Here is a 72,089-nt window from a genome sequence, read left to right on the forward strand (position 1 = left end):
AGCGCCTTCTGCAGAGCTCTGTTCCCGGCCGGAATCCTCGAGGGCCTCGGGGTTCCTGCGGTTCGGGTCCACCTCGGCTGATGCATGCGCGCTGGAATCGCCAAAACCACCCTACTGCGGGGAGATACCAGGGCTCTGGGGTAAAAGGCGCCCCAAACGGCGCTCGCAGACACCGCGGCAGGGCTTCGCTGCCTGAGCCGCCCGCCCGCGCACTAGCGTCCTATTCTTTAAAATAAAAGCCGCGAGCCCTACAATTACTGGGATGACAGTGAGCGGGTATTGATCGGCAGCAGGCATTGTAGGATCAAGCAGGCGGGCGGAGGCTGACATCGCCGCCCCCACCCTTCGCCGCCGCCTAGTCCTGCAAAGCGCTAAAAAACCGTTTCTAAATGTTTGATTTCAGACGCACCACCAACACCTGCTGCAAAGAATGACACCCCCACCCCCAGCCGAAACGCCGTACCTCCTCCCCTCCTCCCGTGGGCCTCCCAGGCCCGAGTCCGCTACGCCGCCACCTTCAGCCTTTTGTTACTGTTGTTGCTGTTTTTCCTTTTTTTTTTTTTTTTTTTTTTTTTTTAAATTACTGAGGAAAATATACACATAAGCGAAAGAAAAGCCTCCCCGGCAAGCGCGAGCAGGGGTGGTGAGGAGGGCGGCGAAGACGGTAATGCAACCCTAATGCACAGATAGCTGACATCAACTTCCGTCAGGCAGCTCCTAGAGATCGAACCTTTCGATTGTAACTGGGACAATTTGCATAGTGATTCCCTTTCAGAGCTTTCCCGGGTCCATAACAAGCCCAGGCAGCTATTCAAATGCAAGTTGCAACCCCAAATGCAAGGCTGGCCTAACCAAAAAGAGCCATTCGGCTCCCGGACGAAGCGAGACCCGTGCTCCGGTTCTCACCCTTCTCTTTCCTTCTTTCTTCTCTCTTCTTCTCCCGTTCCTGCTTTAGGTGGGAGCTGTTTATTTATGGCTGCAAATGTGTTTGAGCGAGAGAGAGGGAGAATTGATCTTTGCTTGGACTTAAAGATGGAGACGAAGGCGCTGGAGGGAATTTGGGTTTGTGAGTCTAGCTCAGACCCTGGGCGCCGAAGGGGGCCTTTTGGCACAGAGCCCGCGATCTTTCTTCCCCGCAACCCTCACCTCGCGACCTTGCAGGAATCCGTGGGCTCAGGAGCGGCCTGGCTGACCCACCTGCCCCGGGCCGAGCTACCGAGAAAGGCTTCATGGAGAGGGCCATCCTGTCCCTGTCTTTAAAATGAGCGCAATAAAAGGTATCACCTGCGACGTGTGCGGATTACTTTTTCTTACTGTGCCTTGTGCGTGGGGGGTGGGGGGGGCTACACGTTAGGAGAAAGGGGATTACCGGGCTTGAAATTAGGGTCCCCCCCCCCGTTTATGGTTTCTGTCTCATTTGAAATTATGCAGATTGACTCTCCTTTCCCTCCCTCCTAGGGGCAAATCCTCAAACAGGAACCCGTCCGCTTGTCACGGAAGCAACTTGCCATGAAATCCGCTAATGCGCTGCGACTCGCCCACTGGGGTAAGCCAGTCTCACAGGCACAGGCGGGGCGGGGTGGGGCGCAGCGCGGGGGCGGTTAGCCAGGCCAGGGGCTCCACCGGTGGGGCCACGCCGGTCCACTCCTGAGCTTGTGGCCACGCAAACAGGGTGGGAAGCGGAGGGCAAAGGGCAGCAACCGCGTCACAGCAGAGCCGAGTGGGGGCGCCCCCCTCCCAGCCTGCCCTCCTCGCCTGCCCTCCCAGCCAAGGCCGCTAACAGGTCCTCCAGATGAGTTTAAAGAAGCAAGTGAGGGCGGGGAAAAGGCCCCCCGCATAGGGTGTAAATATCCGGGTGCGCCAAGCGCGCCCGCGAGCACGAGAGCGCCTCCGAGGTTTGTACGCGGTAGACCCGCACCTGTGTTCGAGCGAGTTGTATAAATGGAGCCAGCCAGATTTCATTCACCCGGGGAAATCCCTAAATTGGGACTTGTCTACGGTTTCCTAAGCTGGTTCCCGCTTTCTAAATCTCCCAGGTTGCTGGGCTGTCTCTTCAAATCCAGCCCAAACATGCTAAAGAGGAGCACAGTCCACTGTCCTTGCAGCATTGACCGTTATCTTGGTGGCAAAAACTAGATCCTCTGGTCAGATGACAGAAAGCGGCGGCTAAATTGGTGTCTTTTTGTTTTGTTTAGTTTTGTAAAGTGATGAGAAAATGTAGGCTTCTTAAACCTGCAGAAGCAGCCAAACACATTTCCCAGTGTCCTTTGCTTATTTGGTTCGGGTGCTGGAAGCTGTCTGGCCATAAGCTATTTCGCTGCAACTGTTTTATGGAGAGCACTTGGGATATTTTCTCATTTTTTTTTAAGACCTAAAATTGTCCTAAATTTTACCTACAGAATGATTCTCCGGTCGTTTCACAATAGAGTTCTTAGGAACCAGGTCAGAAGGGGAGCTTTTGGGATTGGATGATGAGAAAAGCCGACTGGAAGTACCAATAAACCCAATGAAAATTGAAAACAAATCGAACAGACAAAGTGATTATGAAGGAAGATGAGGGAGTTAACTAATCTGGAAAGAGCAAGTTTAAGGTCTGAATTTTCTAATGTAATGGCCAAACATAACAAATCAAAACGAATTAAATCTATTCCTTCAACTGTGCATGCACAATCAGAGAACATGGGCCTTCCTGGGTGTCTCGGTCAAGGACACATTTAGAGGCATTTCAGATTCAGCCTTGGGATGCTTTCCTACATTTTTGGTAAATTATAACCAGTTAGGTGACCTTTAGTTCTGATGAAAAACAATTTAAAATCCATTTCTGGCAGTAGGAAAAGAAAATAATTGTAAATTCTGTTAGTTAAATTATCACTGGTTTGTAAGGGGTTAATTTTGATGTAAATACCCTACTCCCCTTTGAGCAGGGAGGAAGAGAGGTAGAGACGCTGGCAGGGAGAAGCTTCTGTCTGCTGGTGACGAGAGCTCTGTGGGTCTGAGGAGAGCATGGAGAGCCTCCGAATCTAGCTTTGGGTTTGTTGCATCCTTCTCACTCTTAAAACAGTAACTCAGATGTAAGTAAAAGTGTTTTCATTTTTTATTGATCCCACTAACATCTTTCATTATCCAGCATGTAGCCACAGCAAATTATCGCTCATTTGATACCGAGAATTCTATTGACCATCACATTCGCTGGAGAGAGAATTCTAACTACTCGGCTGCTCTGTAGTCAGAGCTGAGGCTGAGGATGATCTCAGCTAAAACCAAAATAAATTGAGCCCTCTGCCTCCAGGAATTGATGGAGATGTGTTCATTACATTCGGCCACGTGAACATGCATAGAAATCTGCTTTTTACTCTGATGGCCTTGCCCCTACTCATGAGAAAGGTCTGCCCCTTTGCAAGAGATCTGCCTACTTGGAGGGCTGGCCTTCATTTGTCTCTTCTAGATCCCTTCTGGCAACTTCTTTCCAGCTTTGGCCAGGGTTTGGGCAACAAAAATGATAACCACACCAATTTGGATACTTACAGAAATTATTAAACATCCCCCCCAAAAGAAACCCCCACATAAGCACCAGTGATTTTTAATCTCAACATAATTTCCTAAATTAACCTGCTCCCTCCGCCCCCACCTCTAAGACCCCGTGTCACCAGAAAGGGCAATGTAGAGGAGGGAGCTCTGAGATCTGCAGCTGTTTTCTCTTCGGTTGGCAATGGGTGCCCAACCCGAAGTGTGAGGATGGTCGACTCCCACACCTGTACCAGGGAGGAGGCCTGGGCCTAGCGAAGGCCTCACCTTTTACCCTCAGGCTAGCTCCTTGGGGCAAAAGGCTGGTAAAGGTGGCAGGAGGGTAATAGAGGCTGGAGAGAGGGATAGGAAAAGAAAAGGGAAAAGGGAGGCTGGATTTGTTCCCCTGGAAACTGGTGGCTGAATCTGCCTTGGAGCAGAAAGGAGACTTCCCCCTCAAAGCGGGGTCACCTAATGCCCCAACCCACTGACTGCCTTCCTCCTCCCCAAGGCGGCCTCCTCAGGCCTGCTTGTCAGGAAACACGAGCCCTCGCCGCCTCCCCTCGGCGTCCGGGAAAGTTGCACCGACTCGATGGTGCGCTAGCCCCGCACGAGAAAGATGGAGAGAGAAACGTCGAGCCGACAGCGGGCGGCTGAGCTGGTGGAGCTGGACCACTGCTAGCCTGGCATCGCGACCTGTCAGATTTTCAAGTAATATGGCATCCATGTCCGCTTCCTTTAAGCCCTCCGCTTCTCTTAAGCCCTACTAGAAAAGGCCAGGACGACGTTGGAGGAGCCATGCCCCAGGAACTCCGTGAAAGAGATGGTTTGGTTAGATTCATTTTCGCAACCACTAGAAGATAAGGCCCCTCCGGTCCAGAATGAAAGGGGGACCCAATAACAACTTTAACCAATGAGTCCTTGGCGTGTGCACCGGCGCATCTAAGCCAGTTCCAAATAGGAGAGCGCATATAGGCGCTCCGAGGGGCCCGGCTTACTAGCTATTTTCCTAATGGGGCTTTTAAATGTGCATGAAGTTTTTTGCACTCTCTCCTGAGCCGGCACTCCATGAACCCTCGAACGTTTGGGAGCCACTTTGTTCTAGAACAAGGCAGTGAACAGTGATCTGCGCACGCGGGGATCTCACGGAAGAGCAGCAGTGGAGAGATGAGGAGAGATTCTAACTCGCCTTTATGGGATGAGGGAATAGAGGAGGAGATGAGATCCACACAGTAGATTTTTTTTGTTTTCTTTTTTACCTTTAACATAGATAAATAGACCAACCCCCCCCCCCCCCGCGTTGGTGTAACCAACTGCGTACCCCAAAATGCACCTTTATCCCCTGAATGCGTTTCACCGCCCGGCACAAGTATCCAACCCACGGAGGTTTCGGAACTCTTTGATCCCTGTCAAGCAACCCGACACACACGCGAATGGAGGCAGTACTTCGTAGGATCGAAGGTCCAGGGTGGCTGGATGGAGGTCTGGGAGTCCACGCCTGAGCGAGCCAGGAAGACTCTGGCGCGGCCGGAGTCGTGGAACCGCTAAAGCAGCGTCATCCTGAGAATTATTTTGGGGAACAAGACCTGTGACCTGGGTGTAAGTTAAAGAAGGGGCCAGGGACAGATCTCAAGCATTTCTTTGGAACGTGGCAGACCTGAGAACCACCCAGCTGGACCCGCATGGCTGCAGACCGGGGATCAGGAAATGTATTCTGACACCCAGCAGCACACAGCTCTTCCGGAGGGCCAGATCACCCCTGCACCTGCAGAAGTCTGGGGGAAGGGTGGCGCCCGACTCGGCCACTGAGCTTTCCGTCCGCCCTTTTGGCCTCCTCCAGGTTTTGCCAGGCAAATGAAACGGGCAGGACTCAATAGTAAATTATTTTGTTCAGCCTTCTGTCTTTTTATGAAAATAAAAGACAACACTTTGTCATTTTTAATCATATAAGCAGACAATAAACCTAATTTCGATATTGATTTTTTTCCCTGAATCAAGTGATTTTGTACAGTGTCTGTTGTGTTTCCTTTCCAAGGAAGGGCCTTTGCTGGTACGTTGTGCAGGTAGCTGTAAGGCCGTGTCTGCAGCAGCGCTTATCTGAAACATGTACTGTAGTTGATTGTAGACTTTGTGGCTGGATAGCTGACAGGGGGATCTTGCTGGATGGCAGGGAATTTGGTTTTTGTCTAATTATCTAGATAACAGTTTCAACTGGGCTGCCCCTGGTGCCCTAGAATAGATGTAAGGCTCGGCTGGCACTTTTAGGATCTATGGCACTTCACTCAAATGGTTCTTACAAAATAAAATCAAATAAATAAAAATAAAATAACACAAATTTGAGTGATATCAGGGTACCAGATGGCACTGTAGGGAATTAGCAAGAGGAGCACACGCTCCCTGTCTTTGGAGCTCCAAGCTCCAGAAAGGGGCTGGCTCTGAGCCTTGGGACACCCACCATTGCTAGAGCCCAACAGAGTAGAGTTAGGGATGCCAGTTATGGCGAAAGGGCCCAGAGGATCCAGTGCCCCCTCCGCATTCTGGTGCCTCTTTTCTTTTTCAAAAACAAGATTATTTGATGTCAATGCCAAACGGAGTTGGCACTTTTTATGGGATGGTCTCAAGGAGCTGAGAGGTGGACCAGGCCTCCACCTACCTACAGAAGGAAGAGAAGGAGGGAGGGAGCAAGGGGGGGAAGTTGCTGAAAAATAAAAGAGGTGGAGAAAAAAGGAAGAAAGGAAGAGAGGAAAGAAAAATTAAGAAAAGAGCCGTGGAAAGAACAAACGGAAGGAAGGAGGAAAAAGAAAAAAGAGAAAAAAAGAGAAGTGAAAAGAATAATGAAGAAGAGGTGGGAAAAGAAGGAGGAAAATACATATTTTAATAAAGAAAATATACAAAATTACCCATCCTTCGGAGGAAAACCGTGATTGCCCTGGTAGACTACCTGGGCCTTTTACTGCAGGTTCGGGTAGCTTCTCCTCTCTCCTAAAACGCAGAATAAATGACAGTCCCAAGCATAAATTAAAAGCCCTCCAACTTCCTATTCCAATCCCAAACAGTAAACTCAGGTCACCTGACCTCGATATCTGGCGGGGGACCCACCCGCTGCCCTAGCATCGCCCCCTCGCAACTCCTCGCCTCCAAGGGTGGAGGACCCTGGCTGGGGGAGGGGATCAGGCAGCTCTGCGCCTGCCAGAGGGGGGTGTGACCTCGGGCCTGCGAGTGACCCTGGGGCTCTGACCTTTCCTGCCATCCTCTAAGGTCAGTATTTAACCTTTTGCTCCCCCACCCTACTCCCCACCACGCAGTGGACCTCGGCTAGTGAGAAAAGAGGAGTGGGTCGATATTTGGAACAAACAGGGGAGAGGGCGGCGCCTAGGCTGAATTGGGCATGGATGCAGCCCAAACCAGCGCGCTCATTTCCCTCTGCAGGCGGAGGAAACCGAGCCTGAAGGATCGCGTACTTGCGGGGCGCTGGATGACAAGGCCCATTTCAACCCTGGTAAAGACCCTGCTGAGAAACAGAGGAGAAAAGTGGGCATCTTTCCCAGTTGTTCTACCCACTTTAGTTTCTCTTCATCCAAAATTCCCCCACCTCCCAAAACCAGCTATCCATTTGCATTTCGGGGGCCTCGAGAGGCTAGGCCAGATGGGCTGGAGACGAGAGTGTAGAGCCAGACCTGTGACCCCCTCAAGCCCGAAGCACTTGGCACCTCTCCGGGAGCGGGTGCCAAGAGAACCAGGGAAGAAATCGGGCCAAAGTCGAGGCTGCCGAGAGCCCCGCTGGCGGACTTACTGTCCCCGCCAGGACAGCAAGGACTGGTCTCCCGCCTGCCCCATTCCACTAACTCCCAAAAGCCCTGCGACCGTCGCCCCAGAGGGCTCTCCCGCAGGGGACTAGGGAAGGCGGCAGCAAACCGGAGACTGACAAGGTTAGAGGTGGGGGCTGAGGGGGAAGCGTTCCCCTCTTCACGCCCCCCCCCACCCCCGCCAGCTCCCAGTGGCTTGGGGTTTTCGCGGTCTCCCCAGCTGGAGCCGGGGCCGCCAGGAGCCGAGAGCGTTAGGTTCAAATGCATCAAGGCTCTGAAGTCATTTATCCGGTTTCATAAATAATTTTCTTATTACACTTAAGCCCGAGTCCTGCCCCCTTCCCGTTTTTATTGCGGGGTTTCAGCGGCAAAAAGTTTCTAAGTCGGGTGGGCCGTTGTTTTCCTTTTTCCATCATTAACATCATTAATATAAGCTATCAATAACCCTGTCGTTCGGAGCCGAGTTTCACGGTATTGATCCACGCAGCTATTCATCTCTGCCATGCAAGACACGGAATAATTTTCGCATTACAGTAGCTTGGATTTGCTTTTAATTCATATTTAAAGCTGCAACCGGCTCGGTGGAGCGCTCTGCGAAAGACTAGAGGCGCCTAATTAATAATAAGTTAGAAACGAAGGAAGGCACCAGCGAATAAATAATTAATACAGACATCTATGTCTCTTTGAATATTGCTCCTTTAAAAATTTAGACTTACCAGGACCATACTGTAAGTCTGCAATTTATATTGCGGGGATGATTTAAGAAAGCTATTTTTTTTCCTTGAAATACAATACTAAATTATTTACACTGTTTTGCAAACCTAAGTTCCTTCATTAGCCAGCCCCTCTGGTTTGTTCTTTCCAGGTAGAAAACACCGATTTTAAAAAAAAAAAAATTAATTATAATAAGGACCATAATAAACTCCCAAAAAGAACCCCCAGCTGTAATTAGCTTCAGGCGGCAAGAGCGAGGAGGATTGGCCAGGAGAGCAAGCATGGGGTCTCCAGCTCTGGGAGGGGATGGGGGCTGTCATACAGAGGGTTTTGTTAGAGAAGAGAAAACAATATCCAAAGTCATTGAGCAGTGACTTTGGACATTCGGTGCAGAAAGGGACAGAGTTTGAGGTAAACCCCTGGAGTCTTCAAAGGACCTTGGGGAGGGGGGTCTGGGATTTGGAAGGCCCCAGGTCACCCGCAGGGGCTAAATAAATTTTTTAAAATTGGGATTTTTAGAGAAATGCTATTTAAAGCTAGGACTATATTCCAGGCTAGCCAGGAGCTACCAGTGGGCTAGGAGAAATAACAAAATTCAAGTGCTTAGAAATGAATGAAAATTTGACAAGGTTTTTGTATGAGAGAGACTAGGATTTGTTGGCAATATTGTTAGCCATATTGATTTTTTTTTTTTTTTGTTACTTTGGATTAATGTATGTTAAACAGAAAAATACAGGCATTAGTCAAATACATTATAATCAGCTATTGTTGAGAGCAAAGTTTCTCAGGTGAGTTCCTGGGTGTTGGGACTGTGAGGCAGTTCCAGGGGCCTCGAGACCCTCCAGGCTCAGGTTAAAGCAGCCCGAGCCCACAGGGGCCGGCAGTGTGGAGACAGGGGAGGGCTTCACCTCCAGGTAACTCTTCCTCCCCGCTTTCAGAAGTACAGCCCGTATTTAATCAGCCCATTACTGATGTGTGTCAGGCTCAACCTCTCTGCTGGGTTAAACGATGATTAGAGAAACTGAGAAGTGGAGGTGATCTTGGCCACTCAGTTTCCCCCAAATTTCTCACTGAGCCCACGCATCATCCCCCAAGCCTCTTAGCCCCGTCTCCAGGTCTCTTGGGCCTGGTGACCATCACTACAACCCTCTTGGGACTTCCACGTTCCACCTCCGGTAGCCTGAGGCCGGGCCTGGCGCGCAGCCGGCGCCTCTACACAAATACATGCGCACGCACAGAGACGTGCACCTACACCCCGAAAAAAAGGCACGAGGTAGGGATGGAGACAGAGGAGCATCTATTTACGAGCACCTGGGGACCCTCCCGACACCGACACCAACCCCTGGACCTTGGGCGCTAGCCTGGCCCAGAGAAATGTGCCTCGGAGGCAGCAGGCATCCCCCAACCGTCGGTCCCAAGGGCGCGGCCTCTTTGTCCGGCGTTCAGGGATTGGGGGCCAAGGCCGCGCTTTCAGCTTCTCTCCTCAACCCTAGTCCTGTGCCCTGGGCCACCGCATTAATGGAGCAAGACCTTCTAGGTCACCGCATTAACGGGGCAAGACCCTTCGCCCCACCGCTCAGGTAAAGGTCTTTTCCGAGCTCCACCGAAGCTAAAGGGCGCGCACAGACCCCTTAGATCTTGGACGGTTCGGAGGGTGCGAGAGGGTGACCATCGGGTTAGAGAGCGAGGGTCCCGGGAAAAGGCTTCTGAGCGCTTAACGACTCCATAACCCTGCGTCCGGATGGCGCTGGGGCCGAAGGGCAGGCGCGCTCGCCCAGAGCCCAAAGGGTCCGACGCCGGAGGCTACCAGTCACGGGGTTGAAGGGATGAAGGGGTCGAGGCATACAAAGCGGACAGGACGGGGTGGGCAAGAAAAGAAGGAAAAGTGTGTAAAGTGTGAAGAGGAAAGGAAAGATGGAAGGAGGGAAAGAGGAGGCTCGGACTGGAGGAAACAAAAGGCCGGAGGGGCCCAGCAGGCCGGGAGGGATGCGCAGGCAAAAGAGTGGGGAGCCCAGAACATCAGCGTTTCATTTTTAAATCTTCTAGGTGTCTGCGTGTCAAATAAAGACAAGGGCGATAACGATTATTCTGTTAAATCTATGGTACTTGACTGCGCAAACACTAATTGATTAGACACCAAAATGATTTGTTTAAAGAGTTTTCCTTCTCAAGTGCAGCTGCTCTGGGGCCCGGGTGGGCGTTATCCTGCGAGGCTGCAGAGGAGTTAGGCCGCGCTGGGAGCTGCACAGCCGGAAATCGCCCCACGGTGGGGCTGGGGGTGGTGTAAGTGGCCTACCGCCGCCGACCTGAGGCTCTGGGCTGGGCTGCGACCCACGACTTCCGCCCTTACAGCCCTCCTGGGCGGGAGGATGGTGTCCCTGGAGATCTCCTTGAGCCGACTTTGGCCTCCACCCGCCCTTTTTGAGTTTTCTCCACCTCGAGTCGCTTGGAACTGCAGCAGCATGAGGGCCCCATGTCCCTTGTCCTATCTTCCCAGCCCCCAGCCCTCGCGCTCTGCCCTCGCGCCCCCTAATCCAGAGCGGAGCCCCAGATTCTAGGCACAGGAAGAGGATCCTTAACCACCGCCCAAATCTGGAAAATTTGCCACCCGCCATGGTCCGAACAGGTCTCATTTGTAAAATAGACTTCAACGATATAAAGATAAGACCAACAAGAAAATCCACTAAAAGTTAGACGAGAGAAGGCCAACTCCTCCGGAATCGAACTGGCTGAGAAATCCAGGGCGGGAGTTCTGCAGGCAGAGGGTCACCAGGGAGCCTTGGACCCCGCCGCAGCTCCACAATATTGCACCCCTTCTGCCTTCAGCACGGTTGGCCTGAGGCCTTGAATGGCCCGGGTCGAAACTGGGAACAGCAGGAACAGATTTAAACCCAAGAGAGCCCAAGAGAGGAAGTAACTGGAGATGCTCACAGAGGAGTCTGCGGTCTCCGCACCGGCACCACCGTCCTGGCCATTCTTTGCCTCTCAGAATCTGAAGTCTGCCAGGGTTGGCCCTAGCTGTGCAGAGCCCTGGACCAGAGTATCTTGTCTATGGGTTTGGAGGGGGTGGGTAGGCGATGGAACAAAGGAGAGTGCAAAAATGCGGAGTAAAAAAATATATCTGTACATATTGTCATGGCCCTTTTTTCTGCCACCTTGGAGCCTGTGGAGGCCTGCTGAGAACAGGACTTCTATAAGGACAAACCTGTCTGGAAGGCTGTGGTCCAAGGCCATTTTTGCCAGCTATAGTGGGGTCTCCAGGACCATAGGGAGCTCTTCTTAAAATTGAAGGTGTTTATGATGGAGACGAAACTGAATTCTGTGTGGGCAAGAGATGTGCTTATGTATACAAAGCAAAGAACAACACAGTGACTCCTGGTGGTAAACCGAACAAAACCAAAGTATTCTGCAGAAAGGTGCTCCTGGAAACAGTGGCATGGCTCGTGCTAAATTCCAAAGCAACTTTCCTGCTAAAGCTACTGGACACAGAATCTGTGTAATGCTGCACCCCTCAAGGATTTAAACTTATTGAAAAGTAAATAAACAGCCCTGAGTGGTGTGGCTCAGTTGGTTGGAGGTCTTCTGGCAAAAAACGAAGGATTCCCAGTTGGGGCACATGCCTGGGTTTCATTTCAGTCCCTGGTCGAGGTGCAAAGGGGAGCCAACTGATGAATGTTTCTCTCTCATATTGATGTTTCTCTTTCTCTCTTTCTCCCTCCCTTCCCTCTCTCTAAAATAAACAAGTAAATAAAATATTTTCTAAAGTAAAAAAAAAAATACATACTGTCATGAGCAAAAACTGTAATTTAGAAAGAGAGAAAAAATAACTGAACAGGTGGATTAAAAACTATATGCTAAACAGAAGATCAAAGATTGTCAAAGAGGGCTAGAATAATTGGTTATCCTTTCGTTGGCCCCCCTGAGATTAGAGAGAAGTCATCGATTAATTTTTTTAAGTGGTTTTCAATAGTGAATTGTCAGACAACCCCTTTCAGAATTTCTTGGTGTTCTATTCTAAGCCAACAACAATTTTTTGGATTAAATTTCTTGAGAGGTGGGAGGGAGACACAAGAGCCTGGCAGAAAGCACTACCAAATCTGTCACCCTGCAGTTTATCAAGTTGGGACCAGTATGCTGTTTCCAGACACCAAAGAAATGGTCCCTCACCAGGAATTTAATTCTAAAATTGATACAGGCATCAGAAACACTACTGAGGGACCTTCTGAGGCTTTGGCCAAGAAGTCAGCCTCCCACTGGACCCTGGCTGCGGGAATCTACCCTGATACCCAGTCTTGCTGTTTGTGCAGTCAACATGTGAAGTAAATACTTAATGTCTCAAAGGGGCCAGAAACATTTCTTTGGAGTGACCCTGAAAACCGGGACTGGGCTATCTGTTACCTCCCTATTACTCACAAAGAAAACTGAAGCAGTAACTCTGAAACCCAAGAAAGGTTCTCAGAAAAGCTTGTGTGCCCAGCATTCATTCTCTTTTCTAAGATTAGTGGGGTCACCTGGCAAGCCCTAGCCCACCCAGCATAGGAAAGATTGTACCTGCCTGCTCATCACCCCAATATTTACAAAATAAGCAGCCTGAAATGCTTGTTTTCACACTGAAAATATTACCAGCAACAAGCATCCAGTCAATGGTCTTATATCCTTTTTTCTTAAAAATAAACATATAATTTTATGATGATGATTGACACTATTTTTTTTTAGGTTTTCTGCAGCCACTCAAAATCTAACTAGCTGATATTACACTTCCTCCTTAAATTTCTTGGCTGTTTTAAAGAATTGTGCGGCATCCTGTAAGTGCAGCACTTGACCAACCAAGTAGTTTCAAGGAACTCCTCTTTGGGTTTTAGTTGTTTCATTCCCCCATAGTGCACTGACGGGTGCCAGGCATTATGCTGGGCACTGGAAGGAGAAAGAGGGGAGAGGGACAAAATGACAATAAGCTACCCCAACCCTTAGCAGTTGGCAATCTGTCTAGTGTCACACACACATACACACACATTCACTTTAACTAAGCCTAAAATAATCCTTCCCTTTTCTTAGTATTGGAAAATTTTCAAGAAGTCCAGTCAGAATAAAATTTTCTGAGAAATCACTACCATTCAGTCAACTACAGGAAAATAGTGGTTAATTATAATAGCACGAGTAGATAAGAAAGATTAGGGAGATTTGTAAACCAAAGCAAGTGCTGCACATATATTAGCCCAACATATATAATACTCATCCAGATCTGGTCTTTGACTTCTCCTTTCAGGACCAACACTGACGCCTTTAGTAAGGGGAGGAGGCGAGTTGAGCTCACCGGATTCCAGCCCTCTTCAGGTAGACTTCCAGGGGCTCAGCCAGAGCCTCACATAAAGGAGAGTTACCAGGATCAAGTCCCTAATTAGTTACACAAAGAAAAAAACATAAACAATTTGTGCACTTGGTGGTATTCATTTCTTTCTTTTAACAAACTGCCTTTTGGGAAGAGAGTTGTCATAAGGTCAAATCAATCATTTCTGAGGGATTAAAATACAGGGGGGTGGAGAGACAACAGTTCAGCTTAAAGGCTGTCCACTACTTTAACCTATTGTTTGGTTCATATGAGAGCCACATGCTCAATGTGTAACAAAAAAAGAGAGAGAGAGAGAGAATAGAAACAATAAGAAAATAAGAATTCAACTTCCCAGCAACACAATATGATCCACTAGGTAGAAAATATATGTAATGTTTGTGTGTATGAACAGATATATGTAGATTAAAGGTTAAATTGTCTTGTTTTCTGAGTTTCTTTATGTCAGTGTATTTTCCCCAAAGATCTTTTCCTCTCTGGGGGCCTTAAATTCCTAAATGTTCACTGTGCAAGTAGATGCTAATCCTTTCAAATAGATCCCCATTTCCAGGGCCTCCACAGGCATTGTTTGAACAAGATAGGAATGTCTCTGGTGATAAAACCAGCCAGATTAACCAATCCCAGGACATGGCCACTTTCAAGGAAGTCAGGTTGATCATGATGCTGCCCTAGTGGTGGCAGGAACCTGGGCAAAGAGATGGGCCTGCTCATGCCTTAGCTGGTGGGAAGTTTCCCCCAAGGATGGGCCTGCCCAAGCTTCTGCCTTGGGGACCCAGTCGCCACTACTACTGCTGTCCCAGCTCTGGTTTCTCCTAGGGTCCAGGAGCATTTTCAGCAGAGACACAACTGTGAGCTCAGACTGGGTGTTCCAGCAAAGGAACGTACAATTTGAGTTTGGACCAATACAGACCACAAACACTTTGTTCCATATCTGGGCCCATATACCCAGGCTCTGAGAGGCCCCATTGTGACCACCGTTCGCCCCGGGCTGAGGCTTGGCGCTGACCCGGTCGTAACTGCCAAGGGCCTGACAATAGGCACATCTGTCCTTTCTCTGAGGGATGAAAGCACCTAAGCGGACACGGGTCTGCCTTTTGTTACAGATTTTTTCTTTCTTTCTTTTGTAAATGAAATAAAAGTCGTGGCATGTGGCGGCCGGGGTATGTCCCACACTGGGGGCCTGCCCACGTGTCCCCACCAGGCCCAAGGACCAGGTTCGATTCCGGACTGAAGCACGATTGTGAGAAGCGGACAATTACGCCAGAAGCTGAATTGATTTTCAAATCTGGAGGCTTCTCGCGGGGACGCCGGGAAGAGGCGTCCCTACGGGCCAAACGGAGACCGGCGCGCCTGGTCCACCATGCCGGTGTCAGTCCTTCCTGCAAGCAGTGGCTTCTGGGTGCTTTTCCAGGAGGGCCATGGAGAAACTGCAGAAACGGCCGGAGACTCGGTGGGCCCACCAACACCCAGAAGTTAACAGGGGAACCCACCAGGGCACTCCCCACCACCAACACACACACACACACACACACACACACACACACACACACACACACACACACAGAGTCATTGGTGAAGCAGACGCGCCGCCTTAATTGTCATCTGAGCCAGAGATGGACCCAATCAGCGGGAGACAGCGAGGTACTGCCCGGACTCTTGGCACTGATCGTTCCAGACCACGGAAGAGGAGGGATTGGTGGGCAGAGGACTATCAGGGAGGTCCAAGATTTCTGGGTCAAGAGCCACCAAGTTAACCAAGGCCTTTAAGATACTTGTTCCGTGAGCAAGGGGAGAATGCGGACTCCCAGAAGCCCTCCGGAAAATAAAGCTTAGTAGGCCAGGGTGGAAAGAGATATGACACAGTCTCAGCATCCCGGGCAACCTGCGCCGGGAGGCGGCAACTGGAGAGAGGGCCGACGGCTCTTCAGGCATAGCGCACCACCCAGTACGAAAGCCCAGTAAGTGCAGCCCAGGGCTGGGAGGAGAGCCCATCAGAACCAGGGAGCAGAGAGGGGCGCAAGCCTCCCGGGGTTGCGGTGACGGCCCCAGGTCGCTCTGCACGCTGGGCCTTCCCACGTGCGCGCAGCAAACCCGGCTACCCCGCGCTGCTAGGAATGCGCGGGACCCCTCCTACATTTGTACGCGGAGGTCTCCGGCCGCGCGCGGGGGCCGAAGGGGGCGGGGCCGAGCCGCGCGCCTGCGCACAGCGCCCAGCAGGCGTGAGGGCGGGCCGCGGCGGCTGCAGCGGCGGTGGCGGCGGCGGCACCGCGGCCACAGAGTCTGCAACAGTAACCGAGCCATGGCTCGAGCTGGCCAGCGGCACGGGCAGGCAGCAGCCGCGGCAGGCGCGCGGGCTGCGTTAAGGGAGCCAGGGACCTCACAATTCTAAAAAGGAGAGGGGCGAGAGGGGGCTAGGGGCGAGGGGGCTGGGGACACCGCGCTCGCCCAACGGCGCGGATCCTTTTTGGAAATTAATATTAAAAAAAAAAAAATCCGAGGACGCAGAGGGGAAGGTGGGGGCAAGAGGGAAGGCGAGACACTCAGAGAGGGAGACAGAGCCCCACAGTGAGAGGAAGGAAGGAAGGCAACAGTCGCCGACAGCCGATGTGAAGACCGGACTCCGCGCGCCCTTTGCCGCCTCTGTCCGGCCTCATCGATGTTGTGTCCGCCGCCCGCTCGCCCGGATCACGATGAATGCGCAGCTGACCATGGAGGCGATCGGCGAGCTGCACGGGGTGAGCCATGAGCCGGTGCCCGCTCCTGCCGACCTGCTGGGCGGCAGCCCTCACGCGCGAAGCTCCGTGGCGCACCGCGGTAGCCACCTGCCCCCCGGGCACCCGCGCTCCATGGGCATGGCGTCCCTGCTGGACGGCGGCGGCGGAAGCAGCGATTACCACCACCACCACCGGGCCCCCGAACACAGCCTGGCCGGCCCCCTGCACCCCACGATGACCATGGCCTGTGAGACTCCCCCAGGTATGAGCATGCCCACAACCTACACCACTTTAACCCCTCTGCAGCCGCTGCCGCCCATCTCCACCGTCTCGGACAAGTTCCCCCACCATCACCACCACCACCATCACCACCACCACCCTCACCACCACCAGCGCCTGGCGGGCAACGTGAGCGGTAGCTTCACGCTCATGCGGGACGAGCGCGGGCTGGCCTCTATGAATAACCTCTATACCCCCTACCACAAGGACGTGGCTGGCATGGGCCAGAGCCTCTCGCCCCTCTCCGGTTCCGGTCTGGGCAGCATCCACAACTCCCAGCAAGGGCTCCCCCACTATGCTCACCCGGGCGCCGCCATGCCCACTGACAAGATGCTCACCCCCAACGGCTTCGAAGCCCACCACCCGGCCATGCTCGGCCGTCACGGGGAGCAGCACCTCACGCCCACCTCGGCCGGCATGGTACCCATCAACGGCCTTCCTCCGCACCACCCCCACGCCCACCTGAACGCCCAGAGCCACGGGCAGCTCCTGGGCACAGCCCGGGAGCCCAACCCTTCCGTGACCGGTACGCAGGTCAGCAATGGAAGTAATTCAGGGCAGATGGAAGAGATCAATACCAAAGAGGTGGCGCAGCGTATCACCACCGAGCTCAAGCGCTACAGCATCCCACAGGCCATCTTCGCGCAGAGGGTGCTCTGCCGCTCCCAAGGGACCCTCTCGGACCTGCTGCGCAACCCCAAACCTTGGAGCAAACTCAAGTCCGGCCGGGAGACCTTCCGGAGGATGTGGAAGTGGCTGCAAGAGCCGGAGTTCCAGCGCATGTCTGCGCTCCGCTTAGCAGGTGAGCAGTTCAAGGAGTTGGGCGAGAAGGGATGGGGAAGCCTAGGGACCGAAAAAGAGGGAAGGAGAGAAGGCTGGGGCCGCTTCTCCCCGTCCTGCTTTTCCTGAGAGGGGGTCCTTGGGCCTGGAAGAGCCAGCACGCGGCTCCAGGCAGCAGACAGCCTCCTCCAGGACTTAGTGCGTCGGACTGTGGAAGGCTCCGGGAGCTGAGTGGCGCGGTCTCTTACTGCGGGGACGCATTTGTGCTGGGAGACAGCGCGGGAAGCTCGCGTCGCCCGAGACGGAAAAAAAAAAAGTCCCCGCATCTGGCCAGATACCATCTGTGCGTCGCTTCTCGGTTGGACACTCGGGTTTGGGGAGAGGGAGGCAACGCGTGCGTGAAACTGCGCGCCTGGCACACACTCGGGCGCCTGGCTGGAGCAGCTTGCCAATGTTGTGCCGAACTCGCTGCGGTGACCCCCTCCCGCCTAACTCTATTGGCGCGGGGTGGGGCGGGGTGGGACGGGGTAGGTAGCACAGTCAGAGTTCGGGCGAAAGGTTCTGAAGCCTAGGGGCTGTGGGTGTTTGACGCGGACGCCGTGTAAGGGTTAGTACGCACTCTGAGCTCGCAACCAGCTTTGGAAAGGAGAGAGAGACAGACGGTCCGGAGATCGCGGTGAGGGTGACGGAGCCACCAGGGAACTTAAGCCGAGCTCAGAGGCAGTGCTCGCTGCCCACTCGCTTAGGACTTTGCATTTTCATTTTATTCCTTTGCATGTTTCTCACGCCCCTCCCCCACATCTGAATCCCAATTCAGGGGAGAGTTAAAGTGTGAAAATAGCCCACAAGACTTCGAGCAGAGGACTCCCGGGTCCGAAACCCCGAATCCCAGGCGTTTCGGAGTTCAGCAGGAAGGTCTAGGAAGCGCTGCACAGAAACAGCGCCTAGGTCCCCCAACCCCTCTAGGCCAAGGTGCGGACAAGGCTCTGGCGCGCCGACTAGCCGAGGGGACAGCTAAGCCCAGCCTGAAAGGCACAGGGGAAATTCGTATGGATTCCGAGACCTCCGAGGGCGGAAACCACTAGAGGAGACAGAGCCAGAGGTAGCCGAGGGCGGACTCGGTTTGATGAGACGGGGGCTGAGCTGATTGACTCTTGGGTTCATTCTCCCACCCCCACCCCATCTCAGCCCGGCGCCCTGGCCTGAGTCCTGGCGAGGAGAAAGGTAAAAGCCGGTATGCGGGTTTGTTAATTAACTGATCGTTCTCCATTAATTCGTCCCTGGAGAATGAGAGACAGTCAATCCGCTCAGAGCCGGGGGCTCTGAGCAGTTTCACAGACTAAAATCAAAGCAAGAGGCCAGAGCCCCCTCCCCCACCTTGTCTGGCCAATGAGAAGCTAGAGGGAAGCAGGTGCAGGCGTGCCCGCGAGCCTGCGACTCGAGCCCGGATGCGACCCAGAGCAATCTTCGGGTCTGGGCGCTCGTGGCCTCCTCTCCCGAGCGCCGCGCTGGCTGAGTCTCAGCCCCACGCTCGTTCGCTCCAAGCAAAGACCCCACGCAGGGAAGCCGTGGATAGAGGGTCAGGAAGGGAGAGGTTGACCGGGTGTCCTCTGGGCTTCCGCGATTCCACTCTCTAGCCTTGTGTGCCGTCACCGTATCGCCGCCCCCCTCCCCTGTGGGCTGACCGGGACTCGCGGGCAGCTGAAACTACATAGGGGTGGGAGAAACGGCCACTCCTCTCCCTGACTGCTCTGCCTCTGCCGGTGCCCAAAGTGATCAGTACCTTTTCACACTCCTACGCCAGGGACCTTTTTTACCCAGGCAGCTCCCGCACAGGACGGCGGGGATGAAGGGGGGCGTAGTGGAAGTGGAGGGGTGCCCCCCAGGGAAGCCCGTTCCCCACCCGCCACCCCTTGAAGGCTCTTGCTTCGCACTTAAGTGACCCTCCTCCCTCACTGCCTCCTGTTGCCCCCTGAAAGGACAGACTGACAGATTCTGTTCAGATTACCCCTGAGCTATGGAAACCCAGCCTAGGGCCCTGCTCTGCGGGAGCACTGTCTGACCTCCACGCCTGGGCGCCACATTGCTGTTGAGGAGATGCCCAAGGACGGCTTCCCGCACGAGAAAGGCGTGAGCGGCGTGCTGGGAGAGGCTCACGCGACCCGGGCGGTTATCGAATGGGCGCCAGCCTGGTACCCAGCAGCCCGTGGAGTGTCATCCTCGGCCCAAGGCATGTGGCCTTTTCCAGGGGTGGGGGAAATCGGAGACTGGTAGGATACATGTTTGGCCCCTAATCACACACGGACTCCGAACCCTAAAAACCCTGATGGAGCGTCGTCTATTTTATTTTTCTTTCTTTAGCTTAATTAAAGGTGTGCGGAGGGCTCCGATGAGGGCACTTGCCGAGCAAACCGGGAGCAATAGGATTACGCTGCAAAAGCCGCGACCTATTTTAAGCCATTGAAGAACAATGAGCCATTCTGTTAACATTGTCATTTAGAAAAATATATAAGAGTGAAGCCACTTCCTAAACCCTCACAATGATCTCTTACTGGGCTTTTCAGGAGACTTAGAAGGGATCGCAGGGCATGTTGGCTGCAGCTGTGAAACCCTGCCTCCTCCTCCCAACCACCACCTCCACCTCCCATGCACCAAGATGCTCCTTGGAGCTTTGCTCCCTGTTGCAATTAAAGACCTGTCAACCTGGTGCCTACCCCAGGCCAAGCTGGAGCCCACCATGGTCGGTTCCATCGGTGGTGGGAGAGTGGCTTCTCTATGCTCCTCCCTGTGCCCCAGGTCTCTCGCAGCTTGCTGAGGAGAGTCAAGCCCTCCACACGTGGCAGCATGTTTGGGGAGGTGCCTTCTCCTTAGGAAATTATGTCTGCTGGTGGAAGACAGGAGACAGGAGGAAATTCTTACCAAATTAACTACATTTAAAAATCAATATATGTTTCCTCAGTGCAGTACTTGCTGCTGCCCCCTTCAAGTGCAGTGCAACCAGACTCGTGCCCCATGTCGTCCCCGGTGGTGTGGGTGGGCTGGGCTGTGTGGGTGGTGGGTGGGTGCCCCGCCTCTGACGTGGACGCCCATTAAGACGGGAGGAGATTAGTTTCCAATTAAAGATTACAAAAGGCATCCAACGCACTAGGGGAGCTGCCGGCTGGAGAAGAGGCTGCAACCCTTACCCACCAGCTGGCAAAGCACCAAGCACTGGGGACCTAGGAGGCGAGGCCCACAGGCCCTGGGTTCAGGTAGGGTTGAGCACTGGGCCACTGGGACACTTTGAAACCTGGAGGCGAGAAAACCTCCAAAAGGCGCCAAGGAGCCAACCGGATCTCCCGCAACTGGACTGCGCTGTGTTCCTGACCAGGATTTGCTCCAGAACAACTTAGAGAAAGGCAGCAGGGGCGGGCTAGGGGGGTGGGACTGGGGGGGGGGGGGCGATCCGGCCAGGAGGTGACCATGAGAAAGTCTCGCCCCGGCCAAGCTGGACTGTGTTTGCCATAAGTGGCCTTGTGGCTGGGTTGATTGATAACAGACCCCCGCGCAAGTTCATTTGCTTTTTGTTAATATTTATCCCAGCGGGTGACATTTCAACTGTCCTCTTGCTTCCCTGGGCCACGGGAGCTGGCTCTGGGAACCCTACTTCCCCAATCCTCGAAGACTCCAGGGCCGGGCCGGGAGAAAAGCCAGGACTAGGTGTGTGGGACGCAGGAACTGGAAGCGTGCCTGGGCCCTAGAGGGGAGGAGAAGGCGCCAAGCGGGTCTCGCGCAGTGCAGCTGCTTCCAGCCGGTGGCTCAAACAAAGGGCAGGCAGCGTGCTGCCAACCGCTCCAGTCTCAAATCCCGTGAGGAGGGCTTCCTTCAAAGGTCTGGGACGGCCTCTTCCCAGCGTGCTTGGGGAACAGGCCAGTTGTCAGGCGGAGACCTAGGAACCCCAGATTCTCCCCACCCCCCAGGTCGAATGGTGGCCAGGCACCGGGGGAGTTGTCTTAGGGACCCCCCACACACCGGCTCAGCAGGAAACCAAAAGGCCTCGCTCTTGGGGACAGTTTCCAGAAGGTTCTGCGTGAGCCTTTCTTGCAGTCCATGTCTGACCCCTCGAGAGTATTATACAAAAGTTTCCCCTTGCCATCCCCACTAGGGAGCACAAATCTTCATGAGGAGAGAAAGGAGCGCATGGAGGTACGAGGAAGTGTGCACACGGTTTGACCAGGGTGGGGAAGACCTGCTTCTGGGGCTTGAGGAAGCCTGTGGGTTTTTGTGTGGTGACTCGGGTGTAAGCATATTGAGGAGGACAGCTGCCTGAAATAAACACCGAGGCCTGTGCGAAGGGCCACTGGCTGTCCTGCCGGCGGTGCAGCCCTGAGCCCCTTGGAAGTGCCCGGAGGGTGATCAGAGTCGGCCGGAGGGACCCCCTGGCCCAGGGCTGCTGTGGTCACTGGAGATCCAGCCCTACCGTTGCTGTTTTGCAACAGGCAATTGGGATGGACTGTGCCATCCAATAGCAAATTGTGTTGTAGCAGCAGAGGGACTAAAAGCCCAAAGCACTCCTTATATCAAGCTTCGAGCTGTTAGTGCACCGCGCCGGGACCCAGACTCCTGCCCTTCATCTGGGCTCACCCTCTCCCGGAAGCGGACGGTCTGTGCCGTGATAGCTGCGCGCGCGCCCCCTGTGGGCCTGCGGGCCTGGAGCCCAGCAAGCCTCCTTGGTTCAACCTTCTGCGGAATTGTCCCAGGGATTTCAAAACGAGAGCTATTTTGATAGGAAGAGAGTGCGGAGGAGGAAGAAAAGGATACCTAGTGGATCCATCTTGGTCCCCCAGAATGTTTTAGTATAATCCCAGTAATGACACAAAATTGCCACCCCCTCAAAGTACATCCCAACCCTAACCTATCCAAACAAGATGCGTGTTTGGATTTTCTATTTGAATTTTACTTTTGCTGGCATGTTTTTATTTGAGAAAAGCAGGGTCACAGTAGAAAAGGTGACTCGGGCTGTCTAAAGCAGGAGGTGGGGGCTGAGGCCTGTAGGACCGGGAGGGCGGATTAGCGGTTCCTTTGTTTTGTTTTTTTCCCCTTCCAGCTATTGACGGGAGTCAGGAGGCTGCTCTGAGGCCTTGAGCTTGGAGGTCTTTGTTTCCTCCCTTATGCAGGGGGTGAAAGAGCATTCGGAGGCCCACCGGGTTGGAGCCCCGCGGCAGCATCAGGACCCTGGACAGGGCCCCGCCAGTTTGCTGCCCGGTCCAGTTTCGCTCCGCCCCTGGAAGGTGGCTGGGATGTCTTTGAAGAGTTGTTTTAAGAAAACGAAAACTCACTGCTAATATCGAGAAATTTGTGAAAAACAGTAAGAGCCCGCCAGGAATATACACCACCACAGTCAAATAATCGAAAAGATCAAACCTATTCTCCTCGATCAGGTGGTTGATCCTTTCCTCCCTCTCTGGCAGCTTTCTGTGTGCATCTGAGCGCATGTGCACACCTGCTTATAAAATCGGAATTCGAGTCCCAATGGGTGTGACAGGGGTTGGATCATTAAGCTAAAACGTTCAATTCAGTCCCTTTGATCCGTGCTGGGGAAAATCTATAGTCATCTCTAATCTACGAGGTCTTTAAGGAGCTTGTTACACTGGGCTGTTTTGATGTCATCATTTCCACATTCATGGTGAATTCAGCTAATCAAACAGATGCAGCTACCCAAAGTTCTCAAAGGAAATAGTTCTCATAGACTATATCGGTCAATTTTATTGTTGATTTTTCTTGTAAAATCCTGAACTCTGATGAGGGTGGGTAATTAGCAAGGAGGTTCTTGGTGTTTTACTCCAGAGAATTCATAGTTAGAAGCCTTGCCCTGTGAGCAACAGTGCTCAGTGCTCTTTGTAAACTCCACGTACCGGAATAAACACTAACTTAATATTTAAATTAACCAAGGAACCTTGTTGGATTGGATGAGAAATGACTAGTTTCATTTCAGTCCCTTGAAAACAACAGAATCTCCACACTTTCAGTAAAATTGGATGGTCCCCCAGGCAACAGAAGGAGGGTCTTCCTGAAGTCGTGGTAGTTGGAGGGTGAATATCTAATTCCTGGATAAAAGCATGCGACACATATTCATTAATTAGTATTTTCATTATGTGTCTAAATAAGATGAAAAAGCACATCTGGGAGGGAAAAGCTATATTATTTCCACATGGGAAGTATCAGCCTCAGAGAGCTCAGCAAAAAGGAAAAAAGTATTTGTAATGTGAATGAATTTAGTGCACAATCATAAATTCCTGTCTTCTATCTATAGATTTGTACAAATTTTTATTTTAACACAAGTATGTTAATACTGATGAAGCTTTATGTCCTCCTGAAATGATAGGATTGGGTTGAGTGACTAGACCAATCAGAAGACAATCTGATTATTTTGATACAAACATATGGATTTATGTTTTATCACAAGGTCTTGCTATAAAGTCATCACATTATATTCCTCAAAAATACATTTTCACAAATTTGGAACAAATTAGCTTCGAGAAGTTTTCTTCTTATTTTGATGAGACAATTCGATAAGACAACAGCTGAGTAGAACTGGACCCTGGAGTACAACCCATCAGCTTTTCAAGGCAATTGATAAGGGAGGAGTTTATGTCTGCTGTGCACTTTCTGATAGTCAGGTACATGCTAAGCACATAGATGTTCTCATTTAATAACCACTGTCTATGCCAGTGGCTCCCAAATTGTGCTACCTATTGGCATCACTTAGGGATTTTTTTTTAATGATTCCTGGCTACAACCCTAGCTATTCTGCTATAACTGATATAGGGCATGTCCTGGGCATTGGGATTTTTAAGAGCCTGAGGTGATTTTAATGTTCAGGAAAGTTTGGGAACCACTAGTTTATGTGGTAGTCACCATTACTTCCCCTGTTTCTGTGTACAATGAGGTTAAATAACGTAACTGTGATAGCACAGCTGGAAGTCACTGATGCCTGGAACTCAGGTCACAGCCCAGAACCCTCTTGCCTTCCTCCCTGTTCCTCTATTCCTAGAGAAGGTCTGCCAGGGCAGTGGACCCCAAGTGTGGAAATGCCTGATTCTCTGTTATAAACACCCAATCTAGGATGTCTCTGCATAAAAAATGTCTTGACATTAGGAAGGTGTGTCTTCCCTCTGGGACTCTCGAAGAGAGTTACTTATGGAAACTTGTTTCCTTTTTACTCAAGACTTATAACAGAGATTTTATTGCTCTCTTTTGAAGAAGCAGTCAGGGAGAATGTAAGGCAGTAACAGAGCTGGATGTGGAACCAAAGTCTCCCTATCCATTTGTTCACTTAAACAATTATTGATGGGTAAGACCCATCTCATTAGATGTGTTCTGTGGGTATGACTGGTCCATTGGGACCCATGCCTGGAGGAGGGCCCAAAGGCCCAAACCTCCCATACTTTCAGGCATTGGCCTTCTGATCTGCACTTTCACAGCAATTAACATTTCTTGGCTTCACATCAGCTCCTGACTTGCTATTCCAAAGCTTGCCTATTATTCATATTTTAGGACTCTGCACTAAAAAATAATAAATTGACTAAAACTCTGTATATATGTTGGCAATCATCCAAAGGGCAACTTAAAATTTCCGTCGAACACGGTATGTTTCCAGTTATCCATGTGTTTCTCATCCTCCTTCGCATATGCCATAAGGGCACTCAGAATCGACACTTTCTGAAAGCACTGCTTTCGTTTTCGAACCTGGTGATGATCTCATAGTCCCAAAGAGAGGTTATCAAAGGAACACAATCCTATGTGCTTTTCGCTTTCTTTCCTGTTGTCTTCTAAAACAGATCAATGGGGAAAATTAAATAAATAAACGAGCGAAGTGCGCCACCTAGTGACACCCCTGATTACTGTAGGTGAAGTGCGTGAGAGGAGTGGCTAACGCGATTCGAGTATTGATGGAGTCACAAAAATCGTTCATTAAGGCAATTTAATCTTTGCTATTAAATGTCCTTTCAATTCATTTGGGGTAATTAAGATGCAGTTAAAGTGATTAAATTCTAATTACTTATGCTAGACAAAGACATATTTGTCACACTAATGCGGTTAACTAAGGACTCAAAAAGAAAGTTAACATTTACTTCAAATGATGCAACTGGAAAAATCAGTTCCTCTTTTCATCATTAATCCAGTGAGCTGGGTGATTATGTAATGGCACTACAAGCTCATTAAATAGGGGAAGTGCTGATTAAAATGACTGCTAGGAGGAAAACCTGAACCAGGAGTACCTCAGTATCGTTTGCTCAGCATTCCTAGCAAAATTACTTGGTGTTCTTTCCCACCCCACAGTAATAAACGCTCCTGAGTGTTATCCTGATGTCAAAAGAGGGATGGGCTCACAGAAATCTTTTATTACCAGCCTACAGACATTGTTAAACCAAAAGATATTTTTAAATGGTAAATAAATTCTTGGGGTAGAGATGGACAAGGGAGGTGCATTGTTGTGCATGTTTTGGGGGGACTCCCACTCTTCAGAAGCCACATTACTCGCACAAACACCCTTACTATTAGGAAGTCCTCCCATCCCTAGTTCCAGTTTTACTGCCTTTGATGCATGGAGACAGATTCCCCTACACAGGATCATGCCCTGTTTAATTACTAGGCACACTCTGAAGAGGGTTAAGTACCTCAGCTGCCAGTTGGTCTCTTTTCAGTGTTTTGTTCATTCACATGTAAAGCCACATGAGATTATAAACCTTCAGGTTACTGAGGCTTTTTTGCCATAACATGCACATAGTTCTCAGCGGCTTGTGATAGCTTAATTATGAGTACTCAAAGAGTAGGATGAATTGAAACTTACTGAGGTTTGCCTTCCTTACAAAATGACTTCTTAAGGTAGCCCCTAACATTTGCCTGGGTGGCGGGGAGGGGTGATTCAAGGACAAAAATAGTCAGAAAATTGGGGATTATTTTTCCCAGGAGATGAAAGTCTTGTAATACTGGTAAATTTGCATATTAGAAACCATAATTGTGGAGATTGCATCTTTCCCCTACTTACCTCATTGAAATTCATTATTATCCCTGTTTAGTTCATAAGCAAAGAAGCTAAAGTTATCAAATTTATCAGTCACTTAAGTCAAACAACCACCTTTTAAAAATAAATTGGCAGTCATTTAAATATTTATAGTCATTATTAATTTAATAGATCATGTCATGCCACCTTAAATTACTGAAACAAACAAACAAAATTTTTTAAACCCTGGAGTAAGAATCAAGAGCCCCAGAGACAGGTTCTTGCATTAAGTGGCTCTGAGAACTTGTCAAGTCATTGAATCTTTCTGGGCCTCGGTCTCCTTAAATGTAGAATGAAGGATTTGGCCTCACGGTCCCCCCAGGTGCCACATACTGTGATCGGTTGCCTTCTATGATGACTGTATCCACAGCAAAGTCTGTCATCTCGACTCAGTGCTCTGTCCCAAAGTCAGGATTCAACAAGGTAAGGCCCAGGGGCTCACCTTTTGGACAGTCTCAGGGCCAGGCTCTCCTGTCAGGTGGCCAGGAGGAAACAGTCCATCCAATAAGAAGTGCTGCTTTCCGGCACAAATATGCTTGCAGTTTGAGATTGCAACTCCTGTCCCCTAATAGTACAAGCCATTGGCAAGGACATGGATCATCAGGAAGTCATACACTGCTGGTGACAACATAAACTGGCATTGTTTCTTCAAAAGATAATTTGGAATTAGCTTATAAACCTGAACCTATACCTACCAGCAAATCTAACTCTTTGGTATATACTCAAGATAAATTTACAGAAGTTCTTGGAGATGTGTGAAAAAGTATTTGTAGCAGCCAAGGAGAAAAAAAAACAGAAACTGAGAAGGAATGCGTAAATAAATTGTGGTGTATTCATATAATGCAGTATTATGCTGTGAAGAAAATGAATGAGCCACAGCTATACACATAGCTTAGCTGAGTCTCAGGAATAATGTTTTTGTTTCTGTTTTTTTACAAAAAAGGACAAGCTGTAGAAGATCATACCAGAACAATACCATTTTTACAAAGCTCAAAAACAAACAATGCTAAATAACATTGTTGGGAGATGCATAAGTATTGTTTTAAAAAACAAATTAATAATAAGTACAGATTCAGGAGAGTGGTTACATCTGGTAGGGAAAAGCCATTTGATCAAAGGAGAAAACACCTTATAGGTTCACAATGCAGCTGCTGTTCTAGTAATTTTGGGGTTTGGTTTTTTTGGGGGGATGCTGCCTTCACAGATATTCATATGGTTATGGTGCTTCCTATCTTAAATACATGACGCATATTGTTTTGTAGGCAGTAAATGTTACTTAGTTTTATTTTTTTACATTCTTTAATTTTAACGTTGGGAAGGACAAAGATTGTTTTTATCCACTTCCCAAATCCAATTTTTACCAAACAAACCCCACAATATTTGTATTGTCATTTATGCAGTTCCTAACCTTATACTAATTATCAGCCTCTTAGGAATTATATTCGGCCAATTTTGGACAAAAGTGAAAGAGGAAATGTCATCCGAGTAGCTCCTATAGTAGTGCTGTGCTCAGTCCTGGGGGCAGTGTGTACAGCAGACTAGTCCCTTGGAACTCACAGTCCAGTGGGGAAGACAGATAAGTAACTTTCTTCTTGGTTGTTTTTCTGTGCCAAGAAGAGATTCAGGATGTGATGAAGTGACACTTTTGAAGACCTGGAAGGTGCGTAGGGTCAGAAATAGTGGACAAGGCCTTTAGGCAGAGGGAACAATTAGCATGTATGGAGGCCCTGGCTGAAACCCCTTTGCAGATTTCTTGGATCTGAATTATCCCAGATCTGGAGGCCTATGTCTTCCCTAGCACAGCTAAGCGACACAGTACCTTCCCGTTGATAACAGAAGCCTCCTCCAAGGTTGTGGTTTCAGTGGTGAGGAGGAATGGGCAGAAAATTTCATATCCCTCTAGGAGAGCAAATCAGGTTGGTGGATGAAATGGCAGGGTGAATATACAGGGTCCAGCAGAAGTAATGCCATTGAGTATGTGTGGTTGGTAGGGTACGTGAATATCTTGAACAAGATGGACAGCAATTTGAACATTTCACCTAAAATGTCATATGGTACGCTTGAGTGTGATATTGTTATGTTACAGAATTACACACTTATGATTTTGTAATAAAATATTTTTATGTAATAAAAAAGGGGGCATTATTTGTGCCAGAACCTATATATTGGGTAAAAAGCCTCCCACATGATTCTAATATAACTCCAAATTGAGAATTAGAATATTGACATTGCGAATTTAAGAGCAAATGACTTTTATTTTTTGCTCCTTTTTTATTTTACTCTTTTTCTAAAATAACCTATAGTTCCATAGCTTAAATCTAAGGGTTGACAAAAGTAGGTTCACAGTTGTTCATATGGAAAACAATACAATTAATAAATAATACAAGAATAAACTGTGGCTTATTTTCCATACAAACAACTGTAAACTTACTTTGCTCCACCCTGTATATATTATTATTACATAATACATGTTATATATCATTGTGTAATATTTCACTTCTTTTTATTTCTTTTTTAAAAATTTTTATGTTTTTATTTATTGATTTTAGAGAGAGAGAGAGGAAAGGAGAGAGAAGAAAGGAAAAAGAGGAAACACTGATTTGTCCCACTTATTTATGAATTCACTGGTTGATTCTTATATATGCCCTGACAGGAATTGAGCCTGCAACCTTGCGGTATCAGGACAACACTTTAACCAGCTGATCTACCCGGCCAGGGCTTCTTTTTATCCCTTTTATCAAAAGTTTACTCAAAAATTCAAGATTCCTATAGGAATAATTGTTTCCAAACTTTCCTACATCTAAAAAAATTATTACTGTTCTTTTGATCCTTCCCATTCAAAGCATGGTTCCCAGACCAGCAGCACTGGTCTTCTCTGGGAACTTGCAGAGAAATGCAGACTCTCAGGTTCCACCCCGGACCTACTGAACCTGAATCTGCATCTTGACAAGATCCCCAGGAGATTCATGTGCACATTCAAGTCAGAGACACACAATTTGTTGAGGGTCCTATCACAGCATCCAAAAGGTCTGTTTTCCTTCCATCCCCAAAACACTAACTGGGTGCCTTCTATGTGCCCAGCCTTGGGCTAAGTACTGGAGCTCAAAAGAAGAATGACATGTCAAATCCTGGAGGAGATCACAGGGAGATGTGGGCAAGTAAATAAATGCTTACAATGTCTCTGATGAGTGCTACGATCCTGGTAGGAATCAAATTCTGTTGGAGCCAGAAAGGAAAGTGCAAAGAAGACTGAAAAGAGACCACCAAGAACCTAGTATGTCTGTGTGGTCCAAAGGATGTGGGCCTATGACAGTAGGAGCTAAAGGAAGTTGTTTCTCTTGTGGAGAGAAGTGGGATTCGTGCTTTTGAAAGAAAGCTTGAGTGCAAGATAACAGGAGAAGAGACATTTGCAGGGGACTAGCTAGGAGGGGCGGTAATAGGTTCTGAGGATCTGATTGTATATAATTGTCAGAAGAGTAGAAAAGTGGGTGGGCATTTTTAAAATTTAGAGACATTTTAAAAGTAAAATCCAGGAGATATTGCGTAGAGTGAAAATAAAAAAGGAGCTGACCTCTGTGGTTCTGGCTCGGGAAGCCGGGTGCTTGGGCACAGCTTAGCTGTATAGTGTCTGTGGTAATGTAATATAAAGTTAAAACATTTCAGAATTGTCCACACTCTCAATCTGTCACCTCTCTGCATGTAAAATCGGGTAAATTGTCTATGCCCCACTGGAACATGTCACTTAATGGGGGCAACATGATGTTAGCATAATCTTAATGAGGTAAAGACTGTGGGTTCAGTCCTGCAGGTCTGATTTCACTTCCCAGTGTTGGTGGGCATGTTGGTACCTCTGACTCTAGACAACCGCCTGCTGTTGGGCACACAAGAGCCATAAAGAACCAGGATGAAGGTTAGAATCAGGGTAAAACCCACTCCTCCACTCCTGCTGGTAGAGGAACAGAAGTAACTGTCCCCAGTAGCTGTCGGCCAGCAGCCTTCTGTCTGTGAGCAAAGACTGCAAGAGAGGAGAGATAGAAGCACAGACCTGTTGCAGGGACAGACAAGTGTTGGCAAGTCTTGGTTTTAGCCACTTTCAAATCAGTGTGGGATGGGAACTAACCATTCCAAAACCAAGCATATTCTCATACAAAAGAAAATTTTGATTTATTCTCGTTGTTTTAATGGTTACCCACACACCCCAAATTTTTGAAAACTGTTTTTAACCAATACATATTTACTTTTGAGTGCACACTATGGGCACATCACTTTTTAAAAGTTAATCAGCATAAAAAGATATACAGAGAAAACAGTGTTTTCCTCCAAACCCATTCCCTGGTTACCCTAGTCCCCCTTCCCTAGAAACAGTCTCTGTTACAATTTCTTCAGAGATAGCCTATGGCTTTTCAGGTGTGTGAACATGCATGTGTGCGTGTGTGTGTCTCTGTGTGTCCATATTTAAAAATAATCAAGGGCCTCTTCCATCTCCCAGACAATAACTTTCTAGGGAAAAGAGCGAATGCCTCTTGCTTCCTCTTGTAAAATTCTGTTCTGTTGACTGACAATTGCCTTTAGAGAAATATACTTACATGCCCGACAAGGTGCTGCCCAGTGTAATTATCTGAGCAATGACATAAAAGGACTTGCACAGGGTGACTACCCTTCTGGGTATGTTGAAAATGGTGTCAGGTGCTTCATTGGCTGTCCCCTTAATCCAGCTCTTTTATGAAAGACAACTCAATATACAGAAGTGGTCCAAAACTTACAAAAATATACTCTATCTACCACCCAGTCTCCCTATTTTAAAGTAATGCAATACCCAGATACAACTATTATGTCACTTTAGAGCCTTCAGCACAAGGATGAAGGTTTTTTTCTAATGAGCAGTTATCGTACTGTGTATATATAATGTTGGATCCTACTTATGTCATGGCATAGCCCTACCAAATGTTTTTTACTATTTTTGCATACTTACCATGTCCAACATCTTATATCTTATTTTTAAATTTTACTTAACTCCAATGCTCTTTAATAAGTAATTTACTCTTTTAAAAGTATAATATGCTAATCAAGAAAAAAAGAAGACAAGAGTCACTTATAACACCTTCACACAGAGATAAACCCCTTTTTGTTGTGAATATCCTTCCAATGATACATGAGTACTATTTTGTAACTTTTTAAATTAAAAATCCCATGTTATTAAATTTATGGTAGAATATTTTAATATACATAAAAGAATAATGGAGACAAAAATCCCTGATAAGTCCACCATCCCTGCCCCCTCCCAAATACCTTCAAAATAGCATGCATTCATTCAACAGGTACGTAGAGATAGCGTCTCACAATTTGCAAGACAGCAGAGAAAAAGTCAAAGTCATCACCCTGCTTCTGGAGCACTCCATGTTGGAAAACCTGCAAATTTTCTGTTCTTAGATATTCCAGAGTTGAATCAATCACTTATTTTTGGACACTTGTTTTGGCCCATAAATTGATTGGGTAAACAAGTTTTTATGACTTCATAGTATTTTAGAAGCATCATGATTTATACAACTTCCCCAACAACTTGGACATTGCAGTGATTTCAGGGTTTTTTGTTTGGTTTTGTTTTTTCCATTACTGATAAATGACAGCAGTCAGCAACATTATACATAAAACTTCACTGAAATATTGTTTTCCTCTTTCAAAAATAATTTTTCTCTAATTATTGAAGTAATACCTACTCAATGGAGAACTATGAAAGCTATGATATGTTATAAACAATACTACAGAATAGAGATCATATCTGTTTACATGTTGGTTTGTTTCCTTCCAGCTTTTTAAAAGTACATAAATAAGATACACTTTCAATTTTAATTTTTCACAAAATTGGGCTCATAGAGAGTTTACATTATTCAAAAGCATGGTTTTTAAGTAATTTTTATTTGGAAATTATTTCAAAGTTTTAATGGTACAAAAATAAAATAGTAGAAAGAACGTCTGTATATTCTCTCCAGTTGTTAAATTGACGAATTGACCAAATGTTAACATTTTGCCCTACCTGTTTTATCATTTGCCTGTTTACATGCGCTCTCTTAGAACTTTTTTTATGCAGGAGTGGAGGGTATGTTACAAGCATCGTGGCTCCTCATCCCTAAATACTTGAGTGTGTTTCCAAGAGCAGCGACATTCCCTTACACACCTCAGTTCACTTTTGTCAATGGCACTGTTATCCTCCATCCGTCAAACATTAGCTTGTCATGTATATCTTCTATTTTCTTCAATCTGAAACATTTCCATTTCCATTTTATAACATTGGGATGTTTAAAGAATACAGTCCCCACTTTTAAAACAGACACTTCTCATTTTATGTTTCGCTGATGTTTCCTCATGGTTAAGGTGAGGTCATGCTTTCTTGCCCACAGAACTGCACGGTGAGGTGTGTCCTTCCCAGGGGTGCTCCTCTGGAGGCCCAGGAAGCCTCTCTGTCCCTCACTTAACTGGAGAGTTCATTTTGATCACCCCATCACCATGTTGTTAACTTCCCCACTATATTTTCATTGGGGCCTTTTCTTCCCTCCCTTACAACTAATAAGTAAGCTATGAGGATTCATTTTAAATCCATGCAACTATCCTTCTCACCATCAGAATTCCCCATAGATTTGGCATCTATTGATTTTTGCCTGATCCAGCCTTTCTCACAATGGTTTCAAAATGATTTTCCCTCTCCAGCCTTCCTGCCATATTCAGCAGAGTCAGCTCTCCTCTTTCTGTGAGCAAGAGTCCCTTCCTTCTTACATACTTAGCCATTTAGTATATGCCTTGACTCATGCATTCCTTTTTTTATTTCATCTTTATTGTATTTTTTTCCATAACCGTTTAGTTCCCTTGTATCCCCTCCCCCCAGCAATCACCACATTCCTTCTTTCCCAGGAGTTTATAATTCATTACTATACTTCACTATTTCAGTGCTCAGGTTGTCCGAGATTTGACCTGTGGGAGTCCCTTTAATCTAGAGCCTATGTTTTTCCAACTTTTTTTTTTTTTTTACTCTCTGGCATTGTAATAAAATATTTCAAGCTCACCTGTTGCCCCAACCCTAGAATCTGTCCCTTCGTTCATGAGCCCTGGTTTATTTTGGTTAGGAATAATATTGGAGACCAAAAAAACCTGGGCAACTAGATGTGTTCATGGCTACTAGTGTCACTTTGTTTTTGGCCCTCTCAGACGAATCCAGGAAAAATAAACATGTATATTTACACGCACACAAATATACATACACATTCATGTATATATAATATACATGTGCACATAAATATGCTTATGTATATATTTTAAAAATCATGAGTTCACATCAGTACCTCTACATCGTGATGTATCTCCATAGGATTTTTTCTTGCCTTCCTCTACATTGAGAACCTGGCACCCAAAGACATGTCTCTGTCTATTTTATAGCATACATTATTTACTCAGTCCAATAAATGCATCTAAAATATTTTCTCAAACCCATAAAATACAAAACCTGCTAAAATACAACCAGGCATCACTTGGGACCTTGTTAGAAATCCTATCAATTCAGAAACTCTGGAATAGAACCCAGGAATCTGTGTTTTAACAAGCCCTTGAAGTGATTCTAATGTATGCTCAAGTTTGAGACGAACAGCCTGAAATATGCATCATGGGCTTGTGATATGGGTACATGTGTGCCCACATGTTATTATGTAGAATAATACTTTCAACAAAGTCAAAATATAGCAACAGCCATAAAAACAAGTCCAGTGCAGACTAATGTCACATCATGAGTGTGGAGGTGGAGATATAAAAGTAAACAACCCCCCGCCCCGTTCTTTGTTTCTCCTCCTGGTGCCACCTGGGAGGAAAGGGGACTGGTTGGTATGAAGTGCCCACACTGGTGTCAGGGGCGCCCTCCCTGTCCCCAGCTCCTGTACCTCCCTGTACACGCACAATAAATTCAAGGTGGAAGAAGTTCTGCTAGTGTAGAAAAGCTCACAGCACTAATTTGATCTTTTCCTCCCTGTTCTCGCCCAACTTCCTCTCTCCTCAGAATCACCAAACAAAACCCCCTGCCTCCAGCATTGAACACTACGGACACTCCCACCTTCAGGCCTACCCTGCCCCCCACATATCCACTTTTCCTCTGCAGACTTTCTGTAACAATTGCTGGAGCTGCATTAGACAATGAGAGTTTCATTGTGGAGAGAGGGAGGAGAGTTCCCTGGGAACTCCAGCAAAAGATCCCACCAGCATTCTTTCCAAAACCTGCAATCAGAGGAATTACCTGGTTCTCAGAGTACAGATTGTCCGGCCACTCCTAAAATGTGGATTCAGTCCATCTGTATTTCTGACAAGAGTGGGACGTGATTCTTTTGATATTGGCAAGTTTTGAAATATTAGCCTAAAAGCAAGTGGCTCCATCTAAATTACCTGGTGGGAAGCTTGTTTAAAATGTATTTGTGAATCCTGCTCTCAGAGAATCTAATTCAGTAGGGATGGGAGGGGGTCTTGTGCAATTTGAACACCCTAGACCCTGGTTACTGAGAAAGTGGTGCTGGACCAGCCTGAGGGCATCACCTGGGAGCTTGTTCGACATTCAGAATCTCAGGTCCTGCCAGACCTGCTGAATCAGAATCTTCATCTTACCAAGATGCCCAAAGGTTTCAAGTTTGTACATTCAAGTTTGAGAAGCACTGATTTACAGTAGTAGTTCTCAGCCTTGGATGTGGGTTAGAATCACTGGGGAGCTTTCCAAAATCTCAGGTGATTTTCATTTATAGCCAAGGCGTAGCAATTAGAGCGTTCTTACAGATCTCCCACTGCAGAATTCAGGCCAGCCGGGAAGTCCAGGAGCAAGGCATGGCACCCTCACCCATGGATCCAGGGCACCGACTCAAAAATTCCAATGATATGGCAGATGCTAGAAGAAAAAAACAAAATGGTATGTCCCGTCACCTAATTTATAGGCATTTTTGTCTATATCTGTCAACCCTTAACTTTTAATTTCTCCAAGACTATTCCACTGAGGTCATCTCATTAATTTATTCTATGGTTTCCACTATACAGATTCTGTGTGGCTATTAGGTATGTATGGACGAGTCACCACCCAGAGTTAGCAAGGACAGACACAGAGAGCATCCCTCTGTCTTCTGGGACTCAGTGACCCCAAGCTGGGCACCTCATCTGGAAAGGGCTGGTTGCCCTATTCCCAGGTCACTTAAATGCCCCAGCCCAAATTCAGCCCCTCTGAACCTTCTACCCTTCCAGCTCTGTTACTCCAGCCTCCTCCCTCCCTGACCTGAACACCTTCTGACTCAACAGGCTTCCTTCACCAGGGTTCAGCCCCCTTTCACTAACTTGTCAATGACAGTCCAGAAATAGCCCCCGCAGTGCCATTAAAGAGCTTCAAAATAATTACCCAATAAAGGATTTAGGCAAGCTCATGGAACTGCATTCTAGGTACACATTTTCAAAAGATAAAGATTTGTGTCTTGGGTGTCTCCATTTCCTATGGGGCCACATCCAGCTTATTTATGCAACAAGGATGCTGAGTATGCCAAAGAAATAATCCATGATGTACTCTTACAGATCTTGTGATCTAGTGAGAAAGATAGGTAGAAAAACAACTAATTACCTAGGGGGCTCTATGAGCTAAGGAGACAGCAATTCCCCCTGGATGGGAGAGGAGTTAGAGGAGGCTTAACAGAAAATGAGATGCTTGAGCTAGGTCTTGATTACATAGGAAACTTTTTTTTTAAATAACTTTCCTGTCCTTTTTTTAAAAAAAGATTTTTATTTATTTTTTTTTAGCGAGGGAAGGGAGGGAGAAAGAGAGAGAAACACCAATGTGTGGTTGTCTCTCGCGCACACTCCCTACTGCGGACCAGGCCTGCAACCCAGGCACGTGCCCTAGATCAGGAATCAAACCAGCAACCCATTGGTTCACAGGCCAGCACTCAGTCCACTGAGCCACGCCAGCCAGAGCCATAGGGAACTTTTTATATGGAAAAGAAAGCAAAGGAAGGACATCTTTGTGGAGCGAACAACTTGAGCAAAGGAATGGGAACGCGAAGACTCCTTTGTGTTAAGGATTGACTTTTGAGCAGTGTGGCTCACTGTGGGTAGTCGGTGGGCAGCAGTGGGAAATGAGACGGGAAGGTAGTTGGGGTCGGTGTCAAGATCCTTGAAAATCATGTTGGATCACCCACCAAGCGCTTTCTTCTCAAGTTTTGGGGAGACCTTGTAAAACTAATTGTGTAAAATATATCATTAGGAGAATGACATTTAGAATTGGACTTTACAGAGAAGTTTCCAGAAATGCAAACCACTGATTTGAAATTACGTGCGGGAAATGCCTGATGACTTAGTGCAAAGTCAAAATTGTAGGTTATTTTTGAAGGGATTCCAGTTTATAACTTTAAATTGCTGTGAATATTATAAGGTATTATATACAGCTTTTAATTAAAGAAATGGGATCATGAAAGTAAGACTTACAATTCACAATAGGCTTATATGAGATAATAATGCATAATAAGCATGTAAGTTATTGGGTGTGTCATTTGTCTTATAGAATCATCATAACGAGGACATCAATATCACATATTTCCAATTATTGGGGTCCAAACTATTGAGGGGCTCTTCAAAATGAGGAACACTGATGTAATAAAATTCCAATGGATCAGGAATTAACAGAAGTCTAGCATAATTTAAAAATCAGAATTTCTGAACCAGCCTTTCAGAAGAGTCTCATGACCTTTTGTTACTGACCAGACAAGCAGGTGCAAGATAGCAACCTCTTTTCCCACTGCTTCCTTTGAAGCCGCGATGGGGGGAAAGAACTTCATGGAGTGAAGGATCAGGCGGTGGGTGTCTCTTCCTGTGAGTATCAAAAAGCCTGACTCTGTGTTGAGGAAAGTGTGTGCATGTGAGCATGAATGGTCAGCAAGACAGCAATGCAAGTATCACAGGAGTATGAAAATGCATTCATTCACTGAGGAGTCCCAGCTCAGCTTTCTCTCTCAGGTTCAGCCTGTCCCAGAGAGAACACAGAACAAAAGAGAGAAGACAATTTGTGAGGAGAAGAACTGAGATAGTCTAGAATCATATAAAAAGGGCTTTTCGAGGGGGCCATGCAAAATGAAAGCTGTTACAGCCTGTCCTCCAATACATAGTTTCATTATAACGTTGATGAGATGTTTAGGAACTTAACTCCTATTTATATAAATTAAACTGTGGTAAAATTGGTTGCATTATAAGTCATTTCACTTAAAGTCACAGAACTTATGGATGAAGTTACGTTAGTACGTACCGAATGATCCTCTGATTCCCCCCACCACCTGTGCCTGAGGACTACCAGGTCATACCTGGTCTCCAATACTGTCACTGAGCTCCACATTGCCCAGCCTCACCATTTACCATCAGAGTAACTTTGGGCCAGTCCCTTAACCTCTAAGCCACAAGCTGCTCATTTGTAAACTAGAGGTAATAATAGTTCAGACCTCCCATTGTTGCTGTGAGGCTCTGTATGGTAATAACATAACACATGTGGGCTTAGCACAGGTAAAGCAGCGGTAAGTTTCCGTTGATCCTGTTCCACCCCTCCCAGGCCCTTTGCAGCCTCTGCCCTGCTTCGATCACAAAGTTCAATGGATTCTCCTCTCTTGGGTTACAGCTACGGAGCTTTGCCTAGAGAAAAGAGGTTGATGGAATTATTTTATACGCTGACTCCTGGAGGACTTCAGGTAGCAGGTGTATAGAAAGGCAGGTCTCTGTCCTGGACAGCTCTGTTAAAAAAACAAATAGGACCCCGGCTGGTGTGGCTCAATGGATTGAGTGCCAGCCTGCAAACCAATGGGTCGCTGGTTCGATTCCCTGTCTAGGGCACATGCCTGGGTTGCAGGCCAGGTCCCAAGAAGGGGGCGCGTGAGAGGCAACCACACATTGATGTTTCTCTCCCTCCCTTCCCCTCTCTAAAATAAATAAATAACATCTTTCAAAAAAATAACATCACAACTATGTTATTAAGAAATGCTATAGCATATTAAAAGAAGAAGAAGAAGAAGAAGAAACAATTAGGTGGAGTGGTGAGAGGCTTAGATGACTTTTCCACCCTGAATTAGATGGAGCAGACATGTCCTGACTTTAGCCCACTGCTCCCCACCTTTCCTTTCCGATTAGGCCAACAGTTCCTGTCAGCTTCCTCCCAAAGCTGATATCCGTATGGAGCAGCTCTCTCGCGCTCTTCTGCTCTCCTCCTGGAAACCGGACTCCTTCCCGCGCCTCTCCCAGGCTAGTGTGAGTGTGCTGTTCCCTACGCTGCCCAAACGCCTTCCATCTCCACTTTCTGTTGTGCAGCCCACTTTCCTGGATCAGCCAACTACGGTCCTTTCCACCACAGCAAGGCAGGTCTGGCTGACAAGCAGCCTGCAGCCTGGGGAGCCAACTATGCCCACGTGCTCCCTGTGGCTGTGGGTCCCCTGGGCTCCCCCTCACCAGTACTCCTAACCACTTCTCCATCCTGGGCAAAGGTTCTATGTGTCCGCCATGTTGACATCTGCCTCCAGTGTATTGTGGATTTGAAGGTCCCCCACTAACCAGATGTGTGCCCATAGGCAAGCTGTCTGCCCTCTCTTATATTGTTTCTTCATCTGCAGAAAAAGAAATAATACCCCTTTCTTCCTCACCTGAGTTTTGTGGGGCTCCCCGAGAAAGATTTAACAGAGGTGTGTTGTTTTTTTATTTTTTTAATCGTCATCCAAGGATATATTTATTGATGTTAGAGAGAGGAAAAGGAAGAGAGAAAGAGAGAAACATTGATATGACAGAAACATAGATTGGTTGCCCCTGACCAGGGATCAAACCCGCAACCTTCTGGTGTACGGGATGATACACCAACCAACCAAGCACAACCAGGCCAGGGCTGACAGGTATTTTAAGCACTGTAAAGCAAGATTCAGGGGTAGGTTATTGTGATCATTCCTGACCGGGAATGTCTGCTCTTTTCGGGTTCATGTGCATGCCCAGAAGAGCTTCCGTTGGTGCTCTGTTGGCTTCATCTCCCTATGCCGAGCATCACACCTCCAGACGATCTGTGCAGGATTTTGCCTCCCATGCAAAGGTTGCCCTTGGTAATATCCACTAGAATTCACTGGAGTTGCTTTTCAATTGCAACTGTGCCCTCTAAATTTGCCACTTAATAGCGGCCTCATTCCAAAAACTATTAAGAGCTCCATCTTATAAAATTACGCACAGTGCAGCCAAATAACCCAAGGCAGTTCAGATAACATTATGACCCTTGCTCTTTCATTTATACTATCCTGTATACTTTGAAAAGCAGCTCCAGTTGTCAAGAGGGGACCCATAGACATGCCATTCATTTAGCTCCTTTTCCCTCTTATTCTATCAGATACCACAGCTTCCTGTAAGTGTGTTGACCACTGATTGTCACTTGTCTGTATGTGTATCCACTCCCTCCCCAAAAAACACACACTTCTCCTATTCCTCCTTCATGTAACTAACATAAGCTAGAGTTTTCTAACAGACCTTTACAAATTATGTCTAAGAATAATTCAATTTATGAAGTCCAATTGTCTGATATTACTGTTTACTAAGCACAGAGGTCTTGTTCCCCTTCCTAACTCATCTCAAGGTGCTCTGCCCCAAAGGCCTTCTCTCCTCAATCCCACCCCCCCTCTGCCTGCCAGGAATGAGGCAGTGGTACATGGACAGTCTGACAAAAGAGGGGCCATGGACGGGGGGAGGGGTGGCCCAGTCACACCTGGAATGAATAGTTCAACCCTCATACTTCTCCGGGTGCCCATTTACGATGCAGAAACCAATAGTCCTGGGCAGGGTCTGTACTGCCTGCTGCATCTCCTGGAGCTGAAAGCATTTACACACATCTAGTCGGTGAGCTGAACCTGGAAGGGGTTCTGAGTTATTTGGTCCAATCCCTTCATTATGCAATTAAGGAACCTGGACTCAGTTTGATTAAAGGATTCAATCTAGTCATTCAGCTAATTAATGACAGAACCAGAACCAGGACCCAAACTTTTTCTCTCTTTATTTAAAGGAAATGCTTCTTTTAAAAAAAATGATTTTAGAAAGAGAAGAAAGGAGAGAGAAGCATTGATTTGTTATTTCATTTATTTATGCATTCAGTGGTTGATTCTCATATGTGCCCTGAGGGGGGATTGAACCCACAACCTTGGTGTATGGGGACGATGCTCTAACCAACTGAACTACCCAGCCAGGGACAGAACCCAAACTTTCTGACAACTAGTGTAATGCTTTTTACAGATGCTTCCTCATTCATAGACCAGGAATAGGGAGAACACTGGCTATACCTGGACGCTCTGTGTGCTTTTAGTAAGTACACATTGAAGCATGCACAACTCTACTGCCCCCACATAGCCTTACTTGAAGGCATGATTCCACCCTTTGGGAAGCAGCCAACTCTGGGACAAATAGACTAAGAATGTTAGGAGGCAAATTAAATAAATTGTCCTACAATTTTAATAAAGAAGTAGAAACTTGATAAACATACAAATTAACTATTGCTTAATGGCTCAGAGTCCTAGGAAGTCAAATGCTTAACTGTTCTCAGAGCCTATGGGAGTGGGAGTTGTAACTGTTTTCATCTAGAAATCTCATAAATTCAAAAAGTGAAAGCAATTATGAGGACCATGAGTTTATGTTTTATCACCTTCATTCAGATGAATGTGGATCTGGATTATTTGCAGGACTAGCTGATGGCCCTGCAGAGTCAGTCCCTGCTCTTTTTAAGAAGCCATAGGATGGAGAAGAGGCAATGGAAAACTAGTTACATTGGAAATTTTTTAATAGACCTTGGAAACCAGTACACATTGTAGCCATGCATTCATTGACTCACAGGGCTTTCATGCCCTCAGGGGCCTTAGAACATGGCATGCTCATTTAAAGGAGAAAAGAAAGAGAGCAAGGGATATGTCCAAGTTCGTACCGCAGGCCGGAGACAAAGCAAAGATTCCAGGCTGCTGTGTCAATTCAATGTTTATACCGCATCTTGACTAAAGAAGGAAGAAAGCATCAGAAAATTAATTTGCGAACATCTAGAATACTCTAGAATACTTAAGGGTTTATAATTTTAATGATTACTTCAACATATATTTAGTTAATGTTTATTACAATCCTGTGAAGAAAGAAGGCCATTGTCCTCTATTTTGCAGCTGAGTAAACTACAGCTCAAAGAAGATGAAGGGCTGACCCAATACCACACATCTAGCTGTGACTGCGGAGCTGGACTCGGGCTTGTGCCCTCCAAATCCAGGTTCATCTGAAAAGTTGTCTTATAAATCTACCTGGCTTTATAAGTGTCTCTCAGGCCAATACGTCTGTGCCCACATATTCCCAGACAAGTTCTTGGCCGACTTTTGTATAGCTCGATCAGCACTTCAGATGTTGTAAAGTCTTTTGTGTCATTAAATTGGAAAAATGGATATAAGTTGGTTACCTGAACATTTGGCTGATAGTCTATTGATTCTAGGATGTTATTATATATGTCATATAAAAAGTGTGTTCTGAGACAAGGCTTCTTAAGTTCTATGTAGTGAAAGACTAGTAGTCTGTTTCTAATTTCCATCTGCCCTAGACCAAATTTTGATAATAAAAAAAGATATTACTAGAACACCAATCACATACTTGAATGTTGCAATACTTTCAAACTGCCACAAAAGTTTCTAATTGCTAATTCTCAGTTTTCTATGATGATCTTGTTTCAGGTCAGTAACAGTTCACAGACCCACATCGGTCTGCCAACCACATGTAGAGAAACATTGTTCTAAGCAATGCCATTCCTGAGAGCAATTCTCCAAATAAAGAGTTACTTAATCAAATAAGTTTGGGAAACTACATGAGCTAGAAAGTATCAGTGCACATTAGCATACTGAAAGCTCTGAGAAGTCCTACATTGAAGAAACTTGTTGCCCTGGCTGGTGTGGCTCAGTGGATTGTGCCAGCCTTTGAACCAAGAGGTCACCAGTTTGATTCCTGGTCAGGGCACATACCTGGGTCCCCAGTTGGGGGCATGCAAGAAGCAACTGATGGATGTATCTCTTACACATTGATGTTTCTCTCCATCTCTTTCTCCCTCCCTTCTCCTTTCTCAAAATAAAATCTGTAAAAACAAACAAACAAACAAACAAAAAAAAAAACTTGTTTAATCATGAGTTAACTCAGTCTTTCCCAAACTGACTAACCTCAAAAACTCATTGTTCCTGAAATACCTTTCAACATCCTGCAGAATTCATAGTTCCTGAAATAGCCTTGGCTCTGTCTTGCCAATTATGGATAAAGCACATGTTCCAGGTAGGCCTGAAATGAAACCTGCTATCCTTTGTCCACATCTTCAAGTGTTGTCTTTAAAAAAAAAAAAAAAAAAAGTCTTCATAATCTTTTGTTCTGTAGGACACAAAGTCATGCTTTGCCTTTTACCAACTTCCATGACTACTTCTGCCTCCCATGTAGGATTCACTGTGGGTGATGTGACCAATAAGGGAGGTCACAGTCACCTGTCTGAAACAGCCCCACCACACTTTGCCACTGCATCTTTAAAATATATTTGCTTGCCCACCTTCACTGATATGACTCATGACAGGTCATCTTCCTCTTCAGTATTACCTTTCACAAACAAGAGGAATCCTCTTCCCATAAATCCAGTTCTATGACAAATACTTGTCTATTTTTCACAGAAACTGTATACTCACACAAAAAGTGTAACTTTCACCTAAAACACACGTGTTGCTGTTCCCCAAGCAGCCGTACCTCTTATCATGCTCCTCTCACACTTTCTTTCTCTCTCTCTACCTTGAACACCCTGTGGACTTTCGTGACTCCCACTTGGTGATTTCAGACCTTATAACAAGTAATTTGTATCCTGAAATGAATTCCACGGAAATTCTAAATCACTGCTGTCATTCATATTCTCTTTTGTCTTTAGATTTTTAAAATTATATTTTGTTTATGCTATTACATTTGTCCCAATTTTTTCCCCTTTGCCCTTCTATACCCAGTTCCTCCCTCACTCGGGGAGTCCCCACACTGTTGTCTATGTCCATGAGTCAGTGCGTACATGTTCTTTGGCTACTCTATTCCCTGTGCTGTGCTATATATCCACATAACTATTCTGTAACTACCAATTTGTACTTCTTAATCCCTTCACCTTTTTTGCTCTTCCTCCAACCCCCTTCTCATCTGTCAACCACCAAAATGTTCTCTATATCTATGAATGTTTCTGTTCTGCTTGCTTATTTTGTTTTTTAGATTCAGTTGTTGACAGATATGTATTTATTGCCATTTTATTGTTCATATTTTTTATCTTCCTCTTAAAGAAGGAACTTTTAACATTTTATATAATACTCATTTGGTGATGATGAATTCCTATAGCATTTTTTTGTCTGGAAAGCCCTTTATCTATCCTTCAATTCTAAATGACAGCTTTCCTGGATAAAATCATCTTGGTCGTAGGTCCTTGCTTTTCATGACTTTGATTAGTTCTTGCTGAACCCTTCTAGCCTGCAAAGTTTCTTTTGAGATATTAGCTGACAGTCATGGGAGTTACCTTGTAGGTAACTGCTTTTCTCACTGCTTTTAAGATTCTTTGTCTTTAAACTTTGGCCTTTTAGTTATAACGTGTCTTGCTGTGGACCTCTTTGGATTCATCTTGTTTGGGATTCTCTGTGTTTCCTGGACTTGTATGTCTGTTTCCTTCACCAAGTTAGGGAAGTTTTCTATCATTCTTTTTTCAAATAGGTTTTCAATTTCATGATATCTTTCTCCTTCCAGCAAGCCCATTATACAAATGTTGGCATGCTTGAAGTTGTCCCAGAATTCTCCCTACATTATCTTAAATTTTGGATTATTTTTATTCTTGCTTTCCTGATTGCTTGTTTTTTCCTTCCTTATATTCCAAATTGCTGATTTGATTCTCAGTTTCATCCACTCAACTGTTGATTCCCTGTAAATCATTCATCATTTCTATTAGTGTATCCTTCATTTCTGGCTGAATCTTTTTTATACTCTTGAGGTCCTCACTAATTTCCTTGAGCATCCTTACAACCAGTGTTTTGAACTCAGCATCTGATAGATTGCCTGTCTCCATTTTGTTAGTTATTTTTCTGGAGTTTTGTTCTGTTCTTTCATTTGGGAAATGTTTCCTTGTCTCCTCATTTTGGCAGCCTCTCTGTGTTTGTTTCTATGTATTAGGCAGAACTGCTACTATCTCCCAGGCTTGATAGAGTGGCCTAATGTTGTAGGCATCCTGCAGGGTCCAGTGGCACAGCCTCCCCTATTGCCCAAGCTGGGTACTCAAGATGTACCTACTGTGTGAGCTGTGTACACCCCTGTCTTGTAGTTGAGCCTTGATTGCTGTTGACACATCCAAGGTCAGCCACTGCCTATGTTCTGTCTAGGCTATAAAGCTTCTGCAGATAGCTGCTACTTGTGGTGGGCTTGGAGGAAAAGGCCTGCTGAAACCAGATGTTGCTTGTTTGAGAGAATTTAGGAAAATCTGAAGCATAGGCCAAGACAGGCCATTTGTATGGTAAAGCCACTGGAAACAGCTTGTGTGGGCCCAAAAGTTGGATGGGGCAGGGCCTCAGTGAATCACCAGGGTGGGACAAACAGTTATAGCCAGGTTGGTGGAGTCTCAGATATGGTGCCTGTCTGATGGTTCTGTGACTCTGTGGTAGGAGGACTCAGAAAAGGAACAATGGCCTCTGCCAGCACTTCTTTCTGATAGAAAGCTGCCCCCAGCTCTCTCCCTGATGCCAGACAATTCAGTTCCTCTTTGTATGTCTCTGATGCCTTTCAGTCTGCTGTGCTGGAGCTCAGACAGAGTGAGCCCAAGTAAGTCTGTGTGTAGGCCCTTTAAGAGGAAATGCCTGGGACTCTAGAAGTTTCTGTCTTCCATAGCCTCGATCCCCTCTAGTTTTTACAGCCAGAAATTATGAAAACTTATCTTCCTGGCACTGGAACCCTAGGCTTGGGGGTCCTCATATGGGTTGGGACTCCTTGCTCCTGAGATATCCCTGTCAATCTTTACCCACCATATGTGAGTGTAGGACCAGCCCATTCCACATCTCTGCCCCTCCTAACCGTCTCAATTTGGTTTCTTCTTTAATTCCGTAGTTGTAGGACTTCCATTCAGCTCACTTTCTGATGGTTCTGAATGATGGTTGTTCTATCGTTTAGTTGTAATTTGGATGTTGTTGTGCAAGGAGGTGAGCCATGTTTACCTTTGCGGCCATCTTGACCAGAAGTCTCTTCCAAAACCTCATTCATATTCTCTTAACAGTCCTAACAACTATAGTTCTATACAAGCTTCTAGAAGCACAATTTTATTTCTGAGGGTTATTCCTTCTAGCCTCCTTGTTGAGGTCACCCAGGGATTCTCAATAAGCTTTAGTCTAGTCTCTATTCTACTAGTATCTCTACTTTCTTATTCAGCAACTCCAACTTTTGCATAGAGTTCTTTCCATATATACCACATGCGTTTAGTCACAGACACCCCATCCAGTGCCGCATGGGTACTGACCTCCCCGTAGTGCCAGGCACCCTACCAAGAGGCATTGAAATAAAGCATAAGTCAACCTAGCTGTCTGCTCTGGGAGACTCTTACTTCCCAGGTTCAGACATTGTGATGTCTACAATGCCTGAGAGCTTGGGGCAGGAACTTCCAACATTGGTATTGTATGAGACATGGATAGACAGTCCCCACCAAAAAGGGGTTAAGAAAATTTGGGAAACAGAATTACATGCACTAACGCATTATGAGTTTTGAGGGGAAAGCTATATATATAGTAGATTTTTGTAAATGTACTTGACCTGCAAACCATCTTTTCAAGGAACCCATGTTTAAAACATTATTCCTCTGATACTATTTGAGAAATGCTGGCTCGGGGGCAGCTTCAGCCCACTCAGTCCTGCCAAATGCTGCAGACTAGGTGGAAGTCATTCAAACATGTATTCTGGTTAGGTGGAAAATGGATATCTTTGTGATATCCCTTCCCTCTGTCTTTTGAGTGATAAATAAGTTGAGTCTGCACCCAACACTCAGTTATTTACTTTGCCACAAGTATATGTTCTGTGTAATTTACCATCTAGAGCCCTAATGACTTCCCAGTCTATATTCCTGGCCCAGGCCTCTCTCCTGAGCTACAGACCCCATATATCGTGCTGTCTGCTGGACAATAACTGATTGGAGATCTTTAACAAAATGTCCAACAAGCACTTAAAATGAAGTTTATCCCACATAGAAGTGATTACTGCCCCCATAAAATTCATTTCTCCCTCTGAATTTCCTAATGGCCCTATTACTACCATCCAACCAGAAACCTGGAAGATCTTCTGAAGACCATCCTCACAGCCAAGTTATCATTAAGTCCTCTTGATTCTTTCTACCTTCCAAGAAGCTCTGGAATTTGCTCCCTATATTCCATCCACAACTGCCATTGTCTAATTTGGGATACCCACTACAGTGGTTTCTAATGGATTCTATCTTAGTGTAGGTTTCTTGGGGAAAAGACCCTGGGTTTCTGCAACTTGCATGCAGGAAGGTTATCAGAGAAAGCTATGAGGAATAACCCCTGTGGGTGTGGCAATGGAGGAGGTAAGATCAAGCATGCTGAACTTGCATGCTTGAACTTGGGAGATGCTGAACTTTGATGGACTTGCAGTAATAGCCTCAATCGATCCTATGGGGTCCTCTGGTACTAGGTGACCCTTTAGAATTGTCCCAACTTGATGCAAGGGTCTGGAATTGGGAGACCTTAAACCAACACATTCCCACTCTTTTCAGCCTCTACCACCCATAGCAACCCATATTCCCTCCACTCTCACTGGATGTGGGCAGCCCCTCACCCCATGCCACCCCAGGATGGCATAATCTTTGTCCCAGGGCAATTCCCAGAATGGAACTCAGCTGATAGCCACCAGCCATGAATTCTTCCAGCAAGTGGAAGAACAAGTACTCTAGTCCTGAGAGGGACCATGGTAGCATACCACAGCATCCTTGCCTCTAATCTTGCTGCTTTCCAATACACCCCCCCATGATACCACCAGAGGAATTTTTCTAAACCCAGATTTAATCACACTATACCCTTACTCATAACCTTTCAGTAGCTCTGCATTATCCACAAGAGAATTCAATTTTGACCTCTGTCTATAAAGTCTTGTCTACCACAACCTTCCTCCTGTGTGTACTCTTGCCCTACTAATACCCACCTACTAATATTTATCAATCCTTCATGAATATTGTTCCCCCTGCTGAGTAGGAGCTTGTCCCACTTCACTCACTAACAAACTCCTATTCATCCTTCAGAGCCCAGCATAAGCACCTCCTCTGTGAAGCTTTCCTTAATATCCTCAAGCAGAGGTAATATCCTACATACTGTTGGTTTTTTTTTAAAAAAAAAAGGTTTTATGTATTTGTTTTTAGAGAGAGGGTAAAGGAGGGAGAAAGAGGAGGACAGAAACATCAATGTGTGGCTGCCCCGCACACACCCCACACCAGTGACCCAGCCTGCAACCCAGGCATGTGCCCTGACTGGGAACCAAACCAGCAGCTCTTTGGTTCACAGGCCAGCACTCAATCCACTGATTGAGCCACACCAGCCAAGGCAATATCCTGTATACTCTTTTTCTACTTTTGAGTTATTTGCTTACATGACCACAAGAATGACCTCCTTAAGAGCAAAGTCTGTGTTATATTCATTTTTGAACGTGAATTAATGGATCATCCATGCGCATCAGTATTGTATAAAGCTGTGTCTAAATGGACTGACTCAAACTAACTAGAGTTTTTGGTCTAGTCAGCTGTTTTTATCAGGGACTTAATCTAGTTGTCCAATGAAGGCTGTAGTTCCCTGGGGGGAGGGATGCTATTTGGGGAAATTCAGCTGGTTTGGTATATACAGCTCAATGCTCTGTGGCTTAATAAATACTTCCTATTACGTTGATGTTGCCCCCTCATGTTGGGAAAACGATGTAGCCAGTGACCTCTGGCAGCAGTCTCCAACCTTTTTGGCCCCAGTGACCAGTTTCATGGAAGACAATTTTTCCATGGATCTAGGCAGGGGGAAAGGGGTGTGGTTTCAGGATGATTCAAGCACATTACATTCAAGTTTACCTCTTGCTGTGAGACCTGCTTCCTGATAGGCCAAAACCAGTACCGGTCTCTAGCCTGGAGTTTGGGGTCCCTGACCTATGGGATGTTATGAAAGGTACCATGTGGTCTGACTTGCCCCCAAAATCTCTTTTTTATGACTGAGGTCTCCCGTCATGTTCATTCTGAAATTCTTACCCTGTATTTTCTGTGATTAGATCAGTGGTTCCTTCAGTTGGGTGAATGCACTCTACGGCCTGGACTAGCAAATGCATCTATAGAAGAGAATTTCTATGTCTCTTTATTTTTATTTTACCCCTTTAAAAATGTCTATAGTTTCATATGCTTTATAATATGCATAATATAGCAGCGCAGTAATACATGTGAAATTTTTAAGTAAATAGTATTAGAGTGTACACTCAAATCACTTTTTACTAAGTAGCATATGTTTTAAGAACATATTTAAACTTGGATGTCCCTAGATTGGACTCCGAAGATGGAAGGTTTCTTCAGCCTTCACCCATTAGCTTTTCAGCTCACCTGATGGCAGAGCTAGTTGGTACTAATGGACACTTAGGCCTTAGGGGAACTCTGAAACCTGGGATCTTAGCAGTTACGAATGAAAAGTAGGGACAGGGAAAGGAGCAGAGCTACCTAGATAGAGCACAGAAGCTGCATCTTGCCAGGGCTGGTGAACCATCTTCTAAGGAATTGAGAACCTGGAATACAAAGAGTCAGGAGGTGAAGCAGGAAGTAGCAATGGGCCAAGCAGCCAACAAGAGGTTTGGGGGATTATGAAAGGGTAACAGTCCCAGCCTCCATGGGAAGATGCCCTACTTGCCTGTGGCTGGAGCTCATGTCAGAGTATAGCCAGCCAGATACAAAGACAGCAGTGGCTGCTCCAGATTGCATAGGTAGTGAGGCTGAGAGGTAGCAATCTGATTGGAGTAAGGGCGTAGGAGCCTGGTCTTAAAGTTGCATCAGCATAATCAGCACTGTTTTCACTTGGGTTGTACAGTTATTTGGGGAAGGCTGTAAGATTGATTGATGATGGAAATGGGGAGTCGGGGGGAGGGTGTTGTTAGCATTGCAGCCCGTAGTGCCCTTTTGGCAGGTGGCAGCCACTGAACCACAGAAAGAGAAGTGTGGCATCTGAGATTAGGAGGTACCCTGCTCCAGCACCAAACCCTGGGGCCAAGGGACACATTGAGATGATGCTCCAGAACAGCTCTAGCAGCCAGGAAGCAGCTTGTGATATAGGACCAAGAGGCATAATCAGGGAGGGGACCTGTAACAGAACCACTGGGCTCTATTACCCAACGCCAGTAAGAACCATGACTCCCAGTGCCAGAGTCTTATGAAGAGGAAAGGAACTATTTATTCATAAGTTATACAGGTGTGGAATAATGGTGGAATTCTGCTGTTGAATCCCACACCCTTTAGAAACAAAAATACACCCACAAACACACAGTCCTTCCTCCCCTTGCCAAACCAGGCCAGTCAGAGGTAACATCTCTCAGGAAAAGAAAAAGAAGTCCGTAGCTTAGCTGGGCAGATTCCCATCTGTATTCTGGCTTCTTCCAGGAGTCCATGCTAGGCTGGGCTCCTGCTCTTAATCCAAAACCACATCCTCGTGGTGGGCCAGTAGGGGTCCTTCTGCATCCTTCCAAACCTTGTGGCCAAGACCCTGCACGGCTGCTACATTCTGCTTTTCTGCTCCTTTCTAAGCTGTGTGGTTAAGCGCTCACAGGGCTCCCACGTCTTGGTTTAAATCCCATCACGGATCTTCCTCCATAACTCCATTCCTGACTCCTCCCATACTGGGTTCCTTCTGCCCGTAGTCTGGTCTTTTCTGCTTTTCTCAGCTGCCATTGTCAGCCCATGGAGGCAGGGCCCCATGAGGTAGGGGTCTGCCTCCAAGCCTCTCTTGCAGGCACAGTAACTGGGGGACCGCCTCCCAGCTGCATCACAGATTACAGTGACGCCCATCTCCCTGGCTTCAACCGCAGCAGGCACAGCTACTTACCGTTACTAAAACACTGGCCAAGTTCTTTAGATATGCAAAGTAACTCTCAGTGGCTTGGCTCGGCTTCACTTCGCATTCTCCCAGACAGATTGTGGAGGCTTTGGAATTCTTTTTTCCTTTTTCTAAGATATTCAGGTTGAGGTGGCTTCTCTGGTTCAAGGAGACCCCTAGCCCAAACATCCCAAGTTCCGGACCTCATTCCACACCTGTTACAGACCTTCTTAATGGTAGATGGGATAAGGGCAGAGGGGCACCCCAAGAGGAAGTCTTTTGCAAAGGGAGGCGCAGAGACACCCCAAAGGTGAATATGCTTAACATGACGGGTTTCATTCCAACGGCAAGGAAGTAGCCTTCACATCTCCACAAGTTCTGGTTCCATATGGAGTCAGTAGAAGGCTGTAGGATGCTATGTACAGTTTTCTTACATACAGCATTTCCTGGAAAACAAAGATCAGAAGGGAACCCAGTGCAATTTCTTTTTATTTTCAGACTCTCTATTAGGCTCTTAGTGTGGTATCAGCTGCAGACGGTGCACCCTGTGAGGGCTGTGACCACTTCAGCTGATCAGACTTTGCATGTAAAACACTTCAGTTGACATAAGCTTTTCAGGTACCGTCTCCTACATCCTTACCACAACTCAGCCAGGTAGGTATTCTTATATCCTTTTAACAGATGGTGATTAAAAAAATTCAAATAATGAGTGTTTGGCCTAAACCCTGTACTCTGCAGAAGACGACTCTGAGACCCAGAAGGTTCATTGATTTACCACAGACAAAATGCAGATACTGTCAAAGCCTCAAAGCCAGGATTCCCAGAACTCCTCCTCCTCCTAATTCTCCATCATCTTGTTACACTTTCCTCCCAGATGCTAAAATCAGAGGCCAGCTGACAGAAAGTGGACATGAGGAATGGCTAACACATTTTATTGGCTCTGCCTTTCCACTTTTGATTCTCCCAGGCAGTTGTTTCTAACAGCTTCTGTGTTTCTTTACAGCATGCAAAAGGAAAGAGCAAGAACATGGGAAGGATAGAGGCAACACACCCAAAAAGCCCAGATTGGTCTTCACAGATGTCCAGCGTCGAACTCTACATGCAATATTCAAGGAAAATAAGCGTCCATCCAAAGAATTGCAAATCACCATTTCCCAGCAGCTGGGGTTGGAGCTGAGCACCGTCAGCAACTTCTTCATGAATGCGAGGAGGAGGAGCCTGGACAAGTGGCAGGACGAGGGCAGCTCCAATTCTGGCAACTCATCTTCTTCATCAAGCACTTGTACCAAAGCATGAAGGAATAACCACGAACTGAAACCTCGGTGGAAAAGCTTTAAAGAAAAAAAATTTTTAAAAGACCAGGATGTCAAGATAGCAGGTTTATACTTAGAAATATTTGAAGAAGAAAAAAAAAAGTGTTATTTATAGTCCAAAGAAACCAAAGACTTAGCTCACCTGCATTCTAACTTTGTTCAGAGACACACACTTCAGCGGGGCAACGACTTGGCAAGAAATATGAGCAGGAAAACACCACTGGATCTTATACCTTCAATCCATGATCATTCTCGCTGTACTTGGCTGTTTCGTGGTTTGGAGCATAGTGGTTTTGAGCCATTGAGTGGACATCTTTCAAGATCGGACTTTCTCATCTGTTCCACCACGCCACGAAGGTGTATGGTGTCTCAGTACTTGCGTGTGTGGGTGCGTGCATGTACACACACACCACCACTACCCCCAGTGGTTAGGGACTTAGGCAGGGCTGGTCTTTAGGAAGGGTTGTGCTGTAGGAGTGCAACCAACAGTGTGGGGTTGTCTGAGTTCATTGGATTCGGAGTGTGATTTTGCTCGTCTAGCCTAATGTTTGAACCTGCCAGGCCCGCAACCTAAATGCAGATTCAAACCCAGCAAAGAAAATTTGAATGACACCTAAACTAGTGCATTCTCTTTGTTTGTTAAGGAATGTTCAGCTATTTTTTAAGAAATGAAACAAGAGTCCATCCATTAAAAAAAATCACCTAGGTACCAAAGAACACACTTAATATTAAAGTGCAGGTATTTTATTGCAATGATTTTAATAACCAAAGCTATTTTTACACAAGATACTATGTAAAGTTATACGTATGAACTGATCTTAGCTGTAATACACATGCCACGTAGAATCATGACTATTATTTATGACTCTTGAAGCATTTGAAATATTTGTTTTCAGAACTGGCAAGAAAGAATGTAGCTTCAGGGAAGCAATTAATACCATAACAGAGAGGTCGATTCAGTATACAGGTACACCCAGATAGCACACTCCCTTTCGGGATCCATAAATGTCACTTAAGTAGACATATAACGTGATTCCAGAATCTGTTTATAGCTGAGAAAACCTGGGGGCTCTTTCAAACTAGGATCCCATCTGTAAACTAGAAAATGAAATTTAACAGAGTAGATAACTAAGTTAGAAAATTTGTTCAAAGTAATACTTTTTTAGTAAAAAGACCATGGAATAAGGGCCTCCATACTTAGATTAATTTGACAAATCTTCTTTATGCATTTGACGCCAAATACCATTTAAAATACTTTACAGACACACAAAGTGAGCAGAACAACATTATTATTAAAATGAACTATCCAATATTTGTAATCATTCTATAGATACAATCAAACTGTTTTTATTGCTAATCCCAGATATTTTATAAAGACTTGGCCATCAATAAAAATAGCAGGTACAACCAAGGAATGGTGGAACATAGGACAAAACAGAGTTCTAGTGGGAGATAAGACTTTGGGTTCTGTAGGTCTTAGGCTGTTTATTTCACCAAGCATGGGCTCTAAAGCATACTACATTCTTTCTTGCTACTGCATTAAGCTGGAAATTTTATAACATAGATTCCACTCTCTAACAGGGACAGATAAAAACTAGACCTCAACCTCCAAATATAAAAATATAAATTTCTATTTTCCCAAATCACTTAACCAGGGCCATAGAAATCAAGGCACAAAAAAAACAAAAACAAAAACAAAAACAAAAAAAAAAAACACCAAAAGATAATACAGTGGTACTAGTAGTACCTGAGTGAATCACTTGATTTTCCCCTCTAAATTCTATCTGAATTCCATTGAATTGTCACTCATATAAGTGGAAGTCTTTTGTACTAGTAGGTAAAGAACTGGGTATTCTTGGTTAGCATATCTAACTAGAAATATAAAGTTAAATATTATCTCAACAATAAGTTGTTTATTGAGATTCATTCACATGCTAAAGAAAAAAAATAAACCATCTTGAAATAAAATCTAGCTCCTTAGGATCAAATCCCAGCATCTTGTCTAGGTCTAGAAGAGGCAGGCACCTGGAGAGCTGAGGCAAAACCAATGAACCGTCTGTGACTCCTTCATGTCTGCTGTAGGCTGAGGAAAGGAAATCAACACATACTTCACCTTTAATGAAGTAGTGCATTTGCCTTGACACATTCTATTTTCTTTATCTCACCCTAAATTCCAGCTTAAAATTTTCCCTTCTAAATATGGCACAATTACAACTGAGCTATTAAAAGAGATCATTTAAATGGCTGCCCTCCAAATTTGCTAAAAATTTAATCTTGTCAATGACATAAACTAAAAGGAAAAAACTGATTTACTTTTTTTTCTCTCTCCAGGAATAGAGGGGGCCATGGGTACAGCTATATAATGTATTTTCATTTAGGAGGGAGGAAAGCCTTATTTATTTAAAACGTGAGAATTTTAAATGCAGGGAAATTCAAGCTGTGTCTACACCCAATCTTACCAAATTCAATATCCCAGTAAAAACAAAAGTTGAATTCAGACAACCATAGTTTTTTTATTTGTTTTTACATATTACCCTCTCAAATTGATCTAACTGCATTTTAAGTTTTCAACCAGTTATTTTGGTACTACGTAGACACAGTCTCAAAGAATATTGCTACAGTTTTAATATTCTCACCATAATGGTATTTTTTTGAAAAATAACCAGTGATTCTATTTGCTAACACCAAAGATAATTTTCATACCAGCATTGAATGTGCACCCATTATGCAATTTCAGGGCCTAGAGATATATTTTCTCATAAACAGATGCACAAATCCGAGCCTGAAAAGCAATTTTTTTACTTGACTATTTAAGCATCCTCACAACCTCTGCTTTTTAGAAATTATAATGGACAAACTCAGCTTCTCACAAGCAATACACTTATTCCATCATGTATGACTGATTCTGTTTTGCTTCTGACTTGTCATATAGAATATGCTTCCATTCCTGCTTCATGTAGCATTCATTTATGGCTCAGGTTCTAAACCCACCACAACCGAGCAGATCACATGCCATTTACTCACCCATTATTTCTCAGTCCTTGAACAAAATTCACCTAAAAAGATATCTCATTCTTTTATTAGTATATTTATTTATACCAAAACTGCGCTTCAAAGAATACATTTTGGGGTGTTGTGTTTGTTTGGTTTTTTGGTTTTTGTTTTGTTGGGGTTTTTTTTTGGTAGAATGGAAGTTAGACTGTTTTGGGCCATAAATCTTTTATGTCCTCTCATGACTAGAAGCTTCTCTGAAAGGGAGCCAAGAGAAAGAGTAGGAGGTCTGGACACCCCAAAAGCTCAGTAAATGTTCAGGGTAAAAGAATTCTGGATGTTAGAAGCTGAGTGTTCCAGTCCTAGATGTAGCAGGAATAGACCCCAAAAACCAAAGAAAATGTGTGGGGAAATTCAGAAGTTCTAACTGCACATGTCACTCACTCTCTCCCTCCCCGCAAAAAGCATAATGAATTTTCCAGGAAAAAAAGTGAAAGCACTATGCTGCATTTGGACTCATGCCCCTCCCATTGCTACCCCAGGTGAATGACCCATCTTTTTGCAGATTAAATGCAAACTTTGCTATACCAAAGAGTCCTAGGACATTTTCACATGAGCTATAAAGGCATTTTCCCTAAAAAAAGGTTCTCCCTTCTTTGTACATAAAGCATGAAAACTATGCATTTAGCAAACAAAGAGAAAGCACTTCTCCCTTTCCGATCTAGTTGTTTAGGGTGCATTCAAACACCAGAGGCCGTTTTGAGATGCGATTGGCCTTCTGGATTATTCTTGTGGTGTGGTTAGCTTTACAGTGCATTTGGTAACTATTTCCTAACTAGGAAGGACAAAGAAGCAGAAGGTAAGAAATAGCTACTTCCACGTGTAAAAAAAAAAAAAAGTGTAAAGATCTACTATTTATAGTGTGAACCAAAGACGCTACCTCACTCGATTTCCATTGGTGATTTTAATCACATTGATATGATACCAAAGAATACCAAAGATATTTTCATGCACGGCCTCGGTCTGCAGAGGGAACTCCGCCCCAGTCCCTTCTCCCACCTCCTCGTCCCTCCTCACTCTTCACTCAGTGTGTAAACTTGTCTTCATTCTTAATAATAATGACACGACAACAACAACATTAGGAAATACTACTCTTACTACTGCTAGTTCTACTTGTAAATCTCTAGGCAAACATGTTGCAAACTTTGTAAACTCCTAGGACGAGTGCCTTGCTTGAACCAAAGTGTTAAACCGCTGTTGACCTCTCTCACCTTATACTCTTTGAATACCTCAGCCTCTTAGAAAGGCCACTAATGAAAAAAAAAAAAAAAAAAAGAAGGAATAATTATTCACCGTGGTGCTTTTTCCGTGCAACCATGCAATGAAACTTTCTTTGATACCAAAGGATGACTTTTTTTTCCCAATTTCTTGCTGATAAACCAAAGCTCCTCCTCCTAGTTCCCTCCGAGGTCCCCCACTTCACTGAGTCCCTTCCCCAGGCAGGCCGTGCACCACTTTTACCAATTCCTCCAAATACCTCATAGTGATAACGTTTTAGGGTTATGTTGTATAGAGAGTTTATGTGATAAGGCAGAACTTACTAGTTTGATAATTGTTAAGGTTACTTTTAAAAGAAACTTTATAATTCTTATTTATTTTGTAGCTTGTATGTTGGGATGTCCGCCCCCTCCCCGCTTCGGTTTGGGGTTTATTTTCTTGGCAGAACTGCTCTGTTGCTCAAGGAAGACTTAATTTCTGGAAATGTTCCCCACGTGGGTTAAGGGTTGTGTAAAAATGCAAGAATGGAATAAGAAATGGTTTTCACTTTGATGGTTACTTATGAAGTTTTTGTGTTTCGTAGTAAATTTGTTTCCACAGGGTAAAAAAAAAAAAGTATATATATATATATATATATAATCTCTTTTTTGTGAAACTGGTTCCTATTTTCTCTATAATGTGCTGTGATTTTTTTAATTTAATTACATTTTATATGAGCTTATTTAATCACTGCTTTAATTTATGACTGTGTAGTTTTTAAAATGTATATAGTAGAATCCAAATGGCCAAAGCTTTATGTTACAATCTTTTTGTTCTTGATGCTAAGACGAGCTGAAGGCAAGAGCTTCTCTTAACTGCAGGGTGTATCTTTAGCTTTTTCTTAGCAGGCACTTCAATGTGTGTTGTGAACACTGCCAGGTCCCCCCCTCAAAAAACTTGTACATGCCAAAATGAGTGTTTCAAGGTAGTCCTTTTTGTCACTTAGAAAGAAGAAAGGCATTATTCGTGTTCTTCCTTTAATTTATTAATTTTTTTAAAGAAAAGGTTACTTTGCAGGTTAGACCTGAAATTCCAAAGACTTTAAGACTTGTTTAATGTTCCAAAGCACCGGCATCTGTGAGATACTTTGCTACTTTTTTTTTTTTCAAAGCCATTCGCACGGGTATGAGAAGTAAAGAGTGTAAAAACTTAAAGAGACAAGCTAACTTGAATTCGGAAATCTTCTTAAGTTTCACTGAGTTTCTGAATTGTTTCAATGCAGGGGGCAGGTCCTGAAGACACAGTTCCTTTGGCAGAGCTGAGAGGAGTATAGAATGGCTTCATGCCCTTACAGAGAAAGTCAAGGCTGTGGGGCAGCTGACCTGGCCCCTGCCCATCCGGCCAACCCATGGAAAAAGCAAAACACGATTGCTCAGCCCCAAGTAGCAGTCAAGTTTAAGGACAACGTTTCACAGTTACATATTCCGCCCCCACATGTTTCTTGGAGTCTGCTACTCACAATTCCTCCCCGCCCCCGCCCCCGCCCCCGCACCCCTGCCCACCAAAACTGGAAGAATTCTCTCCAAGGTCAGAGTCCCCTGGTGAATGTACCCCAGGCCTGTTTGAGTTTGTCTCGTCTCATTCAATCGTACCACTAGTTCTCTTTTCCACACAGCAGAGATGGCCCCTGCCTCAGGCCCCGTTCATCACCGAGGCTGTTCAGGTACTTGGCCCTGCTTCAACTTAGATCAGCACACGCAGAATTCTCAGCCGATTCATGGCACCCTCAGAAGACCCAGTGCCCACTGTTCTGTTTTATTTTGCTGAAATAAGTTGCTTCAACTACATGGCATAAATCCATAGATGTAAATACTTTTCCTCTCAATACAAGAAATTGATGTGATTTTCTTTTGCAGGGGGTGTTTGGGGTGGGGAAGGAAAGGGAGGGCTTAGACTTTGGGTCAAATGTTACATTTTCTTAGAAGCATTTTTATACTCATTATGTATTTTAATAGGGCAATAAATATGCTCTGAGTTGCAGGATCATTCAGTGCTCTGTTGGTAAGCATTGACTAATTTGTTTTTAATACAAACGCTGTGCAGTGAGTTACAGAGAGCCCAGGAAAATGGTGGAGGGAGAAGACTGACCATCAGCGGTGAAATGCTGAGCAGAGTTGTATTCACGAGGTTATAGTTCCTGTTTCTATGTTAGTCTGGATTTTTTCATGGTATGTTCTGCATTTATTGCATAATCTTTATGGGCTCATTTTAGATATGCCGTCTGAACCAAGTGACAAGTATTTTTTAACAAAATAAACTTTAAAACATTGTCTTCCTCTTGCTTCGGTAGTTGTCTTCATATCTCCCTGTGTTTCTTGTCCCTTCTGAAGTCAGCCCACCTGTCTCCCACTTAGACTGTTTCTTCTTAGATATTGTTTGAGAGTGACTCAGTTTCCCTGTTCAAGTTAGCTTGATGGTTTATTACGTAAGGAGGGTGCCTAAGACAATCATCAGGTAAAAAATAAATAAAAATAAAATGAAAAAAAAAAAAAGATCAGTAGAGTAGAAAATCTTCCAAGAGCAGAGGGAGTTCTTCCTTAGCAATGGGGGGAAAAAAGAAAAGGTAAATACATAATTAAATAATTAATTAATTTAAAAACCTAACCATGAGGGGCTTAGAAGATTTTTGATAAAAGACAAATGTTGCTGTCATTTTCTTTGTCAATTAGAAAGCAGTGGTAGCTTCTATGTTGCATCTACATTTCAGACAAAATGATTATTGTACCCAAGTTATGGTTGTTTGCTAATATTTTGTCTCTCTCTCTTTCTCTCTGTCCAATGCTTCTTCTGTATTTTTGTGTGTAGCGACAAAAAGTGTAATGCATTAGGCATTATTCTGGTTTGTTTATGAGTATTTCCTGTACTGCATTAAGGTTTCTTTCTCTTTTTTTAAGCTTCGCTACTGTTCTCACTTTATGCCGTGCAATATCATCTGCTGTGTTTGCTAAGCAAAAAAGAAAAAAAGAAAAAAAAGCAAGTGATGATGCCATCATGCTTTTCAGTGTTAAAATGTTTCAGCATTTATGTAGTCACCAAAATGTAGTAAATAAAATGTTGGATTTTCCAGCACTTTAAATTTAGACAAGTCTTGCTTCTTTTGTTTTTATTCTCTCTGTAAACCTCAGCGAGTAGCTCATGGATTTTCTTTGATGGAAGGGCGAAGCTGAGAGGACAACATGCTAAAGCCAGGCCATGGGTTTTTTGTTTTGTTTTTTTATTTTTTTATTTTTTATTTTTTTTTAGTTATAAGAGAAAGTTGTAGAGTTAGTAGAAGTGAGCCATCTGCGCCACAGAGGCTCGGAAACAATTTCCAGGAGCAAAAAGAGGACCCTTGGAGCTTAGGAGAGAGAAAGGCAAAGGGAACAGGCCTGGGGAGAAAGCCGGGACGGGAAAGGCGGGGCGTGCTCCCGGGAGGGAGAGCGTGCCAATCCCAGGCCACATTTTAAAGAAAGATTAACTAAGGCGGGGGCGGGGGGAACAAAAAGAAAGTGTTCTCTACTGGAACAGGATGATGTTTTTAAAGGAAAGTGGTGCATTCTATTTGCAGATGTTAACCATTTATGTTAACCTGAGTGACTCTCAGAAGAAATACAACTCTGATGAGAGGATGGCCTTAAGAAGTCCTCTCCAGTTAAATAATGTGTGTGTTGGTGGTGGGAGTAGGGGGGATGTCTATCCGTCCCTCAGTCTGTCTGTCTCAGAAGCTGGGGAGAGGGCCTGGGAAATTAGATCCTCTTCTGTTTAATAGAGGATAGTGATTGATCAAGAGGCCTGGTTTAGGGAAAAGGGAAACTAGGTTTGGAACTCCTGTTGTGCGGATTGCCAGCTGTGTGACCTTGGCCCCCCTGTGGGGTGGTGGGAGGTGTGCTTGAGCTCTGCCCTGAAGGTGATTAATATCAACTTTATTTCAATAGGATATAAAAACCTTGCTCCACTATCATTCTCTCCTCCTGTGATAGTCAGTTTTATGTGTCAACCTGGCTAGTCTCTCGTCCCCAGTTATTCAAACACTAATCTAGGTGCCGTGGTGATGGTATTTTGTGGATGTGATTATTGTGCATAATTAGTTGACTATAAGTAAAGGAGACTATCCCACACAGGTGCATAAAGATGTTCCAATTTCTAGAAATCTGTCAGAGCTTAGCGAAGTCCTTTATGGGTGTCTCATGCCCCAGCTTTCCCTTCTAAGATTTCTGGTAAGCTTCTTGTTTGCCCCCCACAGTTGCCACTGTTTTAGGCAGCTATAGGTTAAGCAATTGTCCCTGATTGTTTTTGTCAAATGCCCCAGGGACAAGGTTTTCAGAATTGAGCAAGCTCTGACTTAAGTCAAATTTTTAAAAGTAAATAAATAAAAAAATAAGCCCTGTGAATGGAGGTTTCCAGGAAACTTCCAGATGGATCAAACAGGGGTAATTCTCTGAGAACAGTGTGTTGGGGGAGCTCCGACCCCAGCTGCCCCCTCTAGTGGCTGCTGGGCTGTTGGTTTTCACTCGATTTCAGGGCTGCTATAGCACAGATGAAAATAACACAAAGCTGGCTGTATTTACTGAGATTCGGCTATTTTTCTTAAATAAATATTCCTCACAATGTTGCAAGCCTTTGGTTAATTCCAGAGTTCTTAAAAAGTAGATTTGGTTTTATGGAGGAGTGGCTTTTTGATCTGTGCTCTGCCCTTTACTCTGCCCTAAGGATGGAGGTACAGGGCTGAGGGCCAGGCGCCCCCTCAGGGAGGCAGCCGGCAACCGCAAGGCAGTGGTAACAATCTTTTGAACTCCTAGATTCTCTTCAACCTTTGTAACTTCTCGGTGGTTCTTATTTTTGTCATGCCAAGTTTATTTCTCCACAGAGTAAACTACAAAGCCCTGAGGGCCTGGACTGGACGCAGGGAATTGTAATCAGAAAAGTGGATTTTTCACATACCCTTTTCAGGGTTCACACACTGAGAACATCGTGGTATGTTATCTGAGTCTCCTGAGAAAGCCAATAGACATTTCAACTCTGGACTTGCCTTTAGGTCCGTTCATTGGAGATGAGCCATGTGAAACACATAGTTGCAAACAAAACGTAAGCAGCAGGAAAGCGTGGTCATGGTCAGATATTTTGTGAGGAATAATCTGCCAGGGCATATGTTGTTAAAAAGAAACAACAGACATGAAATCGGGTCACTTTTGCTAAATTCTACCAAATTAATCCCTACCCTAACTGAAGTTTCAGCCTCTCCCAGGAGTAGAATTTTAAACCAATCAGTCTAGAAATTTCCTGCTCTGCACTAGCAAGGTAATTTTCCTGGTAAGATCTCCCCTGCCCACCCCTTGGGAAAGGTGTTCTTGCCTGAAATAATCCACTCATACTAAGAATGCAAGGTCGGTTTAATATCTGAATACAGTTAATGTAATATACCATATTAATACAATAAGGAACAAAATCCACGTTATCATTTTAAGAGATGCAGAAAAAGCATTTGACAAAATTCAGTGTTTACACGTGATAAAAACTCTCAAAAGACTAGAAATAAAAGGGAACTTCCTCAACCTGATAAAAACACATCTATGAAAAGTTCACAGCTAACATCATACATAATGGCCAAAAGACTGAGTGCTTTCCTCCTAAGGCTGGGCATAAGTCCAGTATCACTACTTCTGTTCAAAACTGCACTGCAAGTTCTAGCCAGGGCAATTAGGCAAGAAAAAAAAATAAAATAAAGACTCATCCAGACTGGACAGGAAGACGTAAAACCACACCTTGTATATAGAAAATTCCCAGGGATCTACAAAAAAACCAATAAATTCAGCAAGGTTGGAAGACACATGATTGTTATACAAAAATCAATTATATTTCTATACACTAGCAATGAACAATCTGAAAATAAAATTAAGGAAAAATCCATTCACATCAGCATGAAAAAGGCTAAAATAGGAATAAATTTAAAAAGAGAACTGCAAAATTTTTACACTGAAAACTATAACACATCATTGCAAGAAATTAAACACTATCTAAGGAAATCAAAATAAGATATACAAACAGCAGATAAACTTGTGAAAAGATGCTCAGCATCATTCGTCATTAGGAAAATGCAAATCTACAGCACAAGGAAATATGACTTCATACCCACTAGGATAGCTGTAATTTTTTTAAGAGGGCAATAACAAGTGTTGACAAGGATGCAGAAAAACTGGAGCCCTCAAACAAGGCTGGTGGGAGTATAAAGAGACTCAGCTTCTTTAGAAAACAGTTGGGCAGTTCCTCAAAAAATTGGTCATAGAATTACAATTTGATCCAGCAATTCTACTTGTAGGTATATAACCAAAATAACTAAAAAGATATGCTCATACAAAAACCTGCACACAAATGTTAATAGTATCATTGGTCATAATAGCCAAAAAAATGTGAACAAGTCAAACGTTAATTAACTAGTTAGTAGATAAACAAAATATGGTATGTCCATATACTGGATTATTATTCAACTACAAAAAGAACTGACACATGTTACCGCATGAATGAACCTTAAAGGACTATGCTAAGTGAAAGATACCAGACACAGAAGGCCACATATTGTATGATTCCATGTATATGAAATGTCCAAATGGGGCAAGTCCAGAGGAAAAGAAAGTAAATCAGCTGTTGCCAGGGGCTGAGGGAAAGAACAAAAGGAATAACTGCTAAAGGTGTGATTTTTGGCATGACTGAAATGTTCTACAGTTATACAGATGGTGATGATGATTGCATGATCTCGTGACTATACTAAGAACTACTGAGTCATATAATTTAAAGTGTGAATTTATGCTATCTACATTATATATTACTAATGCTGTTATTTTAAAAATGATGGAGCATGTCAAAGGGCACAGGTAAAGACTTGTAAAAGCTCCTAAAGGTCTAAGCTTGGACAATTTGAACAACAGAATAACAAGAGTATTTAGATTAAAATAAATATCCATGAGTTCATGCTGATAAAAATACATAATGGGATAAATAAATAAATGTAGGGAAGGGACACCCCTTCCTTACAGTAGACTTCCAATTTTAAAATGTAGAGGTGGAAATAAGTAATCACCGCAATAATGATTGCTGCAGGCAACAACCATTAATAGATGCTGAAATCAGTAGCTGAAAGTATGATGAGAAATTAGATGTGTGTAAAAGCTCAAAGTATCTCCACCAGAAACTTACTAGTGACAAAGCGGGGAATAATAACTATACATATGGCAGAGAATCCCAGCAGACACCTCATTAATCAAGAGACCAAAGTTAGCATCTCTTTCTAAAAATAAGATACATCAGCATCGTGTATTTCTTAATTCAATGCACTGCCAAAAATATATTTTTGCAACCAAGTCATGTGAAAGTATCAAACATGCTGCGGGAAACTATACAAAATAACTAACTTACCAGTACTCTTCAAAAGTGTAAAGGTCAAGAAAGCCTAGGAAACTGTCACCTTTGGAAGAGACTAAAAAGCCATGGCGACGTGAGCTCCTGGGCTGGGTCCTGGACAAGGAAAAGCCATCAGTGGGAAAACAGTTAAAACTCAAGTTCAGTCTCTAGAATAGGAGAAGCTCTGATCAGATGCTTTGTATTCTTTGTATTGTATTTTATCGATGTCAGTTTTCTGGTTTCAATAATTGCACTATGGTTATGTAAGACATTAATATTAGGAAGACTGGGCAAAGGGTAAATGGAACTCTGTTATTTGCACAACTTTTCTGTGTCTAAAATTATTTCATCATAAAAATGTTTAAAATCTTTATTTTAAACAACTATTTTCAGAGGCACTTTTCTCTGAAAGTACACCTGTGGACCCCTTCTTTGCCTTATAGGTTGCTGGCACAATCATGTGAAAAGAAGCAACACAGCACGCTGTCTTGGAAACCTTTTTTAACATTTTCCATGCCACGACTCCTTATATATGTTTATATATATTAGTTATATATATTTTTATCAGTAGGTGGCAGCATTCAACCAGTTTCTCATCAGAAAGAACCGGGCGTTAGGGGGCGGGTGGTTGGTTGGCGCAGGAAACAGCTGAGATTGAGCAGTGGGAGGTAAAACAATGAGACTTCCCCAACGAGCAAGCTGAAGGAGACAATGTGCAGTCACTACAGGGAGATGCCATTTTTATGGGCACTTAAGTGATGAGGCATGGAGGAAAGAACTCGTAAACAGTGATGTAAAGCTTGGAGGCAAAATTATCCACCCCACGCTGCCCGCACCCCAGCCTGGGGCCTCAGGAAGGAGCCCAGAATAACACCTCTGCTGAGGTATTCTTTAACGCCACAGTGTTAAAGAATAACAAAAGGTGACTTGCAAATTTTTAAAGACTTTCAGAAAATGAATTACAGAAAACCAATAAGTCATTAATAGTATGAGAACTTTAATAATTTTTAAATAAGACTATTACCAATTATTTTGGTTGGTTTTTCTTAGAATTGTGAGCCTGGAAGGAATTCCACTCAATTCTCTTTCTCCTCTCTTGGTCTTCTCTCTCAAATCCCAGAACTGCTCCCATCAAGGTCTAATACCTGAGTTATCTTTGCTATCTTTTAGCTGAGCCCCAGGCAGGTCACGAAACTTGCTTAAAACACCACAGCCAGCAAGTGCCAGAACTAGGACTTAAAGCCAGGCTTTGGGTGAGTCCAATCTTCCCTCAACCCCTTCCACAGAACTTAAACCCATTCTAAGCTCCTGCCTTTTACAAGAGGGCACCAAAATTTTTTTTTTAATGGAATTACCTTCTGGAGAGCCAGCCCCTTGGACTACAGGCTTCCCCCCCTAGGTGAATATTCTGGGAACCCATCTGCATCAGTGTAGCAGCTGGCATTGTTGTGAGAGGCTGCATTCAGCCTCAGTGAATTTTTTATTTTAAGACTCTAAACACTTTTGCCCTCTTCATGATGGGTGATTTACTACCTGACCACAATGCAGTGAGTGCTCAGCAGTTTTTTACCAAGAACAGTATGACCTCCATGCCTCACCCTCTCTGTTCACCCAATCTTGCCCCAAGCAACTTTTTTGTTTGTTTCCTCCGACTCCCATGAAAAAAGGCCGCAAAGGGAAATGTTTTGCTGATGTGGAAGCGGTGGAACAAAAATGGCAGAAGCATGAAAAAGCACTGAACTCAAGAAGTTCAAAAATTGTTTTGAGCAGTGGAAAAAATGTCTTGATCGATGAATTGCATCAGTACTTTGAAGATGACTGAAGTTTAAATATGTAAGAATAAATATGTAATTTTTTATACATAAATTCCAGTTTTTTTGGTGTCCCCCCTCATATCTGTGAAGGACTGAGCTCCAAGGGGGCAGGACCCGGGCTGATTTCCCACAGTGGGTACCAAAGACTCCCTGATGAAGTTGAGTTGCACCAAGTTGACTCCTCACTGCAATGGTTAAGACATATAAAATAAGTATTTTAATAATGTTTTCTTATTTTCCTGGATTGAGAAAGTTTGTTCCTCATTCCACAACTGCACCTGACTCAACTTTTCTTTCCTCCATTGAAGTGGGAGGAAAATGGTCATGAAATGTAAAACCCAAAGCTTCTGATCTGAGCTTCCTGCTACTCCTGAAGCTTCTCCCAGCATGACCTCAATCACTAGGCCTGAAACCAAACAAACAAAAAAAGAAAGCTATTTAAAGATATCCTTTCTACCACTCCTAATCCATAGCCTTCTGCTAAGGGACAGATGGGCATTGTGGTGCCGGCTCAGAGAGCTCCCTGCCAGTATGAAATACTCAGTTAACATTCACTGCCTGGCATCCTGAAACTCCCCCCACTGCCTCGCAGCTCATTCTGCAAAGCAGTAGGTTGGAAGGATGTGTGGAAGGACATGGCCTTCAGAACCAGCCAGAAGCAGCAGGGATCCCTGGGGCCTGGGTCTGAGAGAGATTAGGACTGACAGGGATGAGCTTCAAGAATCAGTTCCTTCAGGAGCTGTTCTTAAGTTTCTGGTCCAGGTCCAGGTGGGGGCCCCTGAGGGAAGCTATTGCTGTGGGACCTTGGGGTCTAGTCCAAACCAGGGAGCCAGAGGGCCCAGATTATAGGTGGTACTTCTCAGGGTTACTCTTTAGAATGTACAGGCACAGACATGATTTTGAAGTCTGTTTGCTTGAGGGGACATTGAAGTCCCACGTGATTCCCACTGGCCTTCCCGCCCAACCTGAGTGCTTGCAGTTCACTTACCCGTGATAGGTATACAGAGGCTCAGAGCACGGGTGGCAGTCTTGGGAGCAGGCCATTTGTACTGCTTTAGAGCTTCTTGCCACATCTGCAGCTGAATGTGACAGGATGTGGGTAAGAGGCCTTGAATATTGTGATGCAAGAATCCATGGCTTTAGATAACACATGGCCCACTCTGCTGACAGTGCAAAACTTAATACAAGAACTAAATACCCACAGAGAGGCAGCTCAAGAAGGACAGCCATGCATGGCTGCAAGCATTTTGAATTGCTGTAATTTCCTCCCTACACACCCCACCCCCTGTTGTCAATGATGACACTTGTTTTTAACCAGAATAAAAATACAAATGTAGCACAGCCCTGTTACCCCACCTTAATCTGGTAAACTTTCATTTTAGGGACTCAAAGTTCCCCAGAAGGGGAAGGAGTGGTGGTGTTTGTTAGTTAGCTTCAGTGTACATCTTTTTAAAATATGAACTTGTTAGGTTTCTTTTAATAGTCAAAATAATATTTCACACTTAACCAAATTAAATTATATAATTATATTCCTTAATATGTATAATTCCCAGTTAAAATTCATATTGACCACAGACTTCCAGTCAAGATGGCAGCATAGGTAGACATGGCTCACCTCTTCACACAACCACATCAAAATTACAACTAAAATATAGAACAACCATCACTCAGACACGTCAGAAATTGAGTTGAATGGAAGTCGGACAACTATAGAATTATTCAAGAAACCACATCCATCCAGACTGGTAGGAAGGGTGCAGAAGCAGAATGGGCTGGTCCCTCATCTACGTGTGGTGGGTAAAAATTTGGAAGGGATATCTTGGGACCAAGGAATCTGAGCCCCACTCCAGACCCTTCAGCCCAGGGTTCCAGTGCCAGGAAGATAAGTTCCCACAACTTCTGGCTGCAGAAACAAGCAGGGATTGATTCAGTGAAAGAAACTTCTGGAGCCCTAAGCATTTCCTCTTAAAGAACCCATATATGGACTCGCCTACACAGACCCACTCCATCTGAGCTCCAGCACTGAAGTAGCAGCTTGAAAGGCACCAGTGGTATACAGGGAGAAAAATAGTGTCAGGCATCAAGGCGAGCAGAGTCCATTGTCCCTTTTTTAAACCCTCCCCCTCACAGAGCTGGCAAGCTGATGCCATATCTGAGACTCCATCAACCTGGCTAACACTGACTCATCTTGGAGATCCTCAGAGGTTCTGTCCCACCCAACTTACTGGCCCACTCAAACTGCTTTTCTATATGAATGGCTGATCTTGGCTCATGCTTCACAACTTCCTAAATCCTCCCAAACAAGGAACAGCTGACCTCAGGGAGCCCCAGGCCCAGCACTAGCAGCAGCCAGCCTGGACCCACAGCTTGGCTTTGCCTGGGAATCTCCAAGCCCAGCAAAAGTAGCAGCCATCTCAGATTGCTTTATAGCTCAGGCAAGGTGGCTCTGAGCAAAACACAGGTAGGGGCTGACCTTGGCCTGCACCACCTAGGAAACCCCAGAGCCTGTGACCCAGTGGATAGCTACACACCACATTGGAGCACCACCACAAGGCTCCTGCATAGCTGATCCTCCACATAGGGCAGAGGTTGGTGGTCAGTGGACACAGCCAGTCCTTGCAGATGACTAGCCTGTGTAAATCCCGCCCATTGCCCTGCCAAAAGCAACCAAGGCTCAACTACAAGAGGAGGGTATACTCAGCCCACATGAAGGGTGCATCTCGAGTACCCAGCTTGGGGAATAGGGCAGGACCGTATAGGACACCTACTATATCACACCACATTATCAAGTCACAGAGTCAAAACAGCTCTATCTAATACATAGAAACAAACACAGGGAGGCTGCCAAAATGAGGAGACAAAGAAACATGGCCCAAAAGAAAGAACAGAACAAAACTCCAGTAAAAGAGCTAAATGAAATAGAGATAAGCAATCTATCAGATGCGGAGTTCAAAACACTGGTTATAAGGATGTTCAAGGAACTTAGTAAGGACCTCAACAGCATAAAAAAGATCCAGTTAGAAATGAGGGATACAGTAACTGAAATAAAGAACAATTTACAGGGTCACAACAGTAAAGTGGATGAAGCTGAGAGCCAAATCAATGATTTGAAACATAAGGAAACAAAAAACAACCAATCAGAACAACAAGAAGAAAAAAGAATCCAAAAAAATGAGGATAGTATAAACAGCCTCCGGGAAAACCTTAGAAGTCCAACATTCACATCATAGGGCTTCCAGAAGGAGAAGAGAAAGAGCAAGAAATTGGAAATCTATCTAGAAAAACAGTGAAAGAAAACTTCCCTAATTTGATGAAGGAAATAGGCATGCAAGTCCAGGAAGCGCAGAGAGTCCCAAACAAGATGAATGCAAAGAGGCCCACACCAAGGCACATCACAATTAAAATGCCAAAAGTTAAAGGTAAAGAGAGAATCTTAAAAGCAGCAAGGGAAAAGAAGTTAGCTACCTACAATGAAGTTCCCATAAGACTGTCAGCTGATTTTTCAAAAGAAACTTTGCAGGCCAGATGGGATTGGCAAGAAATATTCAAAGTCATGAAAAGGAGGGACCTACAACTAAGACTGCTCTATCCAGCAAAGCTATTATTTAGAATCTAATGACAGATAATGAGCTTCCCAGACAAGAAAAAGCTGAAGGAGTTCATCATCACCAAGCTGTATTATATGAAATGTTAAAGGGACTTATTTAAGAAAAAGTAGAAGATCAGAACTATGAACAATAAAATGAATCTAAAAAACAAACTAAGCAAACAAAAAGAACAGAGACGGAATCATGGATACGGAGAGCGTTTTGATGGTTGCCAGATCGGGCGAAGGATTTGGGTAAATAGGTAAAAAGGTGAAGATTAAGAAGTACAAATTGGTAGTTACAGAATAGCCATGGGGATGTACAGTACAGTATAGGAAATGGAGTAGCCAAAGAACTTATATGCATGACCCATGGACATGAACAATGGTGGGGGGATTATCTGAGGGAATGGGATGTGCTGGGTGGAGGGGAGCAAAGGGAGAAAAATCAGGACAACTGTAATAGCATAATCAATAAAACATAATTAAAAAAACAAATTTACCAAGTTGTCTTTTAAAATGTCCCTTATAGTTGATTTGTCTAAGCTAGGATTCAATAATAGGACCATACACTGGACCTGTTTTTCATGCCCCTATCATCTCTTAAGCTACAACAGTGACCTTTTTTCATGCTGTTATGTCCTTGGAGACAAGGGCCAGTTGACCTGTTGAATGCCTGAGTGTCTGATGGCTACTTCCAAGTGTGGCGTAGCTTATTTCTCTGTCCCTTGAATTTCCTGTAACCTGGAAGTTAGATGCAGGTTAAATTGTTTTTAACTTGCCAGACAGCCAAGTATATTTGATAGAAAGGATACAGCGTCCCACGGAAAAGCTTAATGACATAAATGACAATGACATACATTACATGAAGTATCATGCATGGACCAACTGTACTCCTCAATTAGACCACGTTTACCTTAATGGGATGAGACACAAAACCTACTCCCATATTGATCATGTGGACGGGAGTCTCCTTACAATTCTCCCTTTAGAATGTCAAAAGTCACAACAGTAGACTAGTAGGGCTTGGAAAAAAAATGACATACAAGGAATCATAATATTTAACCCTTCTTTAGGAAACACCCCTGTTTTCTCTTGGGAAACAGGTCTATTTCAATTTTTTGACTCACAGCCCTGTAATTTGTTCTATGAGCTTGGGTCTCACTCGAAGAAGCTACCTTAAGTGATTTTGGCCATTTTTTCTGTTTAAGGAAATGTGCGGCCTGGGGACCACCCCTGGACAGGTGAGCTCTGCCTTGTCATGCTGATCATGGAACACTGGGCAGGGGCCCGGAGGGATGCGCCCCATCCCTAAGCACTAGGTGACCCTCAGTGTAAATCAGTCTGAAAAAAGAGGTTGGTGTGGGAGTTGGGGAACAAGGAGCCACAACTCTTTGTTGACATGTAGGGAAAAAAACAAAGAAGGAGGCCATAAAGGGACATCTATCTTACATATGCCTGAATATGTATGGGATATTTCTAGAAAGATATGCAAGAGTCTGGTCAATATAATTGCTGGAGGCAGGGGTGTGGTCACCAAAGGTATGGGGTAGGAGGAAAACTAATATTAATGTACAACCATTTGTACTACTAGAATATATTTTACAATGTGCATGTATGACTTTTTCAACAACCACAAGTTTTTGTTGTTTAATACATCAATCCATAATGTTATCATTCTTGGAAAGATTTGCCCTTTCACATGTCCTCCACTAAAGGCATCTGTCAGGCCCTGGCCTGACAGCTCAGATGGTTAGAGCATTATCCCAACAAATGAAGGTTGCAGGTTCTAACCCCGGTCAGGGCACATACAAGAATCATGGAATGAATGCATAAGTAAGTGGAAGAACAAATCTCTCTCTCTCTCTCTTCCTCTCTCTTTAAAATAAATAAGTAAATAAATAAAAGCATCTGTCAGTGAGGAAATTGCAGGTAGCTGGTTATCAGGGGAGGGAAAATATTTTACCCAGGAGAAAGCTTTTCCCTAGTCTTCTGAAATTATGAGGACAGCTCAGGACGGTCCCCTTCATGCTTCTGGGGAAGTGTGTGGCGGGCTGAGCTCGTACTTGGGCAGCGACAGGATGCTTGGGACGAGCAGGCGTGGCTGAGGCCTCACCGCCCCTCTCCACGGTGGAGCCCTGCTCCCTGCAGCCAGAACTGAGAGAGGTATTTTTAACCTTGGTGTTGGCTTACACAGAGGTTCAGGTATTCTCTGGGGTGTACTATGAGACAAGAAAGCTGAGATCTGACGCTCAGACTCATTTGCCCTACCTCAATGTGCTGGATTTATGCACCTTGGAGAATTGGACTATAAAAGCTGTAATAAGTGAAAGCTATTTATTATACTTCCCTAGAAACCCTTTGGATATCATCTTTCTTTTGTTTCTGACACAGAAGTGCAGTGCAGGGATGGGCAGCTAACCCCTCCCCCTACGCCCCATGGGGAAGGGGATAGAACAGAGATTTTCAACCTTTTTCATCTCATGGCACACATAAACATTACTAAAATTCTGTGGCACACCAAATATATATATATTTTGCCAACCTTACAAAAAAAAATAGGTATAATTTTGATTCATTCATACCAAATAGGTATTATTGTGTTGGCTTTTATCTTTTTTCAATGTGACAATCTAAGGGAAAAGAGGTCAGTGCCCCTGACTAGTCAGGTGTTGCAGGTTTTAAAAATTCTTGCAGCACACTGGTTGAAAATCGCTGGGATAGAAAAATGACATCCACAGCACCTGCCTCACTAGACCAGGAAGAGAAACCAGATGTGGGTCTATTACAAAAGAACTAGAATTACAGGTAGGTTATATAGGTCCTCTTCAGAAGGTGGCATGCATTAGTCATAAGATCTAATGGCACGTGCATGAGACAATCAAGTCAACAGGAAATTGATCACGTTTCCTGGGAGAGGACAAAAATTGAAGAATGTGTGCTACACAGATTCTTAGGAGATTATGGAGATCATGAATTTTTTTTTTCCTCGCCAAAGGAAAGGATAAAAAAAAATACTAATTTACAGATTTGTTAACAAAAAAGGGATATAGACATTTCATATAAGTAAATATATATCCTACAAAACACCAGGGACAAAAGAGCTGGGCTAGGAAGTGACAAGCCTGGGCCTGTTTGGGAAGAAAGGTCCCTTCCCTTAAGAGATAAGAAGGTACACACAATCAGGTAGTGACTTTATTTCAAAGAAGAAACACAATAGGGAGATAGATCTCTAGAGACATCAAAAAAATCTGATGATGAAGCTGCATTAGTTAATTCCATGCCTTCCATAAAATAAAGTCCACTGTAGACTGTAAATGAAATTCAGTCAATGTCTTTAGGGTTCACCCTGGTGTAAACG

At 44.9% G+C, this 72,089-nt stretch overlaps 1 protein-coding gene and 1 pseudogene across 1 annotated transcript; both read left to right on the plus strand.

The window, feature by feature from the left end:
- Positions 1 to 11,124: 11,124 nt before the first annotated feature.
- On the plus strand, positions 11,125 to 11,547 carry LOC129064463 (60S ribosomal protein L35a-like; annotated as a pseudogene).
- A 4,337-nt stretch (positions 11,548 to 15,884) lies between these two features.
- On the plus strand, positions 15,885 to 55,489 carry ONECUT1 (one cut homeobox 1). Its single transcript, XM_054565406.1, has 2 exons — positions 15,885 to 17,166; positions 51,337 to 55,489. The coding sequence occupies exons 1-2, from the start codon at positions 16,062 to 16,064 to the stop codon at positions 51,627 to 51,629; spliced, it is 1,398 nt and encodes a 465-aa protein (XP_054421381.1). The 5' UTR covers positions 15,885 to 16,061; the 3' UTR covers positions 51,630 to 55,489.
- The last annotated feature ends 16,600 nt before the right edge of the window (positions 55,490 to 72,089 follow it).

This window comes from Pteronotus mesoamericanus, unplaced genomic scaffold (genome assembly GCF_021234165.1).
Source record: "Pteronotus mesoamericanus isolate MK-2021 breed Mesoamerican mustached bat unplaced genomic scaffold, CSHL_Meso_final contig_164, whole genome shotgun sequence".
Lineage (NCBI taxonomy): Eukaryota > Metazoa > Chordata > Mammalia > Chiroptera > Mormoopidae > Pteronotus > Pteronotus mesoamericanus.

Coding starts and splice junctions, on each gene's coding strand:
- ONECUT1 (XM_054565406.1), top strand. CDS start 16,062: ATGAATGCGCAGCTGACCATGGAGGCGATCGGCGAGCTGCACGGGGTG. Junction 17,167..51,336: donor GTCTGCGCTCCGCTTAGCAG/GTGAGCAGTTCA, acceptor GTTTCTTTACAG/CATGCAAAAGGAAAGAGCAA.